Source organism: Phodopus roborovskii, unplaced genomic scaffold, assembly GCF_943737965.1.
Source record: "Phodopus roborovskii unplaced genomic scaffold, PHOROB, whole genome shotgun sequence".
Classification (NCBI taxonomy): Eukaryota; Metazoa; Chordata; class Mammalia; order Rodentia; family Cricetidae; genus Phodopus; species Phodopus roborovskii.
This window is the reverse complement of record NW_026126459.1, coordinates 3950061-4014608: the sequence shown is the minus strand read 5'-3', so window position 1 is coordinate 4014608 and position 64548 is coordinate 3950061. Positions and strand designations below refer to the sequence as shown.

The 64548-nt window shown below is 50.1% G+C and overlaps 2 protein-coding genes across 3 annotated transcripts; one reads left to right on the top strand and one right to left on the bottom strand.

The window, feature by feature from the left end:
* Positions 1 to 10156: 10156 nt before the first annotated feature.
* On the top strand, positions 10157 to 52073 carry Tmem184b (transmembrane protein 184B). Of its 2 annotated transcripts, XM_051189375.1 has the most exons (10): positions 10157 to 10288; positions 32789 to 33034; positions 34265 to 34430; positions 42780 to 42870; positions 43275 to 43350; positions 45992 to 46083; positions 46842 to 47011; positions 47386 to 47580; positions 49061 to 49081; positions 49892 to 52073. In XM_051189375.1, exons 1-10 carry the CDS (start codon positions 10172 to 10174, stop codon positions 50131 to 50133), a joined length of 1416 nt encoding a protein of 471 aa, XP_051045332.1. In that variant the 5' UTR covers positions 10157 to 10171; the 3' UTR covers positions 50134 to 52073. The 2 variants fall into 2 exon arrangements, with proteins under 2 accessions (XP_051045332.1, XP_051045333.1); XM_051189376.1 differs by lacking the exon at positions 49061 to 49081.
* Positions 52074 to 53302: 1229 nt separating this feature from the next.
* Positions 53303 to 63993, bottom strand: Maff (MAF bZIP transcription factor F). Its single transcript, XM_051189367.1, has 3 exons — positions 63602 to 63993; positions 55368 to 55431; positions 53303 to 55023 (listed from the first exon to the last, which is right to left on the bottom strand). The coding sequence occupies exons 2-3, from the start codon at positions 55401 to 55403 to the stop codon at positions 54589 to 54591; spliced, it is 471 nt and encodes a 156-aa protein (XP_051045324.1). The 5' UTR covers positions 55404 to 55431; positions 63602 to 63993; the 3' UTR covers positions 53303 to 54588.
* Positions 63994 to 64548: the final 555 nt, after the last annotated feature.

Below are 64548 nucleotides of genomic sequence, written 5' to 3'. Positions count from 1 at the left end.
AGATCTCTGGGTCCGAGGCCAGCTTGGTCTACAGAGTAAGTTCCAGGACATCCAGGACTGTTATACAGAGAAAGCCTGTGTTGAGAAAAAAAAATATATATGTATATATTTATATTTATACATAAGTATATACATATACACATGCATATATATATATTTGAGTAAATGTGTTTGTGTAAGTGTATTCCACATATGTGTGCAGGCGCCCTCAGAGGCCAAAGAGAAGGTGTCAGATCCCCTGAAGCTGGAGAGGACACTGAGAAACAAGTTCAGGTCCTCTGGAAGAGCAGAATACACTCTTAACCACTAAGCTATGTGTCCAGCCTCACAACTCCTTTATTCTCATGAGAGGGTCTCACACAGCTGTGTGCCCATACACCACAGACTGGTGGGATGGAATGCCATCCCAGTTTTGTACATTGCCTTCCACACAGGCTGGTCACGCTCAGCAAACAGCAGTTGTGATGTTACAGATTCGTCCCTAGGGCTGCAGGAAGGAACGCTGTTCCTTTAAGGAGGCCTCAGTGGAATCCCCTTCCTGGGTGCCAGTAGGTAGCCTGACTCTTCCCTGCCCTTTGCAGAAAGCTCTTAGGTAATTATACCTCAGCTTCTCATCAAAGCACCCATGATTGTGTTGAGCCCCACCCTTGCCTTTGAAGTCTAATCATTCAGGTTTACCCTGGGCAGGCAGAAGGCCTCACAAATTGAGGCAACTCTAGAACACTGAGGCCTCCAGGATTAGTCCCTCAGCTTCTTACATGGCCCTGGCCTACAGGGGGACTTCTCCTTTGTTAGTTGGTTTTTATCCTGTGTGACAAAATACCACACACAGAAGGGAAAGGTTGGTCACACGGCTGCCACAGTCAGGAAGCCAGGAGAGGTGAATGCTGGCGCTCAGCTTGCTGGCTCCTCTGTCAGCTGTAGGACAGAACTGTCCCCTTCAGTTAAAGCTTTCTAGAGACACACCCTAGGTTCTGAGTTCCTCTCTGCTGATGAGCTATCAGCTTCCTTTCCTAAGGGCTGTCTGTGTTTCTCAATCTCAGCGGCTGCAGCCTGAGGTTGTCTGAAAGATCAGACCCTGGACCTCCTTCCATTAGCATGTCTGTAGGTGCTGACTGCTTTTGCAGAGGGCTTCACCTCTCTCTCCAACATTATAGGGGCAGGTATGTGTGCAGATGGGAGAGAGAAAGCAGAGTTCTCTGTGTCTCCAACATAGGCTCGCATCCCTGATTCACTCACACATTCCTAGATATTCCCCAGAAGCAGCTTTGTTCTCCTTAATAACCACCTGTCCTAAGTGTCCCCACAGACGTCACCCCTTCCACAAGAAGGGTAGTCTGGGTTTCTTCTTATTCATTGGCCACCGTCTCAGGTGGTGGTCCCTTAGGCTCCGAGTGCAGGGCCACTCAGGGTGACTTTTGCCTTGTCTCATTTGCTAAATGGCAAACACTGCTGCTTTCTAAGCTAGCAAAGCTCAGTGAATCTGTAACTCCAGCTCCAGAGGATGTGACGTCCTCTTCTGAGATCAGGTCCTACCACTCACAAAAGGCAGCTGGCAGCTGTGTATAACTATACAGTTCCAGAGGATCAGAGCCCTGTGGCCTCTACAGGCAACTGCACATACCCACAGAGACAACATGCACATAATTCAAAAAAACTTTTTTTCAGCTGGGTGGTTGTAGCTGGAAGCTTTTCTCTGTCTCACTGGACAGGTTTCTCTCCTGTCCCACAGTACCCCGCAGCCACTTATTTTTGTTTGTTTGTTTCCCGACAGGGTTTCTCCATGTAATACCCTAGCTGTCCTGGAACTCACTCTGTAGACCAGGCTGGCCTCAAATTCACAGAGATCTGCCTGCCTCTGCCTCCAGAGTGCTGGGATTAAAGGCATGCACCACCACATCCTGGCCCACCGCCATTTATTAAATCATCATTCTAAGGCTTAATATGAATTATAATTGGTCAATGGGTTAGGCTTATTACTGGCTAGCTCTACATATATATGAACCCATTTCTTTTTTTTTTTTTTAACTTGTTCTTATTGAGCTATATGTTTTTCCCCACTCCCCTCCCCTCCCTCTCTGCTTCCACCCTCCCCCCATGCTCTCCATTTACTCAGGATAGCTTGTCTTTTTCCCCATTCCCAAATGGATCCATGCATCTCTCTCTTGGGGTCCTCTTTGAAATTAACACAGTTCTAATCTATATTTTACCATGAGGCCAGTTACCTTGCTTCCCTGATGGCTACATGCTGTCTCCCTGACTTTGACTTCTTTTTCTCAGTAACTCTGTTTGAATTTCCTGCCTAGCTATATTCTGCCTGGCTGCTGGCCAAAACAGCCTCATTCATCAATCAATAAAAGCAACACATATGCACAGCATTTAGGAGGACATCCCACATCGGATGGTGGTGCACACCTTTAGTCACAGAGCTCCAGAGGCAGAGGCAGAGGCAGGTGGAGCTCTGTGAGTTTGAGTCCAGCCTGATCTATAGATGGAGTTTCAGGACAGCCAGAGGTGTTATACAAAGAAACCCTGTCTCAAAACTGAACCCTAAATATTTTTTCTCTTTGTTTTAGATAGTGTCTCACTATGTAGCCCTGGCTGGCCTAGAACTCACTGTGCAAACCAGACTAACTTTGAATTCACACAGATCTACCTGTCTCTGCCTCTGGAGCTCTGGGATTAAAGGTGTGCCCATAAAGTATCTTAAAGAAAAAAACTGCCTACACATTTTAAATCATGCAAGAGTTCACACAGATTAGATAACCAGTATGTGTTTTATAAATAACATTTTTCCTTTTGTTAAAAAGGATTTATTTAGGGGCTGGAGAGATGGCTCAGTGGTTAAGAACACTGGCTGCTTTTCCAGAGGTCCTGAGTTTGATTCCTAGCAACCACATAGTGGTTCACAACCATCTGTAATGAGATCTGGGGCCCTCTTCTGGACTACAGGCATACATTCAGGCAGAACACTGTATATATAAAATAATGAATAAATCTTTTTTAAAAAGGATTTATTTAGCCAGGTGTTGGTGGTTGGTGCCCACCTTTAATCCCAGCACTCAGGAGGCAGAGGCAGGCGGATCTCTGTAAGTTCAAGGCCAGCCTGGTCTAGGAGCTAGAGCGAGTTCCAGGTCAGTTTTCAAAAAAAAGAAAAAAAAGGATTTATATTTATGTGTATGTGTGTCTATATATGTCTCATATACACAGGTGTGTGTGTAGGCTAGAAAAGGATGTCACAGTTTCTGAAACTAGAGTTATAGGTGGTCATGATTTGCCTGACATGGATGCTGGAAACTGAATTGTGGTCCGTTGTGAGAGCAACAAGTGTTCTTAACCACTGAGCTGCCTCTCCAGCCTTTATCTTTTCTTTCTGTACTGGGGATTGAACCCAAGACCCTATGTATGCTAAGCAAGTGAAAACCCCACCATTGAGTTCTACCCCCACCCTTTCTTTCACTTTTTGTTGTAGATAGAATCCCATGTTGCCCAGGTTAACCTTAAACTCACTCTGTAGCCCAGGCTCGCCTTGAGCTCTCAGCTTCTTGCTAAGACCGCTTTATTCTTTCCTTCTCCCATCTTCTTTAGTCATCTCTCTTCCTCTCCTCCTGTTTCTTTCCCTGCCTTTTATTACATTTATTTATCTTGTGTGTGTACATGTGTCTGAGGACAACCTGCAGGAGTCTATTCTCTCCTTTTCCCTGTGGTTTCTCAGGACTGAACTCAGGGCCCCAGGCTTGGGCAGCAAGCACCTTTCCGTTCTAAGCCATCTTGCCAGCCCTTCTCTTTTGAGACAGGGTCTCACTCTGCAGCCCAGGGTGCATGTGCACTCACCATGAAGACCAGGCTGACTTCAAACTTGTGACAGTCCTCCTGTTTCAATCTGTAAGTGTTTAATACATCTGTGAGCTGCTGCACATAGTTTTTTCTCATTTTGTTTTTCAGTTTTTTGAGACAGGGTCTCATGTACCTGAGGCTAGCCTTGAACTTGTTAGGTGTCCAAAGCTGGATTTGAATTCCTGATCCTTCTGCCTCTACTTCTCAAATGCTGGTGTCATAGGCATGCTTTCATTTAACCAGACTGTGGCCCTGACCCTGAAAGAGGGCTTTGGGGACAGTTGAGGAAACAGAGGTTTCATGGAGCTTAAGGGCTTGTCTAAGGTTGTCCCACCTGTCAGCAGCAGAGCTGGAGTTCAAGCCAGGTGGTTTGGCCACTGTATAGGCTACCAGCCTCCAAAGAACTACTCCCTCCTGGTGGCTTTGCCTTACTTCTTGTTTCTCTGTGCTGGGGGAGGTTGCATTTCAGTCCCACCAGGCTGCTCTTTTCTGGGTGACCCTAGGAGAGTGATCTCAACTTTCTTATCTGCTCTTGGGCCCTAAGGCAGTTTCTTCCCAGGTGCTCCTTCTCCCTGTAATACTGGCATTCTTCAGATACTCACTAACCCTCCTAAGTACCCTGGGTTCAGAACACACTCTACCTACTGTCTCTCAGGGCAGGACCTTCATCCAGGCCTGGCTCATCACCCATGCCATTTCTTCTCTTCAATGACTGGCTCAGAAATGGTGCCCTTTATCACAAGATGGACCAATCATGCAACCGTGGGTTAGACTGGAATTCTTGGGAAAGAGGTGTACTCTCAGTCAGTGGGGCAAAAGGCCAACTGGGAATGCAGCCAACCAACACACACACACACACACACACACACACACACACACACACACACACACACACCACCACCACCACCACCACCACATCACACCACGCACACACACCACCTGTAGCTTCTGTGTTTAGCTTAATTTGTATTAGATGCTAGTCTACTGCAATTAGAAGGTCTGATTCTGACAGGGCTTGAATTGGGGGTTTCAGGAGTCACTGCTCTGGACACAGTAGCAAAATATTGGCAGGTGGGGAAACTGAGGCTCAGAGGACAAAGCTCTATGCCTAAGGTCACTCTGCTGGGAAGCACTTCTGCCTGCTACTTATACTGACTCTCTGGGCACCTGACTGGGTCTCCTACAGTGTATTTGGACATAGCAGAATAACACAGAGGCTGGGGGGAGCTGGGCCCTTCATCAGCATGCATGCTAGAGGCTCCTGCTCTCCCACACTTCCCTACCAGAAGTGAGGAGGGGACTGGAAGGAGGGGTAACTTTACATTGGGCTTCAGTCTCCTTCCCAGTATTGGGGTAGACTGGTTTTTGTTTGTTTGTTTTCTCAAGACAGTGCTTCCTGCCTGGCTGTCCTGGAACTCACTATGTAGACCAGGCTGGCCTCAAACTCACAGAGATAGATCCACATACCTCTGCATCCTGAGTGCCGTGATTAAAGGCGTGCACCACCATGGACTGGCTGGATAGACATTTTGTCTGTGGATATTTACTGAGCTGGGCATGACAGGGTACAGAGAAAAACTGACCCTGCATCCTCCCCACTCTGCAAAGGCCTCCATCTCCCTAGCAGACAGATGAATTATGAAGCAAAATGAGAAGAAACACAGATGGGGACAACACATCACTTCTTGAAATAACGCTTTGCTAAGTTTGAAGATATTACATGCTTTGGAAAACAAATTTTGGAAAAATAAAAAAAAATCAAACACTACTCATAACTCTGCTACTTAGGAGGCTCCTTTGATAGCCCATCTGCTAAAACTTCTGTGAACCTTTTCCTTTCAACACTTTTTAAAAATAGAGTTCAAGCTGAGTGTTGGTGGCACACACCTTTAATCCCAGCACTTGGCAGGCAGTGGCAGGCAGATCTCTGTGAGTTCAAGCTAGTTCCAGGACAGGTTTCAAAGCAATACAGAGAAACCCTGTCTTGAAAACAGAAAAAAACAAAAAACGAAACAAACAAACAAAAAGATTTCAAGCCAAGTTGCCATACAAATTTCTTCCAGGCTTTATCATATAATATTATTTGTATTAATTTCCTCCATGGCCAGACTAATCATGTTGAAAGACTATGTAATTACTTTTAATTTTGTTGTGTGTGTGTGTGTGTGTGTGTGTGCGCCGATGCTATGCAGGCCATAGCAGCGGTACTGGGAACTGAATTCCTGTTCTCTACAAGAGCAGAACATGTTCTTAACAATTGAGCCTTTCTCCAGCTGCAGAGATCATTTTAAGGGGGTTGGAGAGATGGCTCTGTGGTTAAGAGCACTGGCTGCTATTTTTAGAGGATCTGGATTCAATTCCCAGCACCTACATTGCAGTTCATAATCATCTATGACTCCAGTTCCAGGTGACCTGAGTGAGGGCACTGGCATGTACACACAGGCAAGACACCCATACACATAATAATAATAAAGAGGCTGTTATTTCAGCAGTTTGTGGTGGTGCATGGCTTTAATCCCAGCACTCAGGAGGCAGAAGCAGGCAGAACTCTGTGAGTTCAAAGTCAGCTTAGTCTACAAGTTCCTGAACAGCCAGAGATTACACAGAGAAACCCTGTCTCAAAAAACAAACAACGCTGGATGTTGGTGGTGCAATCCTTTAATCCCAGCACTCGGGAGACAGAGGCAGGTGAGTCTGGTCTACTGAACGAGTTACAGGACAGCTTCCAAAGCTACAGAGAAACCCGGTCTTGAAAAACCAATCAACTAAACAACCAACCAAACCAAACCAAACCAAACCAAACAAGAGAGAGAGAGAAGGAGAGAGAGGGGCTGTTTTATACCTACATTCAATGTTATTGTGTGGATCACTCAATTTCTTTAACCTTTCTTCAGTGCTAAGGTTTCCTTAGGGAAAATGTCTGTAACTTCACAGTCTGGGAGGCTCAGGAAAGAGCATCATCATAAATTAGTGGACAGTGTGGGCTATATAGAAAGTCCAGGCTGAACTGAGTAACAGAATGAGGCCCTGTCTCAAAACAGAACCAAACACAAGACAGCTGTGGCATGGCTCAGTGTATAGCAGCATGTCTTGCCTACAGAGACCCTGGGTTCGAGTCTCTGCCACAGAATAAGTGAGCAAACAAGGACAAAAAGGAACAAAAAGCTGGTGCCTGCTGTGGTCCCCGAAGGAAGTGGTGGTTCCAGAATAGAAAGGGGGCAGAGCTGTGGGTGGGGAAAGATGTTCCTTGTCCTTGATGAGCAGGTGTAGAGGAGAATGGCCTAGAAGCTGATGCAGGCAGAAGCAGGATGGTGGCTGGCTACAGACTTGGAGAGAAGTCTAGCCCTCAGTTTCTTGTTAGACAGCCTAAGTGGTGAGTGGAGATTTTCTTCCTAGGAGGAGCAACTGGGCCTGCATCCCCCCCCCCCATCCCCACCACCTGCCTATGCTCCTGTCAACAAGGCTTCTGTAAGTTGAGAGCCATGAGTACCCCTGGTGTGCAGGGACTAAAATTCTGGAAGGGGTCAGGTGCTATCAAAGTAAATCTGTTTTGTGAGTGGTGTAGAAGTGGGGACAGTTGGGGACAAGGATTTTGTCTTAGAGGGGGTAGCAAGTCTGGAGGGGAACCCTGAAGTTTCGAACAAACAGGTATTTCAAACCTGGGTTGGGAAGGTGTCTCCTTCCTTCCTTCCTTCCTTCCTTCCTTCCTTCCTTCCTTCCTTCCTTCCTTCCTTTCTCTTTTGGATTTTTTAGACAGGATTTCCCTGTGTAGTCCTGGCGGTCCTGGAACTCATTCTGTAGACCAGGCTGGCTTCAAACTCACCTCCTCTGCCTCCTGAGTGCTAGCATTAAAGATGTGGTGCCACCACCACCCAGCTTATTTATTTATATTTTGAGTTACTGTCTCATTATGTATCCATAGCTGGTCTAGAACTTGCTACAACCAGGCTGGTCTTGAACTCACAGAGATGCACCTGCCTCTGCCTCCCTAGTGCTGGGATTAAAGGCGTGCACCACACTGCCCAGCGTTGTTTCTTTTTTGCTTCCTAATTGATATAATTAAAGACATGTGGCTTTTTATTTTCTTTGGAAATTTTATTTATTTAGTTTTGTGTGTGTTTACATCACTGTGTGTGCATATATGTCAGAAGACAACTTATAGGAGCTTGTTTTCTCCTTCAATCACGTGGGCCCTAGGGGCCACACTCAGGTTGTCAAATATAGTTTGTTACTCCCTGAGCTGCTTTTTATCCTGTACAGAGTTCTCCCCTTCAGATCTAGCTATTATATTTGTTCATGTTACAGATACTTTCTTCACATTTGCCACACTAATCCCAGTGCTGGGTACTGTTTTATGTCAGGAAACAAAAGGTCAGACATCTTTGTCCTTGCTGCATTCACTTTTCCTGGGGAGATGTGATCTTCCTGTCCCAGGTAAGATACCAACTGCAGAACAAAGGAATGAGTCTGCCCAGTCTGGGTTGGTGAACCTATTTTATCACATCTGCTTTTAGGAGGCAGAGTGAAGGGTTGCTTATAGACAGATGGGTGGGTGATGAAGAAAAAAGAAAAACTCACATCACCTAAATGTCTCAGTTATAGCTTCATAGGAGTGTCCCTCTCTTCCATTAATTTTCTACCTCCTAAATAACTCCAACGCTCCCAGAGGCCACATGAAGCAGAGGGAGAGTTACACATTACAGCTGTCAGTAGCCCCTCACGCATGTTGCCACAGTAAGTCTAATAAACTTACTGGTTCATCGAGGGAGATGTGTGGAATTGTTGGTCTGTTGTGGGTGGGCACCTTCCTACTTGGAGCATGTGGATGTCTGTCCACATCTCCCAAGAAAATATCTTTGTGGAACTTATCTTCAACTGGAAGAAGATGAAGGATAAAATATAAAAATGAGTTCTTAGGAGAAGAGGGCACAGTGTAGTGTTGAATGTGCATGTCAGGGCTCAGTAATCTTATTCTGATAGAAATTTGCTAGATTGTTCTGGTAGAACAATTCTGCCTCCCTGGCTTTCCTAGTGCAGCCAGCAGAGCAAGCCACTGAAGGTGTGTCTGGGACCTGCAATGTCAGCAGGTGCAAAGGCCTGGAAGCTGAGTGCCTTCACCTGACACAAGAGGGACAGCAAGAGGCCTGTGTCCAGATACAGGAGGGAGCAAGGTCAGGCATGCCTGGAGAAGGAGTATGCCAGATCAAGGCCTGTGCAGGCATCTGAAGATCTCAGCTTCTGTTTGTAATTTAACGAGGAACTAGTGAGGGTTTTGAGCAAAGTGCTATAGTTCAACTTGGGATTTATTTATTTGTTTATCTTTTTATGGTGCAATGAATCAAACTCAGGGTCTAATGAATGCTAAGCAAGTGTTCCTCAGACAGGATTAAAGGAATGCACCACCATTGTCCCGCTTAGACCTAGGTTTAAAGGAATCCCTCTGATTCCCACATTACACTGACACAGACTGGCAGAGGATGAGGTTGGAAAATCCAAGCTATCTTAATTCATAAAACCTGGGCAGAGCCTGGGTCACATGACAGTAGTGGGGTGGAGTGGAGGGGGTCAGAGTCTAGGGAGGCAGGATGTCCTGCCTAAGTGGATAGAGTGGGAGACTCGAGGATGATTCCAGACTTTCTGACCAGGAGATTGGAAGCAGAGATGAGGGAATGTTGTTAGGAAACGGGTGTGGAAGAGGAGGCGGTTGAACCCCCTAAGTCAGAAGCATGGGAGCTGGAGATAAAAATAAACTTGGTTGCTTATTACGCATTTCAGTTAACTGGGTAAGACGTGGGAACCTCGCAAATCAAAATGAGGTAGGGGTCTGGAATGACATTTGCAGAATTGGGTTACTTAGGCGGCCTGGATGAGGTGGGGCAGGACCCAGGGTAGCTGGGTGGAGTGGAAAGAAAAGGAAGGCCTCTTTCGGTGCTCTGCAGTTTCATTTTGCATAACTGCACAAAACGCTCCATAGCCCCACACCCACCCTACACGTCGCAAACGGCCACTAGATTTCCTTTCACCTTCAGCGTAGGCGCAGAAAAAGCTTGAGAGAATTGAAGCGCTGGCTAGCCTGCGGGTGTCCAGGGCAGAATCTGTGCATCCGAGGACTGTGTCAGAGCGGGTCAGTCTGTGCATCTCAGGACTGTGGTGGGTGACACTCTGCAATCTGGGACTTAGGTCTCTTGTAGTGCGTTTGCGAGTTGTGAGAGGCCAGAGCAGTCCTCCTGACCCGAGATGCGCTCGTGGGGCTTCGTAGCACGCGATCCCTTTAAGACTGGATGAGTGACCTCAGCCGCGCGCTCCGGCCCCGCCCCCGCCAGCGGCGCTCCGAATGCGCAGGCGCGTCGCGGCGGTACTCGGCGGGGCTCGGGACGCGCCAGGCGGCGAAGGTACCGGGCTGCGGCGCCTTCTGCTCCACTCGCAGTCGCCAGCGCTATGGGCTCCTGAGGTACCCGGGCGGCGGGATGCTCGGGATGAGCTGGGACCCGGAGGGCTGCGCCTCGGGGAGAGCCCCACGCTGAGGGCTCCTCGCAGGAGGAAGGGACGTACAGGCCCCCGCGCGGCCCGTGGGTGTGCCCGCTCTGCCAGCGTGGCGGGGCCCTGAGAGTAACCGGACCTGCCCGTGGGGGAGCAGGGGTGGGCGGCGCGGGGCCCGGCCTCTTACTGGTGGGACTGTGAGCACCGCGGTGGGTGTGCTGCATCCAGCCTGGCACTACTGAACAGGATGGGGAAGCGTCCATCCGTCCCTGATGCGGTGGCCTTGACCTGGCCGGGTGGTCGACCCTCGAGGCGGTACAACTTACATGGGGACGTGTGTGTGTGTGTGTGTGTGTGTGTGTGTGTGTGTGTGTGTGTGTATGCATGCGTGTGTGTGTGTGTGCATGCGTATGTGTGTGTACGCGCCTTGCACACAGGTCAGTAGATTTGGAGGGGGACAAATAGGAATCCGGGGCCCCCAGGATGTTGGTGTTCAAAGGAACCCTAGAGATTGGTTTGAATTTGTGCGTCCGACCTGTGTGTTATGCATGTTTTCCTGGGCACGCCCTTGGACACCTTGCTTGGATAGGACTCCAGTGCTAAGGGTCTGCAAGGCATGGGAGTCTGGGGGATGGGCCTGGATTTCTGGGAGACTGTATGAGGCCGGACACCTCATCCCTTGCAGGCCTCTGTGGGGCAAAGCAGGTGTCTGCCTGCCTGATACCTGTGTGTGAGGTGAAGGACCATATATTATTCATCTGATTGCCAGGTGCTGTATGTTAGGAGAGAAGTAGCAATCTGTGCCCTGGAGGCTAATGCTGCAGACTCAGCCAGCACACATACACAGTCAGACATACAGACACACATAACAGCAGCCCCAGCGGAGGTGCAGGTCTTAGAAGTTTGGCTTTCTTTCCTTTTTTCTTTTGTTTGTTTTGTTTTTCAAGGCAGGATTTCTCTGTGTAACCTTGGCTGTCCTGGAACTTGCTCTGTAAACCTGGCTGGTCTCAAACTCAAGAGATCCACCTGCTTCTTCCTCCTGAGACCTGGAATTAAAGGTGCTGCCACCACCTCCCAGCTGAGGTTTGGCTTTCTTGATAGGCTGTTTGCACCATCCCTTCCTGTGTCAACAAGTTTGGTGGGCCCTTGGGCTCTGCACATTCTGTGTTGTGCCAGAGTTGGAAGGGTGGGGGAACCCCAGAAGCCAGGCTGGTGTTCACCAGGACACAGATTCCATGATCCAGGCATCTAGGAACTCTCTCTCAGGTAGTTGGACAGAACTAGACTTGGAAATAAATAACCACAGGGATTCCAGAAACACAAGACAAAGGCAGAGTTGTGCAGAGGTGGGTTTAGTGCTAGGTGTGGGGAGGGGGAACAGGCCAGCAAAAAAGACTTCAGCACAAAGGGACTGTTGAGCTCAAGCTGGGTGACTGACATTCCTCAGGGGCTTTTTGCTTTTCATGTATGTTTTCCCAGTTCATTCTCACAGTAGCTGTGTGAGTAAAGTATTGTTCATAGTTGTGGACGAGGAAACTGAGGCAGCGGGTGTTGGGAGGAATTAGTGACTCACTTGTCAGTGTGATACTAGTAAGCTCTGGTGGAATCCATCATCCTTGAGTCAGGAACTGTGTCTTGCCAAGTTGTCTTGTAACTTACTGAGCATCTACTGTATACCAGGCTCAGGGCTATCTCCATTCCCTGCTGTGCTCATTCTCTCCTTGAGGTCCCTGGAGTAGAACATGGAGGAGGGACAGGACCTGCTACCTGCCTCCAGAGGCTCCCAGTCTGCTGAAGAGGTGGACCTAGATGGTGACCCCATTGTCTAGTTGTGAGTGGAAAGGCTCTAAATATTCCCCAGGGGCTGCCCTTGTGCAGTCCTGGGGAATGGGTTGTAAATTGCTCCCAGGGTGGTGGGGTTGTACTAGGAAAGAGTAGAAGAACTTCTAGAGCAGAAGGATGTGGCCAGCTTGTCCTCGTTCAGGGCACTAACTGAGTTCTATGGACCTGGACTCTTGTCTAGGGGGCTGCTTTCTCCCACACACTCTCTCTCTCTGTCGTGTGTACTAAGTCGGGGCTCAGGCACTCTAGGCAGGCAGTGTGCCGCTGAGGCATGTCTTCAACTCCCTCCCATTCTCTGTCCATGAGGTTTTGCTCCTATTTGCTGGCTGGCCTGCCCGCCCAGTCCTCTCCCCAAGAGGGGCTCAGTGCTATTTCTAGTCCCTGCTGTGCTCATTTCTCTTTGTATGATCCCTGGAGTAGAAACTGCTAGGCAAGGCAGGGTACAGCCCTTTATTGTTTTGAAAGTGAGTAGTAGCAAATGAGACTGGGGATTTGGTGTGGGTGCTGGGAGACCTGGAGCTGGGCTCCCAGAGTTCTACATGGGGTCTGCCCCAGGACCTTGGCCGAGGCTTTTGGGGCAGCAAATACTTACTGTCTCCTGTGTGCCCTGGATTTGCTGGCTATTGGCCACCAGGGCAGTAAGGTCAGAGTCCTGGGTTGTACCCCTGTCAAAGGCTGTGGTTGGCTGAGGTAGCCCAGCTTGTAAATAATACATTTGAGACAGTGCCCTACCTGTGGTAGCAAGAGGGCTCTAAAGGGGCCCAGAGGACAGTAGGAACAACAGCCTGTTTCTTGAGCACAGACTGTGTGTCTGGCACAGTTCAAAGTGTTTCTGAGAATGATCTTTCATCATCCACTATTGGCTGAGGTGGGGCTCACCTTTCAGAGCACAGGTCAGTTGATCCATCTCAGATTCTTATTCTTCCCCTCTAACAGGGGGTATGCTGAAGGACTAGGGGTTCTAGTAGTTTGGTACTGAGGAAGAAGGGGAGGGCTCTAGGTAATAGAAACCCCAAGCAAACTGATGTGCCTCCCCTCTCGGAGAGTTTTGATTTGGTCCTGGTGTGGTCAACAAAGAGCCTTTGAAAGTTTGAGAGGAAGTGACACGCAGAGCCCTGTGTTATGAGGCCATATCATCACCCTGCATCTTGCTTCCTTCATTCTGGCAAATACTCCACGATGACCTGCCTCCTTCCTGTTTGCTACCCCTTTGGTCCCTGGCTTTATTTTAGTCTTTGCTTCTGTTTTTCTTTTGCATCTTCTGGGCTGGAGGTTACTGGGTCCAGGCCAGGCCTCTGAACCTTCCCTTGAAACATTGCCTGCTCTGCTCTCTGTCATTTGGCAACACTGAACAACTTATGTGTTTGTTTTGTGTTTGAGACATGTATTCCAGGCAGAACTTGAATTGACTGTATGACTGATGACTTGAATTCTGATCCCTCTTTACCTCCAATGCCTAGGATTACAGGCATGTGCCATCTGCCCAGTGTATGCAGTACTTTACCTGCTGAGCCAGCCCTGGACTTGTTTTCCTAAGTATTGGGCTACTGACTGACCCTGGTCTCCTGGGGTCATAGCTTCTCGTGTCACAGATCTCAAATGCCCCTGGGAGGTATGGCCTGTCACTCACTGTCCATGCTTGGATCACTCAGCTCTATGACCATAGGCAGAAAGGAGCAGTAGGGAGAGCCAATATTGGGGTCAGGCAAGTGGGGTGAAGCTGTGGGTCTTTGAGCTCTGAGAAGACTTGCCTGCTCTATTTTGCTAGGGGCCAGACTGGCTGGCATTTGATGCAGTGACTTGCCAGTCCTCCCAGAGTCTGAGGAATTAAACCTCATCCCTTCCCTGGGCAAAGGCTGTGAGATTGTACATGCCCTACCTCTGAAGCACAGCTGTGTGAGGAGATGGGGCTGACGAGCTGTGAGCATGAAAGTTCAGGGAGGATGCCAAGCTGAGTGCCCTAGGATAGGCAGTTGAGAGTTCAGGAATCTGGGCCAACAAGATGGCTCAGTGGGTAAAAGTGCTTGCTGTGCAAGGCTGATGACCCAACTTTGATCCCTAGAGGCTATGGTGGAAGGAAAGCACCAACTCCTAAAAATTGTTCACTGACAATCACATGTGCACTGTGGCACTCCTGTGTCCATATTCACACACACACACACACACACACACACCATAAACCATACAGACACACACCACACACACACCATACACACACACATCATACACACACACTACACACAGACACCATACACACACATGCCACACATACACATACCCCATACACACACTATACACACATACACTACACACACCATACACACATGCCACACATACACAGATACCATATACACACACACTACACACACACACCCCATATACACACACATACCATACACACACACTATATACACACCACACACACCATACACACACGTACATTGTACACATACACCACACATACATATACACACTACATACTACACACACACACACTCTAATAGTAATAATAAAACTAAAGTTTAAAATTAGAGACTTCATAGATGCATTGAAAATGGTCAGTGAGAGCAGGAAAGAGGGAGCTAATGAGCTGAGCAGTTCTGGTGACCTGAAAAAAGAATTAGGAATTGCAGGTTAAATTCTTGCTTTAATTAGCACTGTGCCCTTGGGCAGGTTGCTTACCAGGTATAATTCATATTTTTAAAAATTAAGGGAGCTGGGCATGGTGGCACATGGGTTTAATCCCACACTCTGGAGGAAGGAAAGGATAAAGCAGATGGATAGCTCTGTGAGTTCTAGGCCAGCCTGGTCTATATAGCAAGTTCCAGGACAGCCAGTGCTGCATAATGAGACTTTGTTTTATTGAGATAATTATTTGTCTCAGACTATAAAGCAATAAATAGATAAGATTAAGATGGTGGTATTGTTGTACCTTATGTAATCCTACTACTTGGAAGGTTGAGGCAGGAAGAGGAGGTCAAGGGCAGCCCGGGGAAGGACAGCTGCAGTTTGCCTCATCTGTAGACTACAAGTACTGATAGCATAGGCATTATAGGGCTGTTGTGACCCAGGGTTTGTATTAGTGCAGGGCATGCATGTGATAGCTGGAGGGCAGCCTTGGGTGTTCCTCATTCACTTTGTTTTTACCACAAGGTTTCTCACTTGGGCCTGGGGCTCTCTAATCAGGCTAGGTAGGTTGGCAGGGAGCCCCAGGGACTTGCCTGTCCCTGCCCCTCCAGTCTAGAATAACAAGTGTTTTACATAGGTGCTGGGGATCAAACTCAGGTCCTCAGGTTTGTGTGGCTAGTATTTTACCAACTTTGCTATCTTTTCTGTTCTTACCAGATTTTGCTGTTTCCTTGCAAGCCATTTAATTTCTTGAGGCATCCTGTGTGTCAGGAAGTATGTGGGGAGCTGCATCCAGCTAGGGAGAGAGACATCAGCTACAGGGCTTGGACAGATGCTTTTCTGATGAGGTGACAGTTATGATGTCAACATTTGGAAAAGTGGAGAAAGTAAGCTTCAGGCAGAGTGGCAGCTTATACAATGATCTGAATTGATATCACAAAGCCAACCCTACGGCCCTGCAAACTGGCATAGCCTTACAAATCAGTACCTAGTAGGACTGTCATGCTGGTTCACTGTAGGTGGCCTCTCAGAGGCCAGAAAGGGAAGAAATAGAGTTGGGAGCACCATGGAGGAATCTGGGTGAACCCCTGCTTTTAGGTTTTCTCCTGATTCCTCTTGGGCTGTTACCACTCTGTGGAGTGTGGGGTAGATGTCTTGCCCAGCACACACCGAGAAGTCATTGGCAGCATTTGTTTTTAAGAGCTATTAATTTTTATTTTGTGTGTATGTGTGTATGCCTGAATATGTGCATGTGTACCACATACCCAGGGAGGTCAAAAACTGGTATTGGATCCTCAGGAACTGGCGTTACAGATCATTGTGGGCTGCCATGAGGGTGCTGGGAATTGAGCCTGGGTCCTCTGCAAGAGCAGCCAGTGCTCTTAACCACTGAGCCATCTCTTCAGCCTCTAACCAGATGTATTCTCATCAGCCACTACTGGAACTCAGGTTTTCAGAGCCACATGCAGAGGGTGTGGAGGAGCAGGACTTAGCCCAAGCACTCAGGCAGCATTTGCTCATATCCCTAGCTGCTGCTGGGATAATGTGGTCCCATCTGTAGCTGGAGAGCAACATAGCCAGCTGGCATGCAGCTTCCAGAAGGCATCTTCCTGCCTTCGGTGTCTCACTATCTGACATGAAGCCTGCACTGAGTAGGTGCTGAGATAGTTTTGAGTGAGTGAATGGAACAGTGTATGGTTAATGGTGCTGCCATTCAAGATTATCCTTGAAGTATTGTGGCTTCTCTATGGTGATCAGGATAGGTTGTCTTGTTAGTTTCCTTGACTTAACTTACGGTTTTTTTTTTTTTTTTTTTTTTTTTTTTTTTTGGAGATGGGTCTTGCTACATGGCCCTGGCTGTCCTGGAACTCATTATATAGACCAGGCTGGCCTTATACTCACAGAGATTCATCTGCCTCTGCTTCCAGAGTGCTGGATTAAAGGCATGCACTACCATGCCCTATGATTTATTTCATTTACTCAACAATTTTATTTGTTTATTTATTTTAGACCTGGAACTCTCTACATTGACTAAGCTGGCCTTGGATTCACAGAGATCTACCTGTCTCTGCCTCCCAAGGGCTGGCATTAAAAGTGTATATCACAATGCCTGGTTTATTTCTTTGTTTGAGGCAAGATGCCATGTAGCCCAGGCTGGCTCAGAGCTCCTGATCTTCTTGCCTTCACCCGTGAGTGCTGGTCTGCACCACCATGCTCTGCTCAGTACAGGACTGTCTGTTAGCACTGAGGTTGCATCACTGAGCCCAGCAGTGCCAAGTATCCGCCTACAGGGGTGAGGGAGATCTCAGGCTTGTAAGAAGGCAGGAAACATAGCAGACACCCCTTTTTCCTTGTCTGGGGTGGGAACTGGAGGGGGAAGATCCCACCCAGACAGCCTTTGTGCCAGACCCTGCATCATTTCTAGCTCTCTCTCCTGTGTGTTAGTCACACACAGAGGTGAGCGCTGACTTAGCTGGAAGGTCTACAGTGTGGATCTGCAGTGTGCTGTAGCCCGTGCCCTGCTGGTGCTAGTGGAGTAGCTCCTGCTGATTAAAGCCACTCTGGGCCACACCTCCCTATAAAAGAAGGAATTGCTGTTGAGTTTGATGTTCATTCTAGGTAGGAGCTTACACTGCCTCACTGTTTACCGAGCGTGGGGTCATAGCATTTGCCTAGGGTGTTACGAAGTTGGCCACAGGTAGAGAAGAGTGATGATGGTCCTGGTGCTTAGCTTGAAGTTCTGTGGGGATGATGAGGTCTTCTCCAGCCTTGGCATGAATGGTGGACAGGGCATTGGCAGAGCTAGAAACTGGAGTGACCTTAGGCAGGCCACTTACTATTTCTAAGCTTTACTTCACAGTGGCTTCTTAACCCTCTGCCCACCTCCCTGTGCCAGGTGGGTTCCCAGGTCAGAAAGCCTGGTCACCAGGATGAGGGTTATGAAGAAGGATGTATGTACACCTGTTGTTACTGTCACAACCTGAAGTATGAAGAGTGATCTTGGGAAGACTGTTTCTCTTGCTGAGACTAGCGAGTTCTTTACCTGGGTGTCATGGCCTATCCCAAGATGGCTAGTGTCCCCCCACTCCCAGGTAATTGCATCTGTCACTATGAAAGGGATTTTCATATCAAATGGCTTCCCTACCCTGAGTGACATATAGTACCTGTATTTTTCTCCTGGTGAACCACTATGGGCAAGCTGCACCAGGAGAGGCCATGTCCTGTGGCAAATGGCTGAGGACTGCAAGGTACAACTGTTCTCCAAGGCCCATGGGTCACGTGTAGAAAAGTTCTGAAGGTGCTGCTATAGCCTTTGGTTTGCATCTCTGTTTATCTCCTGTGAGCAGAAGTGGGGGATACCTGCAACACCTATGCGGTTGTCTGCATAGCACGGTGATGGGTGTTGTCAGAGGTATGGTGTTAATCGTTAATATTGGCATATAATTTCCCTGAATCCATCCTCAATATGATTTGTGTAGGGCTTCACAAATTGCACTGCCCAGTGGCCTTGGCCCTGGGAATCATATTCTTACTCTGTGGATGGAGAGGCTGACACTGAGGGCGAATTGTGGTCCTAGAAATTCTGGCTCTTCCTGGCCTGACCTGAGTGTCCACCAGTGTTGCTCTCCCCAGATAGCTCGTAGCCTCCTGGGAAAACCTGGCATACCTAATTGCCAGAGATAGGAAATGTATAATGAGGGCCTTGGTTGATCTGGGGGCAGGGAACCCAGGAGGCAGCAGCAGTCTGCTCTGCCTGGGTGGGCTGATAGGCAATGAAGCCAAAACTGTGTTGAGAGTAGATCATGGCATTTGGAGAAGGGAGGACCTTCAGACAGTGGGGCCACATGGAGCATACACAGAGGCCTGGAGCACAAGCAGGTGACATAGCAGTGAGGTAGAATGAGCCTTCCTGGATGGTTTGGGTTCTGCCTCACCGCCAGGAAGGCGTTGTGTGATTCGTTTGAGTATCACAATGTGGTTTAAGGTAGCAGGAATGTGACAATCGGGATTTGTCTCTGCTGAATCTTTGCTGTGTGAAGCAGCCACCTTAGTGCAGTTAGGGAGCCTTGATGTCTCTGTGGGATTAGGGCCTGTGTGTGCAGAAAGCTGGGCTCTCTGGCCCTCTCTGGCAGAGGTTTCTCCCACCTAGCTGGGGGCAGGGAGCTGGGCCTGATTTGGGGATGAGGAGGAAGCCCTGTTCTGCTGGTTACATGTCCTCATTCTCAGGGAGGACACTTGGATTCCAGCCTGAGACTGCCTCCATCCTCCATGACTGGCTGGCTAAAGAGTGATGTTTAGGTAGGGTGGCTGTTGGGTATGTGAGTTATGTAACATTAATGGACCAGGAGCAGGCAGGTGAATGTCTTGTAATTTCAATGTTTGCATGACTGTGATGTCCCCACAGATTTGGTAGGAGGTGTGATGAGGGGTGCTTTTCTCTCATTTGGGAACGCTAGACTGGAAGCTAGAGACCCTCAGTTCTCTGTCTCACTCCTCCTTATCAGACATACCTGATACCCTTCATTCAGAGACATCAGTTACAGCTCGGTGTCTTGGTGATCCATATCTGTCCATGAGGACATCAGAGCTGGAGCTGGGAAGGGATGACACTCAAGGTCTAGACTTTCTGTTCTTCCTTTTTAGCAATACTAGGGATAGACCCTGGAGCCTATGCATTGCCAGGCAAGGAAGGGTTCTATCACTGAACTAACTACACCCCCAGTCCTGGGTCTCCCCTTTTATGTGTGAGTTCATGGGCAGACAATTGAGCAAGTTGGGTCTGATCTAGGTCCAGTGTCATCCCCTCACTCAGAGCTCTGTTTGTTGAAAACTGAGCTTTTCGCTGCCATTTCTTTCTCCACCACCTCAAGTGTCGTTCCCAATGCCAAGATTCGTTTCCTAGGCAAACAACTTAAGTGTACTCCACCTCTGTCTCCACTTGCCTAAAAGGTTCATTTCTGAACTGCCAGATGCTGCATGAGGAATTAGCCTACAGAAGTGTTACCATGTGAGAGGAGTGATCAGTTTACATGGTCAGGCATTGCTGTCGCTTTTGAAATAGCTGAAGATCGGACTCAACCTCAGTATTTGTTTACAGGGAGACACACACACAAAAAAACTATAGCCTGTTCTGTGTAGTCACAGCAGAGGTGATAAGGGTGTAGGGACTGTAGCAGATAAACCACCAAATGAAAGCATAGGTGGAGGGCACTGTGTCAGACCCCTTTGTGAAACAAAGGAAGTATCCTGAATGTAGAGGGTCTCTGGGAAGCAATGCCTCTGGGATGGATGTGCTGGCACTGTCATTTCTTGCTGAATATTCTGTGTGCCTTCTTCCACCTTCGAGGAACAGGGGCTGGAGAACCTGCCTAAAGCTGGCTTCAAACTCTTAGCTAGAGCAGCTTTCCCTCCTCAGCTTCCTGAAAGTCACCAAGCCTGGTTCCCTGTGCATTTGGGATGGCTGAAACATGTGAATGGTATATCCTTTGCAGAAAATCAAACAGGTTTAATTGAACTCTCTCTGGCTCAGTGCAGGAGGCCACCCCTTCACAGGCAGCCAGGCTCACTTAGGCCCCGACCTCATCCAATAAAAATACACACCTAGTTTTCACAGAAGGGTCTAAGGAGGAGAGGAGGGTAAATGGAACCTTAGTAAATGGGACCTCTGACTCCCCAACTGCTGTTGGGGGGACGTTGTCACTTTAAACCCCTGCTTTGGTCACTCAGCTCTCTGGGCAGCTAAAGCCCTGGGTGTCCCAGACCCCTCCTTGGGTAGCTCCTCAAGCTGTGCTTGCTTGAGAAGCTTCTTTTTACACTACTGGTGTCACTGGGGCTCAGCCTCCATGCCTGTGCTTATCCAGCTCCTGGGCTACTCTCCTTCCCTCTGCACTGCTCTCTGTCCCTCCTACAGCCTGTTTATCCACCCCCCCCCACTGCTGTCACGTGGTACTTTTTCCATTGAGTCCCAGGTGCTGAGCTCAGTACCTGGGACTCATTCTGCCTGGTTTGAGCGTCTGGTGCTTGGCAGTGCAAGTCTCTAGCCTGACTTTTCCCACCATGTGTCAGTGAGGCCATCCAGCTTTGTAGAACAGTCCTTTGTTCCTTTTCACTGCCCTTAATGTGTCCACCGGCTGCATTTTACACTGTTTGTGTAGCCTTCCCCAGGCTTCTAGGCTGGGGCCTCTTCCGCTCTTGTCTTGAGCCCCATGCACACTCTGTGGTGGTTATGTACCAGGGTGGGCTGCCCTCTCACTACACGTTTGAGAATGGGGTTAATTGGTTGGGGTTTGCCACCTACAGATCCTGGACTAAAGTGAGACTTCTGCTGACAGCATCTTAGGGAACAGGCACCTGCATCCATCTTTGCATAGGCAGCCTGCTCCTACAAGGCCATGGGAATATTGGGGTTCCAGATTCCAAAGCCATGTGCTCAGTGCTAAATGGGATATATGCTAGTTGGCATTTTAGAGAGGCTCCAAAGCTCAGCCTAGAGGCTGCACATTGATCTACTGATGTTCTCAGTGTGGAAGAGAACTGAGTAACCACAGCTCAGCCTGGTACTATTAAAAACAAAAGCACTGAATTTGCTGGGCATGATGGTGCATGCCCTTAATCCCAGCACTCTGGAGGTAGAGGCAGGCAGATCAGAAACAGCCTGCCTTTCGTACATAGACAGTTCTGGGTTAGTCAAGGCTACATAGTGAGACTCTGTCTTAAGGAAACCAACAATAAAACCAAAAGGGCTGGAGAGACGGCTTGGTGGTTTAGAGCACTTACTTGCTGCTCTTGCAGAGGACCAGGGTTCCATTACCAGCACCTAACCTGGAGCTCACAACCATCCTAACTCCAGTTCCAGGGGATCCATTTCCCTCTTGTGATTCCACAGGCACTAGATGTGCATGTGGAACACAGACATAACATGCAGGCAAAACATTCGCAGACATACAATCAAATACACTTTAAAAAGTAAATGAAACAACACACTACTGAGGAAGCCCAAAGCAAAAGGTAATCCCCTGCAGAAGGATGTGGACTCCTCTACTGTTGCCTTTTGCTTCAACATTCCAACCCCCAAGCTGCAGCGGGCCCAGGTTGGGTAAGTTTTTCTTCCCTGCTTCAGACTTTAGTGGGAGTGTGGGCTGGGAGAAGGGGTGGTGTGGAGCCTTCACAGTGGCCTGTCTGGGAATGGCTTGTGGGGAGGTGGACCCCTCTCCTGTTGTGAAGCATGTGACCTTTTTCAGAAGGCTTGACAGGCAAAACTGCCAGCTGCTGGATAGCCAGTCTTTCCTCTAATCCCCTCTGGAGAAGGGCCAGTCTGTGGCTGTTGTCTGGCTCTGGTGTGGGTCCCTTTCACTCCAAAGGCAGCACTGGAGGTGATCAAGTCACCCCCAGAGGCCCAAGGGTTCCACATTCCCAGGCTCTAGGCACAGGAGCAGGGAGCCCCTATGGAGAGGGGAAGAGGCATGTAAAAATGGCTGCTCCTCCAGGGGATATAACAAGCAAGAACAAAACTCTCTGTCAGGGTGTATATATTCACATTCCAGAGACGTGCTGCCCACCTGTTGCCAGTGCAGCCTGGCCTGTGGGAGGCAGCTGCCTGAGCAGCCATTCCATGGCTACATCTTGTAAGGGTTCAGTTCTGAAATGAATGAACAAAATTAAGCATGTTGTGACTCATGCTTGTAAACCCAACACTCAGGCTGAGGCAGGGGGATTGACCTGAGTTCAAGCCAGCTTGGGCTATAGTGAGAGACCTCTTCACAAAAAAGGGGGGAGGTTGGGATGAAATGAGGCTGGAGGGAAGGCTAGGTTAAGAGTGCTTGATGCATGCACACCCTTGACGACCTGAGTTTGGGTCCCAGCACCCATTGAAGCTGGCTGTGGTCTCACATGCAGTTATAATCCTAGTGCTGGGGTGGGGGGGTCTGAGTCAGGAGGATTTCTGGGGTTGCTGACTACCAGCCTAAGCCCAAACACATGAACTCCGGGTGGGGGGGGGGAGGGAGGGAGAGAAGGAAGGGAGGGAGAGAGAGAGAGGGAGAGAGACTTTTCTTCAAAGGAATACCTGACACCCTCCTGGTCTCTGTTTACATTTGTGTAATACAGACACAGACACCACACACACACACACACACCACACATACAACAATTTGAAGAAAACCAGTGACCAGAGGTAGGGCCAATTAGAGCTCAGAGACTGGTAGGAATGTGACACCCTACCCTATACCCTGTGATGGGAGGAGATGGTGGCATTGAGACCAATAATAGTAATGGCAGTGCACACGGGACTTGTATCTTGTTCTTTCCTAGAAGTTCCTCTGATTTGGGTATGACCATGTGCCCTTAGTTCCAAGCAGGGAGTGACACATAGCTGGAGTGGCAGAGCTTGGAGTCAGGTATAGGTGATCTGGTTCCAGGGCTCAAGGATGAAGAAGGGCAATGTGAAGAGGGTGTCCTCAACAGGGACCAGCAGCCATGCCTTTTCCTAGAGTAGGCTGCAGATGTGGGATGTGTTGGGGGGAGGGGAAGTTGACTGTGGATTTTGGGGTATGGCATAGTTCATTGGCAGGGCCTGGTTGAATTTTATTCCAGACCCCCATTTTCCCACTGATTCTGTGCTCTCAAGCCTCTTCTGCTTGGATTCAGCTTCTTTGACTCTCAGGTATATGGTAGAGGACATGTTTGTTGTGTTGGCTACTCCTTGTCTTTTGAGTTGGTTTGCTCAAGTTTGCTTCCTTCTTTCCCATTAGCCACGGGTCCCAGACCCACCATGAGTTCTGCCCCTTTGTGATGGTGGCCCTGTAGGGGCTCTGCCTGGGCACTCAGGTCTGTCTGGGTGCTCTGACCAAATGAGCTCTATTTCACACATGGCCAGAAAGCCATATGTGGTCTTTCACACTGCCTTGCACTGTTCCTGGGTGAGGTCTTCTTGGCGCAAGCCTGCTCAGAAATCAAGAGGACACAGGCTGGTTCGACATCATTGCCATGCCATGTCTCCTGCCCCCAAATCAATGTTTAGCAGTTACATTCTAGCTCCTGCTCCCTTGCTGTCAGCCAGCTCTCAGGGCCATAGACCCTGCTCTCCTGGAGCTCCTCTCACTGGGAAGGCAGGTGCTAAGTGATCAAATAGCATCATAGTTGAAAAAGCTGTGAGAGAAAAGACCTGGTGATAGAGAGTGGCCACACGCAGGCAGTTGGAGACAGACTTCTTCAGTGAAAATGGCAGAACATTCCAGTCCCCAAGGCATGACCTTTGACCTCCTCTAGAAGGCGTCAATGTTGTCCTGGAGAAGGCAGGAGTGAGCCCATCTGTGGTCAGTATCCCTAACTCAGGAAACTTCCTTATTCCAAACTAGCTCTTTGCTTGAGTCCCAGCTGATGAAGGCATCTCTTTAGACTCACCTTCATGTGCCTGCCAGCCTGTGACAGTCCTTTGCTCTCCTTGGTGTGGCCTTTCCAGGCTGGAAGATGGATGTGACTCAGCTTCCATCCTCTGCCCTCTCCATACCCTCCCTCCAGCCAAACTGCAAAGCATCAGCCATGGGGAGGGTCCCAGTGACAGAGCCTGGTGACAGAGCTCACAGAGCAGGCTGGGTGGCTCCAATTCCAGGCTGTCCATTGCTCAGTTGTTCACACAGTTGCCTTTTCCATGTCCCTACTGCGTGCTTAGCATCATGTGGGTCTAGAGAAGTAGTGGATGTAGGAAACAGGAATGCAGGCCTTTGCACTGAGCAAGCCAGGTTCCACTGAAGTAGGCAGGCCTAGGGGTGGTGCTGATGTTTATGGAGAGCTAAGAGTTTGGGGGTCTTGTGACCATGAGAACCAGGGCAAAGGAGAAGCACTTGGACACTCAGACATGTGCTCACACATGTAGGGCGACAGGGTTTCTGCTGCTGATACTTAGGAGTCTGGGAAGGAGGCCAGAGACCTGAGTTGCTGGGGAGTCAAGACTGTAGCATACTCCTGACATTGCTGAGAAGACATAGAAGAGCTCAGGGGCTCCTCAGCCATGTCCCTGCTCCACCATGGTTGACTCTAGATCTTGTAGAAACCGTAGATCCTCCCCCTCAGTCAGCACCAGATTCATTTTCAGAAAAAAAAAAAAAATCAGACATGAATTGATGTGAGGCTAATTATAACTGTTAAAAAGATATTACCTAGGTGGGTGAGCTTTATTTTTGACACAGGAGTGCCATGCATGGGAAGTTTAGGGGGTTGCCTAGACTCCTGTGTGAATGTCAAACCATATGCAAGACTATAACCTATTTATTTATTTACTTATGTATTTAATTTTGTTGAAACATTCTCATATACCCCAGGCTGGCCTCAAACTCACTGTGTAACCAACACTAGTCTTAAACTTCTACCTCTACCTTTGTAGCTCTGGGATTACAGACATGAGCTACTATATCTGGTTTATATACTAGGGATGGAATCCAGGGTGTTGTGCACACTGAGCAACCATTCTACCCACTGAGCTATATCCCCAGCCCTATATCCTTTTGAAAGTGTGGTTGTTTCTAGTTTGCTAAGCTCCTTGGCTCAAAGGCCATGGCAATAGGACAGTCCACACTTTACTCTGTTCCCAAGATAAGAACCTGCTCACTTGTTCAGGTCCCTCAGGTGACAGCACACAGATTCCAGCTCTACTACCTGACTGGATCTGTGACAAAGTACCAGCTGGCCTCATCAGAGTTGCCCGCTGTGGGTGAATCCTGGATGGTGGGGTGACAGTACTCACTGGCAGGTGGGCCACTGGAGGGACCAAACAAGTGCTTGGCTTTACTCTGTATGATCTGTAGCCTGGGCCCAAGGGGTCTAAGGGACTTTTCTAGGAGAAATAAGGACAGGGACCTCTGCAGAAAGATGAACTACATCAGTGACCCTTGTTCGCTGTAACTTGTATACTTTTATCAGCAGTGGAACCCCTAAATTTGCCATGCTTTTGATCCTAGCACTTGGGAGGCAGAAATAGGTAGATCTCTAAGTTGCAGGGTAGCCAAGGCTATATAGTGAGACCCTATCTCAAAACGAAACAAATAAAAACTAAATGTGGGCTGTAAGATGACTCAGTGCGTAGAATTCTTTCTATTTCAACCATGAGGATTTGTGCTTGGTTCCCCATAAAAAAAGCCAGATGTGGCTGTGCATGCCAGTAACCCCAGCATAGGTGGGGCAAGATTGTTGGGCCTTGCTGTCAATCTAGCCAAAAAAGCAGTGAGCTCCCAGGCTCATCGAGGGACCTGTCCCAAGGGAATAAGGCAGAGAGTGATAGAAGATACCTGACACCCTTCTCTGGCCCTCCACATGTACACAAGGGTGTACACGTTAACAGCACATGTGCACAAATAGACAAAGATAAGAATATACAACTTTTCCTTCCCATTACATTATAAGACCCATTTGACGTAGAGGTCAGAAGACAAACTGAAATTGTCATGAGTTTTAAAGTTGGTGTCACTGATGGTCAAGCTTGTGGCTTCTGGGCAGCTGAGCTTTAGTGTGTTGGGGCAAGCCTCTGGAAGGCCTGGCTCTGCCATTCCAGTTCCTATGCCTAGTTGTCATGGCTGCCTTCCCTGACGAAGCTCCCTGCCCTGTACATGCACAGCACTGGGCAGTACTTCTTCCTTGGCTCTTCTCAAATCAGGTTACTCACTGTCCACTCAGACCCTGACTGTGTAAAGGGATCGTCAGGGGGAGCATTCCCATTTCCTCTCCCAGTCAGATGTTTTTTATAAACCAGGCAAGACATTTGCTTCAAAGTCTCTAACACAACTCAGATTTGCTGGGAATTTTTGTAATCAGAACATTCTAGTTCATATGATCTTAGAATTTTAGATTTAAAAACTGTTTTGTTTTTTATTAAAAAAAAAAAGTCAATGCCAGATGCAGCTTTGGTCACAAACCCTACACCAGAAGAGCCTTCCATGCTTGTGGGTTCTGACATGGAGGCTGCTGGCACTGAGTCCAGCCCCAGTTTCCCTATCATTAGGTTTGGCCACTCAGATTGCTTTTCTGCAAGGTAAGGAGACAGTCTCTCCCTTGGGTGTTTCCACGCTCACTCAGTCTCCGCTTTTGTGGAAGTTTTGCGAAGGTTTTCAGGTCTTGTCTAGTGGGTGTTTCATTATGGAAAATTCCTTACATGCTGAAGAGCCTGTCTCTCCTGCCCCACAGGGCCTCAGCAGTCCTCTGAATGATCTTCCTCCATCTTTCTCTCTTCCCTTAACAAATGACCTCAGGATGGATGCTGTGCTCAGGCTCTAGAGGCGGGGGGGGGGGGGCAGCAGGGTTTTTCCCCCTTTTTGAGTCAGTCTCATGTAGCTCAATCTGGCCTTGAACTTGCTAAATAGCAGGGGATGATGTTGAACTCTGCTCCCTTTCCTCTGTCTCCCAAGTGCTGGGATTGCTGTACACTGCCATCTGTTTCTGTGTGGTGCTGGGGGTGGGGGTGGTAAACTCACTACTTCAGGCATGCTAAATAAGCGCTTCAACTAAGCTTACTCCAGTCCAGAGGACAGACCCTTCCAACACAGGACACAGAGTTTAAGGCAGTGGGGATGGGTATGGAATATGGCACCATAATATTTTACCCATATAATATGCCAATATGTATCTCTACATGTTGGAGACTTTAAAAATCTATTTTGGGGCCAAAAAAGTGTCTCAATAGTTAAGAACACTTGTTTCTCCTGAAGAAGACCCAGATTCAGTTCCCAGCACCCTCCCATCTGTAACTTCAGTGTTGTTCCATCTTGTGGCCTCTGAAGGCACCAGATACACATGTGGTGACATTATATATATGCAGACAAAATACTCATATACATGAAATAAAATTTTAAAAATCTAAAAAGCAAATACAAAAACCAATGCTCTACTTGAAACAAATGGAGATCCATAGGAAGTTATAGACCAAGTATAAAAGGTACAGTGTTCCTTCTGTTGGCGATGTCCTTATTGGCTGTAGCATCAAAGCAGTTATAGAAGCAATTCACAGAGGGCAGCGTGATGGGAACCACACTGCAACACATCCTGGGTTCTGTATTGTCACTTGTGAGAGTGTGTGTGTCTGCCTGTAGTGCTGAGTGGTTTATCTCATGGATTTGTGGACCCGTCACTACTGTCAAGACCCCAGTTGTCTCATCACTGGAAGGACCCTGCCTGCACAGCACCCTTCTCGTTTCTGGCCTCTGCTTACTGCTCACCTGAGCTCTCCTTTATAGAGCTCTCTCTATAAATAGACCCAGACAGTTTCTGACTTTTGAAATTGCCTACTTTGATTAAGCATAACGCCCTCCAGGCAACCCCGTGCTGTGTATACTGATACTTTCCCTTTTTAAATTCTTTCCCTTGGCTAGGTTTCCAATACCAGGCACGATTTCTCTGTTTTTCAGCAGGTCGTAAGTTCAGTTAGAAAGCTGTTGGTTACTGCCACAGCATTCGTGCCGCTGCTGCATCCTCAGGGCCATGGTGTCATGCTGGTTGCTGTGGTCGCTCCTGGGTATTCTGTACGCTTGTATAATGACTTCATGTGCCATGAAAGCTAGTCCTTGAGGATGCTCTGGGTCTGTGTCTGAAGTGCATGGTGTCTTCAACAATAGAGGCCTAACTTCCACCTCTGGAGGACACCCACGGGCAGTAGTCACAGGCTGAATGTTTTAGGAGTCTCTGGAATAGCCCTGGCCAACAAACAGAGCTTCCGTGTCTAGTGTTGGGGTTTTATTTCTTTTTTAGACAGGATTTAGCCTTGGCTGTCCTGAAGCTCACTTTGTAGACTAGACTAGCCTTGAACTCAGAGAGCTGGGATTAAAGTGCTGCTACCACCACCACTAAGGCAGACTTTCTCTGCGGTCCAGACATCATGTGTTCCCCCCCCCCCCCAATCTTCACCCATTGACAGACATTTGGGCTATTCCCAGGTTTGTTTTTTTTTTTTTTTTTCTTTTCTTTTCTTTTTCCTTGAGACAGGGTTTCTCTGTGTAACAGCCCTGGCTGTCCCAGAACTCACTCTGTAGACCCAGCTGGCCTCGAACTCACTGAGATCTGCCTGCCTCTGCCTCCCAAGTTCTGGGATTAAAGGCTTGTGTGCCACCACCTGCATTATCTCGGGCTTCTTAAAGGAGAAAGGGTTTATACTGTAGTTCACAGTTCCTGTTCTAGTCCATCGTGGTGAGGAAGTCAGGGCATTAGGAACTTGAAGGTGCCGGTCAACATGACATCTTCAGTCTTGTGTATGCTTGTGCTCAGCTTGCTTTCTCCACTGTTAGGTCAGGATTTCTGCTTAGGGAACCGTGTCACCCACAGAAGACAGGCCTTCCTACCCTGATTAACATAGTCAAGATGATCCCTTACAGTCATGCTTAGATTAACATAGTTAAGATTATTCCCCCCCCCCCCAAGACAGGCTTAGACTTCTACCTTGCAGGTGATTCCAGATTTTGTCAAGTTGACAGTTAGTTCTAACCATCACAATGGTTGTGAACTCCTGAGCTCAAGTGATCTTTCTACCCCAGCTCCTGAGGGCTGGGATTGTGGGGCCAAACCATCTTCTGCTTTATCTTCATACCAGTGTGCCTGTGAGATGCAGTTTCTTTCCCTTCACACCAGCATTTGACATTGGCACTGTCTCATTTTGTAGTTTTGGGGTATCTCACTGTGGTTTTCATTTTTTTCTCTATTGTCTATTGATGTACTCACTGGCTTTGTGTCAATTTAGCCAAGTGCTCTTCATGTCTCTTGTCTCTTTTCAGATTGGGTGCTGTAGTTAAGCTTTTGACTGTTTTCTTCTGCCCAAGATGCTGGCAGTTCCCCAGGTTTGTGCTGCAGACAAACTGCCACTCTGCAGTGTAGCTTTCATAGTGTGAAGCTTTCACTTTTCTTTCTCCCCTTTCTTAATCAGGGAGTTGGAGTTCACTAAGAGAGATATTTTTAGCTGGGTGTGGTGGCACACGCCTTTGATCCGAGCTCTCAGGAGTCAGAGGCAGGTGGATTTTTGAGTTCAAGACCAGCCTGGTCTATAGAGTGAGTTCCAGAACATCCAAGGCTACCCAATCTTGAAAAATACACAGGTGACTCCCTCTCCCCTAAAAAAAAAAAAGAAAGAAAAAAAAAGGAGGAGGAGAAGGAAAGGAAGGGAGGAAGGAAAGAAGAAAGGAAGGAAGGAAGGAGGGAAGGAGGGAAGGAAGGAAGGAAGAAAAAGAAGAAGACAACCTGTTGGAGCAGTTGGAATTTTGAGCCTTGTCTTGTGTGCCCCTCCCACCTGGAAGAGCATGGCCGTATTTAAAGGGGCCAGAGGCCGTGTGAGTTAGAGGGAGCTGTGCCACCTGCAGTTGCCCCAGCCTCTGTCACCTATGTTTCCCCAAGGAGCAAGTGCTCCTTCCCAGGAAGACATCAGTCTGTCCTTGGCATGGAACAGTGGGATCCAGGATCTACTTCATTTTCAACCTCTGCACACACTGGAACAGTTTGTAAGCTTAGTATGTTTGGATTGGACTGCAGATGTTGGCAACTTCCATGTAGGTCTCAGGTCTGGGTGGAGGAGTTGTTACACTCTCCTTTTAAGGGGACTTGGGACTAAATGTTTGAGTGAGGGCATTTCTTTAACTGTTGTCTAAGAGAATGTTCTAGAAACCTTCAAATTGTTTGGTAGAGGCATTCCACATCTTTTTTTCTATTTCCAAGATGTAAATAATGTCACTTTAAAGTTGCCATGAGAGAAGAGAAAACAAACATGAGATACTATTTGGGTAACATGGTGGCAATTTAGGGGTATTTGTTCTTTTTTTACCCATCCCCACCTGTATCCTTTTAATGTGGGGTGACAGGCAGAGATGTTGATTTACAATGCAAACCTTTCTAAAGAAACATCTCAGGCACTAGCTTTCAACTTGGCAGCCGTGCCTACAGCAACTATTATTAGGTTGTCATAGTGTCTTTTTTTTCCAGAACTTGCCACCAGTCTTAAATATAGACACCTTCTTCGTTTTTGAGTTTCCCAATTTAGGTGCCTTCTCCATTTTTGAGTCTGGAATTTGTCTTTTAGTCGGGGGGGGGGGGGGTTTAGAGACTGTTTATGTGAAAGGAAAAGATCAATAGAAAGGGGTCTGCCTGGGCCCCAGTGCTCTGTAGGAGCTGACAGGTACATGTGGTGATGAGGTATCTGAGGGGAGCTGGGCAGGAGATGTAGGTGGACAGCAGGCAAGATGCAGCTAGATCATAGGGCAGGTGTGAGGCTTGGGGGAGTCTCCTGAGGGCATCGCTACAGTTTGGCCTGGATATCTGCTCCTGGACTTGAATGGACTGTGAGGTTTGTCACCTGGGCTGACAAGGAAGCTGGAGGTGCAAGCTTCAGTCTGGCCTCTTTCCCAGTGTCTATGATGTTTACTGTCTCGCCATTTGTCCTTCTCATCTGTGTGAGCACTGGTGCACAGTGAGTCGTGGCCAGAGTCCTTGGTTTGGGCACTTGGCCTTCCAGGTCACCTGATGGTGGATGACATTGACTCTTGTCAGTAGGTGGCAGCACTAAAGAGGCTGAAGTTCATGTGCTGTGAGCCAGTAAAGGGGGCACTTAGCCTCCTCCTCTCCAGCTGCTATAACAGAATACTGGAAACTGGCCTGTCTCTCACAGTTCTAGAGGCTGGGTGGTTGAGATCAGCTACTGACCGCACTGTCCAGTGAGATCCATTTCTAGTTCATAGGCAGTCAACTCTTCGTACTGTCTTCAAGTTGCAGGAAAGGCAAGGGGCATCATATAATGGTACTGGATCCCATTTGTGAGGGTTCCACCCTTCTGACCTAAGCACCCAAACCTCCTGATGCTGTCACTTTGGCAGTAGTCTGAGGCTTCAAACTCCTAAGAGCACATTCTGGATGATCCTGGAAAGCTTGCTCTTTGAAAGTGGCTCTGGTCTCTGGCCCAGCCTTGGCCTCCATTGGTAAACATCTTGGGTACCTAAACCAACTCTTTTCTGGGCCATATGGGGGTTGGGATTCCAGCTCTTTGTCTAGGAAGGCGTTCCTTCCATAGAGCTGCCATCCACCCTCTGGAAATTTCCTTGATGTCCATTTCCTCTGTTCTGCCTTTTCCTTATTTGTGGGGCACCTGACTTACATTCTCTTTGAAATATGGGTTGAAAGCCATTATAAACAGCTGGGTACTGGGCTTGATGCTGGGGGTTCAAAGACAGAAATGGGGTGCTACCTCTGAGCAGGCAGGAAAGATAGACCATGTGTTACTTAGAGAGAACAGTAAGGGCATGTAAAATGGATTGGAGTGTCTGTTGGGAAATGTGTAGGCAGGGAGGGAACTGGTGCGTGGGTCAGAGGTACAGTACTTGCCTCACTTGTGTGAAGTCCTGAGCTCCATAGTTTGAAGTTTGAAGGTGCATAATTGGGAAGAGCCATGAAGTCTTGAGGATAGCACAGCTAGGACCAAGGGATGGATGGTTGTTAGCCATTAGGGAAGTCAGAAAACTCAAATACCAAACCCTCAGGTAGATGCCCATAGTGATAAAATGTTTTTGCCAGATCAGGGTGGTACACATCTGTAATCCCAGTACTCAGGAGCCTGAGGCAGGGGGATTGTGAGCGCAGGGCTTATCTGGGCTATACATAGCAAGACCTTGCCTCTGGAGGGGAGTGACAAGAAGACTGTGAGGCAGTTGTGTGTGCCATGTGAGGGCTGCAGCTTGCAGCAGCAGTGCTTGGGGACTGCAGGGGTAGCAGGCGGGTGAAGCTGTTCTTGAGGGTGTGGGACAGCACTCTTCTGTACCTCTGTACTCCCAGGCATGTTTTGCTCTCCTAACTTCCTAGGGAACTGTTGGGGACCTTTAGCAGACAAAGGTCCTGGTCTGACTGTGATCTCAATGTCACAAGGCCATGGAGTACATTCCTATATTGGTCTAGACATGGCAGGACAAGGACAGAGCGGGGATGTGGCGGGGCCAGAGTGATGTAGACCTCGAAGGGTGTTTCCAACTCATACTCACCCAGATTTTTTCCCTAGGCCAGCCCATCACTCACAGAGATTCTCTCAGGGAGCCTGCTGCTGCTGGCCACCATGACAGTGAGGGGGGCTGCGCTGGCCCCAGACCCAGCATCACCCACAACTGCTGCAGCGTCACCTGGTGTCTCTGCAACCCCCGAGGGCAGTCCCACAGCCATGGAGCAGCCCGTGTTCCTGATGACCACCACTGCCCAGGCCATCTCTGGCTTCTTTGTGTGGACAGCTCTACTCATCACCTGCCACCAGGTACCTGGGTGTGAAGGGGGGAACCTTCATAAGTGTCCAGAGTGGTTTCTAGTCTAATGAAGCATACTTTAAGGAAACCAGGCTGTAGCAGTGGGTGAACTCTGCTTCCTAGGTGATTTCTCCTCCACACCCCAGCTCAGCTAAGGGCAAGTTGTGGCTCTAGAGTCTGTACTCCTCTAACAATCAGAGCATCAGGAATGTGAAGAGACAGATACTTGTTTGCCTTGAACTACAAGTGACAGTTACTTCTGCTTAGTAGCTTTTGGCCATGCCCATATCTAGCTGAAGCCACAGATCTGTACATGTTAGAGATGTCTTTGCAAAGAGACTCGAGAGCCTGAGGGGCCTGGCAGAGGAGCTGGTTGCACATATGTAGGTGGCAGCTCAGGGAGAGAAGTCAATTTCATGTCTCCTGTATTCTGGCCTCAGGGGAGTCTGGGTGCTCGATAAGAGGGCTTGATGAATGCCCCATGCAGGCTGGGTGAGTTTGCTCAGGCCCCTGGCAGCTGCCATGTGCCTCAGTCTCTTTTAGATCTATCAGTGTTCAAGAGACTGGCCTACAGCAGATGGGAATGTTTTGTCCTTTTCCTCAGCCAGGGCTGGGCTGGGCCAAGAGTGATGTCATGAGAGCTGGGACTAGGCACTGGTGCTGGCTTGGCTCTGCTTTCTCAGAGTTGCGCTGCCTTCTTCTGCCTCCCAGGAACATTGCAGTGCTGCCTTGGTTCCGCAGATTGAGGAACAAGGCACAGTGTGAGCACACCACTGTGACCACATGGCCTGAAGTGTATCCATGTCTGCAGAGTGAGGCTCCCATCTGTCCCACCCTTTCTTGCATCTGCTAAGGGACAAGGCAAAGGGGCCACAGCCAGATGGCCTTGAGTCACCCTTGATCAGCTCTTGAGTTAACCCAGTGCTGTTGCTGTGCGACCCTGGGAACTTGGATTTGGCAAGGCAGAATGGACAGTACACACTGAGGACTACAACTTCAACAGCACCATGCCCTACTATCCCATCTAGAAAGGTGGTCTGTAGATGTCGCTCACACCAGCTTTATGTGGTCACTTTGATTTGATTCTCATGATGGAAGTTTTATCAGCTAATTTTACTGAGCAGGACTAAGTCTCAGGGAGCCACCCTCCTCCCTTGGAGCAGGAAGAAGAGGGCAGATAGGTGGGTGGGATGAAGGTGTGGTAATGGTAGGTCTTGACTGACCTGGTGCCCTTCATCCAGATCTACATGCATCTGCGCTGCTACAGCTGCCCCAATGAGCAGCGCCACATCGTGCGCATCCTCTTCATCGTGCCCATCTACTCCTTCGACTCCTGGCTCAGCCTTCTCTTCTTCACCAACGACCAGTACTATGTGTACTTTGGCACCATCCGTGACTGCTATGAGGGTGAGGAGTAGTGTGGAGTGGGTCTGGGGGGAGAGCTGGGGAGCTGGGGCCCATGGGAGAAAGGGGCGTGCGCTCCTCTCATTCAATTCTAGGATCTGGGGACTGGGGCATCGTTTCTCAGTTTTTCCCTGGAGTCTGGACCTCACAAAGATGAATGTAGATGTCCCTTCCCCACCTGGCTCTCCATCTGTCCCTAATGGACGGGTAGCCAACCGTACATTTAAAGCTAAGTCTTTAGACATGCTGTGGTATTGGGGAGGGCGGTTGTCCCAGGACACATTACATTCACAGGAGCTCCACCTCTAGCTCTTTTTCTTTTCTCAGTTCTGGCTGATGGGCAACTTGTAAATGGTCCATCAATGGATAGAAACCCCAGGTGTGTGGGAGGACTTACATGGCTGGGCCTGCAACCCCATGTGTCCCCATGTGGTGCTCTGTTGTGTCTCAGAGGAAAGGGCTACTGTCTTGCGGGCCTTGGTTCCTTGGTTCCTTAGCTCCTCTCACCATGTCCCCCCTCATCTCTCTTGCCTCCTCCACACCCTCTGCAGAAGACACATCAGCTGTAGCAGTAGGTAGATTCCTGGTGTTGGGAACAGGCATTGCCTGATTTTCCAGTCCTGTGTGGGCCTGACCCTCATCCTATCTTTTCCCCAAAGTCACATCTTTCCTGTCCATCCATACATAGTTGCAGGGTGTTGTCTGCCTCTTCAGGGGATGCTGCTCTGAGAGGAGGTTTCACTCAGTGTGAGAACACAGCCAGACACATGACAGGACCTCAAGCAGCTTAGGCTGACCTGAAACTTTTTGGGGTGGTGTCAGGGTCTCATTTTACAGCTCTTGTTGGCCTTGAACTCATAGAGGACTGCCTGTTTCTGCCTCTTGAGTACTGGGATTAAAGGTGTGTACCTTATATACTTTTGTCTTTTATGTATATGTTTGCCTGCATATAGGTCTGTGTACCACGTATGTGCAATGCCTGAGGAGTCCAGGGGGTGTTGGTAATCAAACCAGAATTGATCCTCTGGAAGAGCAACCAGTGCTCTTAACTGCTGAGCCATCTCTCTAGCACCAGCCCCAAACCCTTACCCCCCTCCCAGAGGGTTTCTCAGTGTAGCCTTGATTATCCTGAAACTTGGTCTGTAGACCAGGCTGGCCTTGAACTCAAAGATCCTCCTACCTCTGCCTCCTAAGTGCTGGGGTTTTATGTGGTGCTGGGCATGGAACCCAGGGCCTTCTAGATGCTAGGCAAGCACTCTACCAATTAAAATACATCCCCAGGCCAGTCCATTTTATGTTCATGTTGGAGGAATGGGGAGCTCATACATGCCAGGCATGTCCATTTGTATACTTGTGTTGGAGAAATGAGGGCTTATAAACACCAGGCATGTGCTCTCCCATAAAGCTGTACCCCATAATTTCTGAATAAATGGACTTGAGTATTCATACTGTGAGCTCTGCCCAGCCTCTCTTAGGGCTGCACTGATTCCCAGGCACCTTCCTCCTGGCCAGTGCTCCTATAAATGTAAATTCCTTCCAAGAGAGACTGTAGAGGCACACTCAGTGCTCCACTGTTCTTGCTGTCCCCGAAGGCGGAAGTTCCCCAAGGAAACCTCTGCCTGGGGAAGAGAGGAGCTGAGCATCCTTCTCTGTGCATGTGCCAGCCCCAGGTGGAACAGCTTCTGCTCACCTGGTTCTTTTAGAAGCAAAAGGTTGTTCTTTACTGTGTATGTGTCTTTGTGTGTTTTTGTGTGTGAGTGTCCTGTGCAGTGTGGGAGCAAATGTAGGCTTTCTCCTTGGTTCGGCCCTGAAGATGGGACATTTAGCAAATCGTGGGGACATGGGGGAGCTACCAATCTCTCCTTACTCAACACCCCAGAGTAGCAGCAGATGGTGGGTGGCACTCCCACTTCAGAAGCCTCTTTGTTCCTCCCACCAGCCCCAACCAGCCTCCCTGCCTGTGGAAAGGTCGCCTCGGGAAGTCTGCCACTCTGGAAGCTCATCTCCTAGCAACGCTATTGTCTCTGGCCTCTCATCTCCCTGGGAGTTGACAAACAGCACAGAGCACCTGGAGTTGAGGCTGCTTGAGGTCACTGGCTTGTGCTGTCTTGAGTCAACAGCCTGGCCCTCACTCTTAACAGGCCCTTCTGTACCTATTTTCAGGTCTCTTATTTCTGTGACAAAGCTATAAAAGCACACACACATGCATGCACACACACTCATAAACATTTCTCTTTTCTTCACCTTACTGGGGAGACTGGACTTTATTGTTTACATTTTATATGTTTAAGTATTGTTCACAGCTGGACAGGCAGGCTGGTCCTCCCTGTCCTTTACATGTAGAAGTTTGTGATTTGCATAGGTGCTAACTATTTGTCTTAATTTTGGGGTGCTTCAGTTTTCTGGGCTTATCATTCATTTATCCCTGAATGGTATAATTGGGTTTTTTTAATGAGCAGCCCTACTTTCCTAAGGCGACACCGTGTGACTCTGTCACTGCTGCCTTTTTCTTTGACCACGTTTCTCTGGAGCCAGTGATACTTGCTTCTGAGTGAGCCCTCCTCTGCTCGGCTGTCACCAGACTCTGTCATTCACCATCATTCTTGGATTTGTGTCAGCCTTCTGTGTTGTGTGAGCCACCTGTCCCCATTTCTCCTTTGTTTTGGTTTCTTCTCTCTGTTGGTCGGGGCCTTCCACCGGACCTGAAAAAGCAGGTACATATTGGTGAGGTCTGAGTGTCTGTACTGGACTACTCTGTGATTTACATCCCTGGGAAGGGACCACACATTTCATGGCTTCATCTCCTGCCCCTTTTGGAAGTCTGCTCAGTTCTGAACTGGCCTAGCCATTAGCATATTCTTCCTGGCTTTTTAGATCTTGTTTTCAACCCTCAAGTCTGAAATCTCACAGAAGACAGAGCCATAATCGTCATGCTGGGAGACCTGGCAGACTTGAACTCCCCAACTCAGGCCTGAGACTTTTTCTTGTGTCTTTAATACTTTACTTTTTTTTTTCTTTTTCTTTATGATTTAATTATTTAAACTTTATCATTTTTATTATTTAGTTAGCAACCTGGAAAGAGATATTCACATAAGAGCTTAGCAAGGTTGGGTTACAATAATACCCAGGTTTTTCTTAACTTGTCTGAATATAAAGTACATAACAGAATTAAAGCTAGCCAGAACCACCCCAATACTAGCCACAGCCTACCTAATCTTTGTGTTCAGGTCCCTATTCATCCAGAGGCCTAGTTCTAGGGCCTTCATGGCTTTCTCAAGCATGAACACTCACTCCTCTTAGCTATGGACTAAAGCATCCACTTGGTTGGAAGTGTGCACAAGTAGGAGCTAAAAACCGTGGCCTTGGTGAGGTTAGCAGTCTGGCCTTGCTCACATGCTCAGTGGAAGGGATTCAAGATCCCTGTGGGAAGAACAGGGCTTCCAGCAACCTTACCTGGACTTGCAACACTTTTGGATATTTCAGTTCTTGAGGAATGTTCACCCAGGGAGGGTATCTTTATGGTTCAGAAGCTGTCCTGTCTACTTAATCCCTTGGAAGCATCCTCTTTCCCTTTCTTTTTCTCTAGGATTCCTGCCCTGGGATGTGCTCCTGGAACTTTTCATTTTCTCACTCTTTCTGTTGCTGTCTAGGAGCTGTTTGTTGCTTGTTTTTCACTCCATCATCTGAACTTTTCCTGTTTGACTTAGTTTATCTCACTGTAATGTGTAGGTGGCTCTTCGTTTTTTTTTCCAAGGCCCTTGTTCTTGGTGCTGTAAGGTATTCTTTTCTCTGGGGAGACTAATTATGATTTCCTTCTGCATCAGCTCCACTTCTTGAGTTCTTTGCATCTGTTTGATTTATGCATGTGTGTGTATGTGCACGCGCGCGCTGAGTATGTGTGTACTTGTGTGCTGTATGCATGTGTGTGTGCAGGTGTAGGAGACTGTCTGGTGTCCTATCTATCACTTTCTGCCTTGTGCCTTTAGTCAGGGTGGTTGTCTGAACCTGGAGTAGACTGTTGCCAGAAAACCCAAACAATCTTCAGGCTATGCCCCTGAACATCCCTCAGCCCCTTACCAGCTTTGGAGTTACAGGTGTGCACACATGAGCACGTTTAGCTTTGGTGGGGATCACATGACCATGCTTGGCTTTGGTGGGAATTTGAACTCAGGTCTCTGTGCTTGTACAGCAGTCCTCTCACCCACTAAGCCATCTCTCTGTCCCTGATTTACTTTCTGACCTTTGTATTAGGAGCAAATAAATAACAAATCCTCTAATATCTAATGTCTTCAAATGTTTTTCCTATTTAAGACTGGGCTCCTGATAACTGGGCCTCTCAGTTGAACATAGACTGTCTTTCTTGCCTTGTTTATACAGACACAAGGCAGGTATAATGTGATTCTCTACAAAATACTATTCCTAGCATCTGCTCAAAAGATACAGACAGGTCCAGGGAAGAGGGCTATGGGGATGTTGCATTTTCTGCAGATGTTGTTACTGCCCTCAGCCAGGCCAAGTTCTGACCTTTAGATACTCATAGCCCAAAGTGCACATCCACAGCCTCAGAGTACACAACAGGGCTGGGGGCCTCTGGGCTCTTTTTTTTTTTTTTTTTTTTTTTTTTTCTTTTGAGGTTTTGCCTCATAACCTTGGCTGACCTAGAACTCACTCCTTCTACCTCTGCTACAATTCCAAGTCTGTGTCGCCACAGTTAGCTCTGAAATTCCCTGTGTAGCCTAGGCTAGTTTTGAATTTGCAAAGATTTTCCTGCCTTAGCCTCTGAAGTGTTGGATTATGGGAGCTATCCCCCTGGCTCTTTGGAGTTCTTGTTGGCACCTCCCCTACCCCCTCCCCAGGACAGTTAGCCTGAAGCACCACCCAGAGCTCCTGCTGTTGTCTCCCAACAGTGAACCAGTTGGCATTCTTCCTGCTCTTGATAATTTGCTTCTCATATGAGGTCAGTCCCCATTGTTTGATTGCATTTTAGAGGGGAGAGAGGGGACACCTGTGTGTTACACTCAGGAAGTGTACATCTGTACTCATGTAGTTGGCAGGGTTCCATTCTCTGAGGCAAGGGCCCAGCCTCACAAATGCTGGGTGCCTTTCCCAGGGTGTTCCAGCTCCATACGGCACTCATCTGATGAGGGTTGGAGTGAGAGACAGTTGGTGTCTGATTGGGTTTGGGGTGAGGTCCTGGGAAGCTCCCTGTGGGAAGTGGAGATGCAGCTTCCCCTGGGCTCCCCACAGTATGTTGTGTTACAAATGTTTATGTGGCATTCACCGTTCACTCCAGGTTCTTCATCATTAGCACGCTCTTACCTCCTAGTTACCAGGTGAAGTATGTATCACACACCCATTATACACTGTGAAAACAGAACTGCAGGTAGCTGTAGCACTTGCCCAGAATGACCTGATAGCATGAAATGCCAGATTCCTGCCTGGTTCTTGGAAGCCAGGATTGGTGCTTGGTGAAAGAGAGGAAGAAGACCATTGTTTCCCCCAGACTCTGTTAGAGAGTTTACATGCATAGGAGGAGTGCAGTGTCCTTCACCCCATTCTAGAGTTCAGATTCTTGCTTGAGATATGGTCTAGATGTGTAGCCCAGGCTGGCCTCAAATTCATGATCCTCTTGCCCCAGCCTTCCTTGTGCTGGCATCACAGCTGTGTGACATCACACCTGGCCCCAGAGTTCACAGTTTAGAGCCATCCTTTTGGACAGAGAGGGTACAGTGAATAACAGAGAGCCATAGGCCAGGAGCCAGGGAGGCAGCTCAGCCAGTAAAGATGCTTGCCACCAAGGCTGATGACCTGAGTTCATTCTCCAGGATCCACAGATGAAAAGAGAGACCTGGTTCCTACAGCTTGTCCTCTGATCTCCACCTCCATGCTGTGGCACACGTGTTCACACATACACAAAAATAAATAAGTGAATGGGGTTTTAAGAAAAACAAGGAGCCGTTGGCAAGTTTGCTGTCAATAGGACACCGTGACAGGCAATGGTGCCACTGGCCACAGCTCACCAAGAAGTGTAGGAAGGCATGTAGGCTGCCAGAAGCAGGGACAAGCAGGGTTCACAAAAGCTGAATTCACACAGGAGGAGGACTTTGGAGCATCGTAGAATTGGGGACATTTGTTTAGGAGCAGGCCCCTGTCCACCAGAGTTAGTTCATTGTACTGTGATTGCCTAGGATTTCACAAGCCCCTGAAATGTGGGAAAGAATGTTCTGATTCTCAGTGTACCAAGCAGAAAGGACTCTGTCCAGAGCAGGCAAATTCAGTTTTCTAGACATATCTTCAGTTATCTGGAATGCTCCAGACAACTTGATTTTTCCAATCAACTCAGAGTTTCCATGTTGCAGAGGCAGAGACAGCTGAAGGTGCTCAAGTTTGACAGATGAGAGAGCTCTAAGCAGCCAGATGCACTCAGGACCATCAGTTCTCTACAGCACCTATCATTCAATAGGTGGTAGGCAGGGAATATACACTGAACAGTGTATACTCCTGACCCAGGGCGCAGCTGAAGGGACAGCTGAAGGGTACTTCTGAGCAGGTTCTCACTGACGTCCTGATCTCCCAGGCTGTGTGTTATAGTTGTTTGTTCGTGAGGCTGACAGCTGAGAAGCTGTGTGGGCTGTAATGATTTAGACTGTAACCTCCTGTCCAGTTAGTTACTGGCTAGAGAAATTGCCACTGAGGGTTGAAAGGGACCCAGTCTCTTCTGAGGATGCCTGCCTCTGACGCCTGTATCTAATGGCCAGCCCCAGGCTCACAGCTCCTTCTCTGCTGATGGTGTTATTAGAAGCATTCTTTCTAACAGCGCACTTTTAGTTCCAGCCCTTGGAGGCAGAAGCCAAAGGTTCTCTGCCAGTTTGGGGCCAGTCTCGGCTACATGATGAGCCCCTGTCTTGAAAAACAGGAAGGGAAAAAGGTATGTTCATTCTGTTAAACTGAAGTCCTCCTGGGATCTGCCCTGAGACCGTATGGCTCCTGTCTAGAGTGTGGACAAAAGCTTCCAGTATAGTCCTGTTTGTTCTTGATCCTCAGCCTCCTTTCCTGATGGCATACTCTTGTCTGTAACTTGATATGTTGTATCTAGAATGAAACAAAAAGTTCTGGATAGCCAATAGGCCAGGGCAGGAGTAGGAGAGACCATCAATTCCCTCTAGACTGTGGGTCTCATGGTCACTGATTTGTCGTTCTGTGGTAGGTATTCAGGATGCACAGGGGCCTTCCTAGAGACCAATTCTGGACCATATTTAGAGTGTGACAGGGTGATAGCCTGCTGCCTGAGTTATTCCCTCCTCCTGGTCACGTGTCATCCTCTCTCTGTTGTGTTTCTGGCCTGTGTAGAGGACTCTGGTGTAATGCTATCGCTGGGTGTTTGGATCTGTTCCATGTGAGCCTGTATTTTCCTAGGAAGGGGATGGATTTTTCCATATGGTCAGGGGCCCTGATTTGACCAATCAAGTCGTGTCTCCTTTCTCTGAGGACTGAGGTTCTTTGGAGTGAAGCGGCACACTGACCACTGGCCTGTGTACCTCTAGGCAGTCCTGAGCTGACAGCTGAATGCGGTCTGTGCAGCTTAGTCAGCTGGTGGTGGCCAGGGCTTGCCTAGCTCCTAGTGTTAACTCACATAGCCTACAACACAGAAAGGGAAGGAAGGATGTGAGCTCGGTGGCAGGTCCTCTTCAGGAGAGCATTACAGGGACTGCCTGGCAAGAAGAAACGATGATGTTGGGCCCTGTGGCCTCTCTGGAGGATCTACCTCAAGGAAGGTTTCCTTTCTGGCCTGCCAGAGGGAGTCCTGTACGAGCTAGTCTGGGAGTAGGCCTGTGGCCTGCCCTGGGCCTTGGCTGTAGACACGTTAGGGTAGGCGCCACATCTGTCCCCTTCACTTTCATTCCTTCAGTGTTGGCTGTGGGTACAGATCCCAGGGCTTTGGTGGTGCTGGAGGTCAGACTCAGTTCCTACCTGTGTCATGTTAACAGTCTGGAAAACGCATCATGCCCTTAGCAAGCATTGTCGAGGCCTTCGGTAGGGCCTTGTATGGTCATTGCTGTTCTCCCCACGGCAGGCCCTCAGGAAGCACTTTTCCTAATTCACAGATGAGGAAACAGCTACAGAAAGCTTGAGAAACCTGCCTAAAGCCACACAGCACAGCTCCTAAGTAATAGAAGCATCGCCTGCTGCTGACCCTTTGGGCTCAGGGGTCCATGGCTCTCTGCCCCAACTCCATGCTGTCCTATATCATCAGGAGACTGCAGGGGCGAAGTGGCCCAGCCCCTTCCCTTGCTGGTTTACTCTGAGCGGCCAATCTGCTGACCTGGATGCTTTGCTCTGGACTCTTCACAGCCTTTGTCATCTATAACTTCCTGAGCCTGTGCTATGAGTACCTTGGAGGCGAGAGTGCCATCATGTCTGAGATCAGAGGGAAGGCCATCCAGTGAGTATGACAGCTTTGTAAACCCACCCCTCGTTGTCTGAGATCAGAGGGAAGGCCATCCAGTGAGTATGACAGCTTTGTAAACCCACCCCTCGTTGTCTGAGATCAGAGGGAAGGCCATCCAGTGAGTATGACAGCTTTGTAAACCCACCCCTCGTTGACACCTCACAGCTTGGCAGATGGACATAGAAACCACATCTGTCCCCCGTGCCCTTTCTCCAGTTCTCTCTTGTCCTTCCCTATTTGCGTTTCTCCCTCCTGTGGTTTTTCTCTTCATTCAGTGCTTTCGGGCTGTTTTGTGTGCATTCCCCTTCCACTCCATGCCCTGGCTTGTTTGATGTGGAGGGCAGCCTTTCCCACCCCACCCTTCCCATCTCCCAGCCCTCTCTACTTGCCTCTCCTAGGTCAAGCTGTATGTATGGTACATGCTGCCTCTGGGGAAAGACCTACTCCATAGGATTCCTGCGGTTCTGTAAACAGGTACGTGCCCAGGGGCAGCCCCAGGTCAGGAGGACCGGGCTAGGGACCTGGGTTCAGACCTGTGTCTCTGAGGGCAGTTCCTGTTGCATACTGACCTTGCCTTACCTGTTGGAGGTCCCCTCGCCTCCAGCTGTCCCCAAGCTGATCTGGAGGCACCCAACAGCCTTGGGCCAGAGAAGCTGTCTGGAGTCCGGCTCATTTGGACTGAATCTTGCTGACCAGGAAGCACACAGGAGTTCTAGTCTGTCAGTTTGAAAACTCATGCCTGTGTCTGGGCAAGAGGGTTTGGCATTAAAGATACATAGCAGACAGGACTGTGTGGTCCCTGCCCTCTCTCACATGCCAGTTGGCAGTGCTGCAGCTTCTGGTTTCCTTGGCCTCCGCTGCCTGTCTGGAGTTGAACTTGTAGCTTCTTTGACTATATGACCTCAGATCATTTGCTTAACCTTTGTGAGTTTGTTTGTCCTTTTATAAAATGGGGGTGGCAATACTTATATCAAGGGGTTGGTTACTAAAAGGAACAGATGAGATGTGGGTGTGAGCCTTTAGTACAGCTCTGGCACATTCAGGGAGATGGACTCTGAGGGTGACACACCCAGTCTTCATGACTGTCCTTGGCCTCTGCAGGCCCTTTGTCAGTCGCTCAGGCTCGACCGAATAATGAAGAGAGACATGCTTCCTCCTGCTCCCCCCGCCCTCCCCAGCCTATCCTAGTGTTTCCCAGCCTCTGTGAACTCAGCTACTAGCTCTGCTTCCTGAAGGAGGCTCAGGTCTCTCTCATAGAGTGTCCTAGAAGTGGTTAAAACTGTCCTAGTCCAGGGTGGGGCTTGCAAAGCCTTTGTTTACATGGTTCAGCCACCCAGTCCAGACCTAGCTATGACTCATAGCTGCTTTTGATCATTACATTGTCCTTAAAGTTTGGCTCTTAAGAGCAGAGCAGAGGCCTCACCTTCGCTATCACCGGGTGCAGATCATTCCCTAGCCTACGGGCTCTGAGGCTTGCTGTTGAACTTTGACATGGCAGACTCACAGTGAGAGGAAAGTATGCTCCCAGCAGGCACCCCCAGTGTTGATAGTGTCTTTGTTCTAGAGCCGTGGGTGGACCAGGATGTCCGTGGGCCCAGAGCCCAGTGTCTGAGTCTTTCTTTCGGAACACTTGTTAAAAGTGGAAATTCCTGGGCTTGGGCTGCAAAGTGGTGGAAAAGCACTTGCCTCACACGTGTGAGGTCCTGGGTTTTGTCCCTGGTACTGCTAATGATGGGGGAGGGGGCAGGACAGGGAAAGGAGAGAGGAAGGGAGGGAAGTAGAACTTTTTGGATCAGTGACCCCTAGGCCAGCCCAACGAGGTCTAGGAAGGACTGCCCACTCCTGGAACTGACATGTGACTTTGACATCTAACCTGGTCTGTGGCTCTCAGACTGACCCATGGTGTGAGCTGACAAAGGCTCTGGGGCCTGCTGGCTTGGACTCCAGTCCAAGTGCAGCTCTCTGCCTCAGTTTTCTTGTCTGTGACTGGGGTGTGAACCCCTGCTCTCCCCTCCCTGAACTCCCTCTGGGTGGAAATTTGCAGCTCAGGGATTCTGTGAGGGTTTCTGGTAGCAGCACACAGCTCTTCTGGCACACACTCCTCTGCCAGGGCTCTGCCATGGCACAGGCCAGGTCCTCAGTGGGGCAAAGGTGGGTTCCCAGGCCGCCCTTCTTCTCCAGGCACTGGCCCTATCCAGAGCCACACTGGCCAAGCCACATGGCTAGAGTTTGACATGCCCACTCCTTTACTCGGGGCTTCTGGGTGAGGTAGAACACTTTGAGGTCAGTGGGATCCTGTGGGTGGTATGGACACCCCACCAGATTGTGGGAACTGTAGAGCCTGGCTTAGCACATTCTCCCAGGTCTAAGAAAGTTTGGAAAAGCCTGATTGTACATAGAATAGACAGCCTCAAGAAGACACTGCTATCTGGCCCTTCCATCCCCATATTTGCAACCGTGTGCTATGGGTATGGGTTATGTTAATATTTACCCAGATGGCTGCCACTGGAGACCAGGTGATTGCCTGAGAGACTACAGTGAATAGCTGACTAGGCCTGAATCCCCACATGCCTTTCAGGGCTCCCACGCATTAGAGGGATGTCCTCTCCCCATTTACTGCTCTTGAAAGCTATCTCCAATGTACTCAGACCCCGGCTCCATAGAAACCCTGACCCAGGCCAGAACATGGGTTGAGGAAGCAGAGGCCATTGTCCTCACCCACTCCCTGTGTGGCCAACTCTTCATTAGAGCTCATTTGCTCAGGGCATGAGGTCTAGCACCTGTTACTCTTCCCAGCCACCTCCTAGCTGTAATCTCTAGAGCCCACTCCCTGTACTTGTCCACACACTGCCCTGTGTGAGCCTCTGCCTGGATCCTGCCTCTGTATTGTCCTGAGGGCCCCTTACCGTCTTAGCTGTTTCTGAGGTGTCTTCTACTCCTGGTCCACTGGGCCTTATATTGAGTCCCCAGCATCATCATGTCTCCTTACACATCCTGCCTCCCCCTGTGCACAGTTCCCTTTTTCTCCTTCCTAGCAACCAGCATAGTCCCAGCTGCCAGAACCGGTGCTTTCCCACATAACTACTTTATCCTGTCTTGTTTGTTTCCCAAACAGGCCACCCTACAGTTCTGTGTGGTGAAGCCACTCATGGCTGTCAGCACCGTTATTCTCCAGGCCTTCGGCAAGTACCGGGACGGGGACTTTGAGTAAGCAGGCTTTCTCCCCTGGGACTTATGGGTATATTGGCACGAGGTTGGGTACCCTACCTGGACAGAGGACATACCTGTGCTGTGATTTTCCAAATTACATGGGGCTCAGACCTCTGAGCTGGAGCCTGGCAATAGCCATCTTGCACTTGGTCCTGATGCCAGCTTTTAGCCAGTCATGTCCATGTTCATACTTGAGATGTATGGTAATAACCATGGCTAAGTCTCAGAAAGTAGTGGTTACTCTAAGACAGGTTTTGAAAGTGAAGGAGCCCTGGGAAGCAGTCTTCAGCCCCGGATGTGAAGACCCCGCTGTGTCAGCCGGCCACCCCTTTTCCCTTGTGGGTTAGTCAAAGTGTCCTTACACCTGGCCCTGTGTTGTGAGTTCTTACTGCCTGTAACATGTACCATAGCCCACCTAGGCAGATGAGCATACTGAGGTCAGGAGGAGAGAGCAAAGCAAGCTTAAGGGTACCCACTGTGACCTTTGGCCTCCAGCATAGCCCTGGCTTCCCTCTAGTGTCCTCCATTAAGAATGGGTTTTGAGCAGGCCCACCGTGTGAATGAATGAAGTGGTAGAAGACTGGCCTGCCCACAGGCACACCCTTGTAGCACATTCCCAGACCTCTCCCTCCAGTGGTTCATTGTGCCTTGTTGCACAGCATAGCTGTGACCCATGGGAACAGGTGGGCAGGGCAGAGGAGGGAGCAGTCTGCCCTGGCAGGGTCTGTCCCAGCCACAGCATGCCTGTTCCACAGTGTCACCAGTGGGTACCTCTATGTGACTATCATCTACAACATCTCAGTCAGCCTGGCCCTTTACGCCCTCTTCCTCTTCTACTTCGCCACACGGGAGCTACTCAGTCCCTACAGCCCTGTCCTCAAGTTCTTCATGGTCAAGTCCGTCATCTTTCTCTCCTTCTGGCAAGGTGAGCCTCCTCTCAGCCTGGCACTCAGCCCCTGTTCCCACTTCCATTTGAGTCAGTTTCCCACACCTGTTTAATGTTCCCAGAACTGTGGGTCCCATGCCAGACTCCTTTATCTCTTGCCCTGGAAATCAGAGATACTTTGGCCATTGGGCATTTAGGAGGGGTGAGGCTTGCAGGAAACTCCAGCGCAGCCTTGTATAGTTAGTAATGTCCCAGTTTTCTGACTGACAGGTAACTGAGAGAATTGGGTTTGTCATCATCCTTGCCTACAGGAGCAAATGAGCCTTACTGTAGCCTGTAGTGTTTGGTGCTGCATGAGTGAAGGGCATGGGAAGGGTCCAGTGTGTGACCAGGCAGTGCTTCTCCCTGAGCAGGTATGCTGCTGGCCATCTTAGAGAAGTGTGGGGCCATCCCCAAGATCAACTCAGCCCGTGTGTCAGTGGGCGAGGGCACTGTGGCTGCTGGCTACCAGGACTTCATCATTTGTGTCGAGATGTTCTTCGCAGCCTTGGCCCTTCGGCATGCCTTCACCTACAAGGTCTATGCTGACAAGAGACTGGATGCTCAAGGTATGAGCCAGGTTCCTGGGGCAGGACTCCAGCCTCATGAGGTCAGTTCCAGGCCCTCCTACCACCCACCATCTTGTCTTCTGAAAAGGGACTAAAGAGGTCAGAGCATAAGGGCTGTCAGAGCCCAGAGGGACCCCCTTTAGGTTCCTAGTGTGGAGACCCACAGATGGTATGGAAGGGCGTATACCTATAATCCCAGCATTCAGGAGCCTGAGGCAGGAGGGTACCATGAGTTCGAGAAAAGGAAGTTGGGACAGAGACTAGTGAACAGACATCACTGTGTGGAGTCTGCTCTGTCCTGTTGTCTGCTGAGAGTCTCCAAGGAAGCTGCTTCCCTGTGAGAAGCAAAGTCAGGGTACATAGCCTTGAGAAGCCTTCTGGTGCAGCTGTCTGAGAAAGTATCGGCCAGAGGGGCAGAAGGCCTGTTCTGAGGGCAATGCCCAAGGCTGGCATCCACAGTGAGGAACTGTAGGGGCTAAAGAGGAGGCCTTCTGTCCAAGGCATCTGTTATCTAGTCGCTGTCAGCTTTCTCCATGGCTGGAGACCAGACAGCCTCCTTCCGCAGGCTTCAGTGTCCACCACAGGTCCCTGTGCTCAGCATGGAGAGTCTTAGGGATCCACAGGCACAGGACTCCATGCCCAGGTCCTCTATTGCCTCTGTCCTGGTTGGGAAGAAACTTTGAAATGCTGCTGCTGGACTATGCTTTCTGCCACACTGTGGTGCTCCAGTTGCCACGATGGTCCTTGATGGCATCCATACTCTGTGCTGAGCCACTTGCTGGCTGGTACCTATTGCTTCCTGGTGGGAAAGGTCTGGTAACACTCGTCTATGTCTCTTAACCCTGGTTTAACAGGCCCAGGGCAGGAGCCAGGCCACTTACAGGGCAAACTGGCTTATCTATAGCTGATGCTTGCTGTTTGTGGAGGCTCTCCAGGACCTGGTAACCTAGCTATCTTTCCATATACTACCCTCAGACAGCACCCTCCATTAGATGCACCCCCCAGAAGAAACAGCCCACCCAGGACAAGCTGCTGTTGGTGTGGGCAGTAGTCCATCCTCTTAACCATAACCATGGCACCCAGTTCCTCCCAGCTTCACATTAGGCTGGGGTAAAAAACCAGTTCTGCTCTGTGATCATCCTCTGAGCCTCGATTTCTAGATCTGTGCAGAGGAGTGAGCTTTTTGAGGCACAGTGCTCCATCCAGTTGTAGCTCTAGCAAACCCTGGGAGAAGTGGGGAAGAGGCCCTGCCTCATGTGGGATGGGACGTCACTGCCATTGAGATGATCCCTTAGCATGAGCACTGTCCTTCAGGTGCAGCCAGAGCAGCCTGGCTGTCTGGGGATACTGGTGGGGGGGTTGTCACTGAGCCTGGGGTGGGCAGGCAATTTACACTCAGCTGTCTCTTGTCTTCTCTATCCCTCTGGCTTCTTTCCTTGCCCCTTTACCCCGCATTTGCCCTGGGTTTGGTCTCGGGCAGTGCTGACATACGGCCCATACGGTAGGTCTGCTGTCTGCTCTGTCTGCACGTCTGTCCTGCACGTCTGTTTGGTCCTGTCATTGGCATGCCTTTCTGTGTGGCTCCTCTGTGTACCAATCTCCTCCCAGCTCGCACTGCTGCCTAAGAGGGCTGCCCTTTGTAGAGCTTGGCTGCCTTCATTCCATTCTTTAATTTTGAAATACACCGTGCTAGGTTCTGGGGCACAGTGCCCACCAAAGGGATGGCAGGGGCATTTGTCAGTGTTTTGGAGACAGGGCCCCCAGAGGGTGGAGAGACTGAGTTCCAAGTCGTGGGGTTGAGTTCATCCCTCCAGCTTGGCTTGGTGACCTGTACTGTGCTCCCCCCCACCCCTATCCTGTAGGGCACATCTTCAAATGGGTGAGTTGGAAACATACCAAGGCAGCGAGTTCCAGCCCTCTTAGAGGGAAAGCCAGCAGGGCAGCCTGCTCCTGGGAGCCTCTGGTCCCTGGTCCAGCATCCCTCACAGGGGGAGGCCATAAGCCTGGCACTGAAGCTTAGGGTGTTCCAGGTGACTGCCTGCGGCTTTCCCAGTTCTGCCCCTTCTACCTGTGAGCATCTTTCCCAGGGGTGGCTTTCCTCTGCCCTTCATCTTCACTTCCTTCACAGCTCTCCCTGTTCACTCCCAGTCAGCAGCAGCTCTGTTGTCCTGTCCCCTTTCATGTCTCAGAAAGAGGCAAATGAACAGGAGCATTGGGGGGGGGGGTCAACTCAGGAGTAGGGGCAGAGACTGATCAAGCTTCTCTCTTCCTGCTCTGGCCTTTGCCCCCCATTCCTGACTCCTCCCTGCAGGCCGCTGTGCCCCCATGAAGAGCATCTCCAGCAGCCTCAAGGAAACCATGAACCCACACGACATTGTGCAGGATGCCATCCACAACTTCTCACCTGCCTACCAGCAGTACACGCAGCAGTCTACTCTGGAGCCTGGGCCCACCTGGCGAGGTGGCACCCATAGCCTTTCCCGGTCCCATAGCCTTAGTGGTGCCCGTGACAATGAGAAGACTCTGTTGCTCAGCTCTGATGATGAGTTCTGAGAGTGGACACTGTTGGGGAAGGACAGGTGCCTCCTCTAGCCTCCAGCCAGGCTGGGGAGCAGCTAGCACAGTGTTGCTGTTGCCCTTTTATTTATTGGACCAGAAACACTTGCATATCACTTCCAGAGGAACAAGCCTCAGGAATGTGTCTACATGGCCAACCCTTCACTACCCAGGGCAAGAGCAGAGAACACTGGCTGGAGCTGCCACACCTCTGCTGCCCATCCTGTACTGGGGACACATCTGGAACCAGCCATGCCTGGGCCCAAATGCTTGTGTGTTGGCCAGAAGCTGCATCCTGAGCCCCCTCCCCAACAAGACATCTGCCAAGGCTGTCAGGCTCAGCCCACCCCACATCGTGCAATACTCAGACCTGATCTGATCTTCCCACCTGCCTGCCCTTCCCTGTTCATTTTTGCCCAGTGTGAGGTTTGTCTCATTCTGGGCAAGGGATGACATGAATGTTCTGCGGACCCTCCCCTTTTCCCAGCCTAGGCCTGCCTAGCATGCTGCAAGGATCGGAGCCAGACCCCAGGAGCCTCAGGGCCCATCTAGGAAGGATACCTCCGTGCCTGTGTGCCCTTGGGTGTTCTCATCATGACCACTTCTTCTGCCTCTTGGCTCTTCTGGTCTGCTGAGGACAGCCAGCAGCCTACAGTGCTCTCTCATTTGGGTCCAGTTCTTGATAGTTTGGGGCAGAGTCCCCCTATCCTTTCTGACTGTGCCAGGGCTTGGGTTCCTCAATGGAGCAGTTAGACTCCTGCTGGGTCCTGGGAAGTCTGAGTGTCTATATCTCCCACTTCCAGCCCACTTCCAGAGGAGGCTGGGGGATGGTTACGCAGTGCGGGGTAAGGCAGGGGTGGTCTTAGACCCTCCTGGGTCCCCTGGCCATCCATGTAGGACCTGGTGTTCCACTTCCTCTGGCCCCCGGCCCATCTCTTCTGTGCCTTAGTCACATATGAAAGCCCTCCCCAGTCCCCAGTCTGTCCCAGGCACTTCCTTGTTGAGCTGCAAGCACTCAGGACTCTGCGGGGCGGGCAGGCACTGGGTCAGGTGCCCTTGTCTAGGACCACCTGTTCTCCTGACTCCCTCTGCTCTCACATCTAGAGCTGTCCGAAGGGCTGGAGCCTCCAAGGTAGGGTGGCAGAAGACCTGGCAAGTGGAATCCATGTAGCACTTAGGTGTGGCTTCAGCAGCCTCTTGAGGTAGAAGAGCCCTGCCTTGTGGCCTTCACTGGAAGCTCTCCCTCTGGTCATTTCTGGAACAAACAGGTTCCTTTCTTAGGGTCCATGGGAAGGGCCCTGATGGGGCTGTTGCATCCTAGCAACCTTCATAGCTTCCTTCCTGTGCATGTGGGATGCCAGAGGGCAGCTCTCAGCTCCACCCAGTAGGCCTGGCCAGCTGGTTCCCAGCTTGCCCAGGAAGGCAACTGACAGGTGGGAGCTCCTTGAGGTGTGGCCATGGCGTTCCTCCCTCCCCCCAACCGGGGATTGCTCCCACCAGACTATTTCTCAGACTGCCCTTCTTTCCAGGCCAAAGTATGTTGCTGGTTCCTGTCCCCACTGTTCCCTGCCCACCCTGGCACTTGCCTGCTGTTTTGAGGGTAAAGCTGGGGGTGGGTGGGCTCAGTGGCAGGAAGCTGGTGGTCCTTGGGAACATAGAACAGGAACCTGCACCCAACTCCCCATTCTTTCTTTCTAGGATGCATAACCTATCTTGTCTCATTTCTTTTTTATTTTTTTTCCAGATAGAGTAGCTCTTTGTACATAAAAGAAAATACTTGAAAATTAATTGTATGATGTATGAGAAGACAGAGCCCCCTAGTTTTGTATCTCGTCGTGTGACTGCCGTGCGTTCCATCAGAAAGCCGCTCTATTTTGGTCTCTCTGATATTTTAAATGCGTGAGAGAAGCAAGCAAATAAAGTCAGGAAGAAATATATGTATACATATATATATATAAATATGAGATAATATAGATTGTATCAAAATCTCTTCTGCCTGCCAGTGAGGTTTTTTTCCTGCCCCCTTTTTGTCTGGAAAAAGTGTAGTGGCCCTGGGCAGGGCATTCACCCTCCTCTTCCTGTGTTCACTGTGTATGTAAGTTATGGGGGGGTGTTTACATTTTCTGGGACTGAAATCAGATTCCACATCCCTAGTGGACGTTTCTTCTTTCTTCACAGACAACTGACAAGAAAGTGTTCACCCTTTCCCCCATCCCCATATGAGCTAGGCCTCATTCCCTGTTTTATTAGATATCTCCCAGAAGATCAGGGACCCGTGTTGGCTCCTCTGAGCCCTTTCTCTGTCCTTAAGAACCAGGAGGCCTAGGGCAAGAGTACCAGGCCATGGGTACCTTCCCTAAAGGCACCATGCCTTTCTTAGGTCTGGCCCATGGATGACAGGCATGGCTGGAATGAGTGTAGGCGGAGGAACGTCCCAGGCAGCATATAACCCAAAGGTAAACAGTCTGTATAATCTGTGCACCCCCACATCCACTCACCATGCCTTCCTGCTGCCAGGCCTGATGAAGTCTTGGCACAGCCCCAGTTTGAGGGGAGACAGTTCTGTTGGTCCAGCCACATGGTCTGTCCTTTCCCTACACTCCAACTTTGTCCCTTTCCTTGGTCCCTCTCCCTCCCTGACCAGCCACATACAAGGTCCTGGCCATAGTCCTATGGACTATCATTTGTGCAAGCCCTTCTGCCGTCCTTAGACCATACCTCTATAGCACCTTCATTTCAAAGGAAACTGGAGTAGTAAGAAACTAGTTAGTACCAGCCAGAAAAGACCCCAGTTCCCCTGGCTGAAGACCAAAGTATTCCACTCCTTACCGCTCAGGGCAGTTAATTCTCCCTTCTAAGACCTAAGATTAAGGTTGAGGCCTGCTGGCTAGAACTCGGCAGTCCACTTCCCTGGGCCTTCAAATACACTGGGAACTAGGTCCCACTGGGCTGTAGAAAATCAGACCTGTGTGTGAAGTAGTAGACAGTTTGAAAACCCAGGACTTCTCTCTCTCCCTGGGACTGTACAGACTATGAGCACAGCTTTTCCTCGCCCAGTCTCCACCCACACCAGCTTGCAAAAGCCAGCCATGGGATTTAGCCTCCCATGACCCAAAAGTGGTCTCAGGCCACTCAATCAGAGCACACACAGAACACTTCAGGACACTTCTCTGTGGAAAAGAACTTGACTTTATTCAGAAAGTCTGCAAAATACTCAAGGCAGATAACTGGCTCACTTTTAAGTCAGAAAATAAATAACTCTGGGAGCTGGGCATTCTTTTTTTTTTTTTTTTTTTCTTAAAAAAAAAAAAAACCAAAAAAAAAAAAAAAAAAAACCTTACTGTTGTTGCCACCCACCCAGCTCTCCCTAAATATAAGATTAAATGTGATTTACTTGTAGATATAAAATATAAAGTCCAGCTCAGCACCCACATATTTCCCAGGGAAGAGAAGCTGGGCTCTGGCTGGTTAGAATAACTTAGATCTGTGCAATAAATAAGAGTGTGAGAGTTCAGCTGTATACAGTAGTGGGGAGGTGCTAGGGCCAGACTTCCCAGGGAACCAATGGTCAGCCCCCATACTACCACAGATACTCAGGACCAAAGTAGAAGACTTAATTCCAAGGGACCCCTTTTCTCCATTTCCTGCATCAGGACCATAGTGTCTCTCTCCACTTACCACAGAGGTCATCTCCATTGCCCCTTCTCTGGCTGGCCAGCTCCTCAACCTCATCCCATGTGTCACCTTCTCTTTCCTTTAGCTTCTTCCCCCACCACACAGACAAAGGTGTCCCAGGCCAGAGCGGCCCTCCTACGACTTTGTTCCCCTTGTGAAGTCAGTTCATGGTTGGAATGTTAGAGCAGCAGTGAGAAGGCCTCATTTTGGGCAGCAGCTCAATCACTCAGTGCTGTGTGGCCTTGGGTCGTTTCTCTTTGACAGCTTCCCCATCTGTCAACTGAGCTTCACTGGTCATTCCAAAGACTTTCAGCTTGGGAAAGCCTGACATTCCTAGGTCTCAAGCAGACTTGGGCAGTCTCTTGAATTCTGCTTCCCAGCAGGGCAGCCCCCACGAGATCACACCTAGTCCTAAATCCTGGGAGGGTTGGAAGGACACACTGGTACAATCCAAAGCCTCTCCTGCTAGCTCTTTTCTGGGCCATCTCTACATAGACCACCTCCTTCCAATCTGAGATGGATTTTCAGCCCAAGGAAACCCAGAACCGCAACACCCTCCCCACAACTTAGCACAGTCCCTCCCCAGGGCCATCGGGTCCCAGTCTGGGGCCTGTAAGAGTTAAAGAGTCCAGGAAAGGAATGTGAAGTCACCAGGCTGGGTAGCAGCCGCAGAGAAATGGGACGGGAACAGGAACGCTCAGGCACTTTGGGAAGGGAGTTGGGTCGGAGGGGCGTTGCGCAGGGCGGGGGGGGGGGGTGTGACGACCGACACGGGTACTAAGTGCAGGGGGCGGGATCTGGAGTGGGGGAGGGACCTGGCGCCGACTTGACGATGGTAATGACGCTGGCAGGAGCCACCAGTGCGGTGGGTCCGCGGGCTGCGGCCACCGAGCGTGCGAAGCCCTGCAGTGCCTCACATTTGCCGCGCAGCGCATCGAGCTCCAGGCGCATGGCGGCGTTCTCGCGCGCCAGCTTGTCCACCTCACGCTCCAGCTCCGACTTCTGCTTCTGCAGCTCCTCCTTCTGGCACACGCGCTTCACACGGCAGCTGGCCGCATAGCCGCGGTTCTTGAGTGTGCGACGCCGCTGCTTCAGTCGTGTCACCTCCTCCGCTGACAGACCTCGAAGGTTCCGGTTCAGCTCGCGCACCGACAACCCCATCAGCGCCTCATCCGACAGGTGCGGGGTGTTCTCGCTCAGCTCGCGCTTAACCTGTAGGAAAACAGACATGTTACCGCTGGTACTGAGGATGCAGTCCCACTTCCAGTAAGCCCTCCCTGCCCGTTTTGGCGGTTACTGGACTTGAGCCAAGACCTTGAAGGTGACAGGGACCAGCATCAGCACATAGGAGGCTACCCAGGGCTCAAACTAACCAAGCATCAAGTCCTGGACCCAGCTGAGAAACCCAGCCTGGAAAGCCCCTTTCAATGGGGAAAGCAGAGTTAGGGGGAAGTGAGCTGCTCCTGTAGCCCCTTGATGCTTGGCTCTCTTCGGGGCTTCCAGGAAGGAAAGGGGAATTGGGAGCAGTGGAGAGATAGCAGGAGCTAGTGCCTCACCTTCAGGGCTTTGCTGGATAAGGGATCTACAGACATTTTTGCAGAAGGTCTCTGGGTTGGAGACCTAGGAGAAAAAGAAGCTGACAGTCATCTTAGTTGTTTTGTGTATGTCTTAACATCCAATCTCCATACCCTGGCATTGAAGGCTCCTATCTCAGAATTCAGACCCTACCTCCTCTGACCCCATCCAGCTCCCCATAGTGACTCATTATCTAGCTCTTTGCCCAATGCCACCTCTTCAGAGAGGTCCTCTCTGACCACCAACCATCCCAGCTGATGGTTTGACCCTCCCTCCCTGTTCTCCAACAAAGTGCCTGCCTCACCACACCAAGGTGGGTGCCTGCACATGCCAAGTCCTCAACAACCGGTTGAACCAAGGGTGTGGGCGCTCCTCCTTTTGACAGTTCTCCCGCATGGGGCCAGGGCATGCATGTTTTGGTTAGTTTCAATTGTATGTAGTAGTTCAGTGCGCCAGAGCCATGACAATTGTGTGGAGGTCAGAGGATAAATTGCAGGAGTCTGTTTTTTCCTTCCACCTGTGGGTTCTAGGGCATCCATCTAAGATCCTTAGGCTTGGTAGCAAGCTTCTTTAACCACAGCGCAATCTCACCATGTAACCCAGGCTGGCCTCAAACTCCCTATCCTCTTGCCTCTGCCTCTGAAGTGTCTGAAGTCCATCCCCCCTCAAGATACAGCACTCAAGTGTCCACCCCAGCAGCATTTGTCCAGGGAAGGTCATGTTTTGGGAAGATTTCCCAATCTGCCTGGAGTCTGCCCACCAGTAACTAACTCTCCATGGCCCTGGAGGGAATAGCAGCTATCTCTAGCATAATGTCTACCCATTGCCCTGGAAGCCTCACATTCCTTCAATGACCAGTTCCTGATTAGCTAGTTTGCCACGTACCTACTAGCACTGGGGAGACAGGTGAACTTTTAAAAACTGGTGGAGGGAGGCGGATATGGTAGTGCACACCTGTATCCAGCAGTTGAGAGGTAGCAGATCAAGAAAGACTTAATGCCACTGATGGCCACATAGCAAGTTTGAGGCCAGCCAGGGTTACATGAGACCCTGTTAAACAAGTGCTCTCAACCACAGAGCCTTCTCTCCAACCCCTTTCCTTTCTTTTTGAACTGGGGATTGAACACATGGTACACAAACATGCATGCAAGACAAAATATTCATGCACAGGAAATATGTTAAAAATTTAAAAGGGCACCAGGCCGTGGTGGAGCACGCCTTTAATCCCAGCATTGGGGAGGCAGAAGCAGGTGGATCTTTGTGAGTTTGGGGCAAGTGAGAGGCTACGGGTTTGGATTCCCCAAACCCATGTAAATACAGAATACCTGTAATCCTAGAATGGGAAGGGGTGACGATGGGATCCCCAGGGCAAGCTGGCTAGCTAGGCAAACTGAACCAGGAACTCTGAGTTCACACATAGCCACAAGTAATCAACCAGGAACTCTGAGTTCACACATAGCCACAAGTAATCAAAGAGGACACTCAGTGCCAACCTCTGGCCTCCACACACACACACACACACACACACACACACACACACACACACACACACTTGTACCCTGCCTGCATGCTAGCACCCACAGGCACACACATCTGGCCCTGAGTCTTCAGACTCACATACATGTACATCTTGCTCAGTGTCTGCCCTGTGAGGAGGTCCCCTCTCCAACAGCAGGACCCTTGTTAAGTCCTCTGTGGTTCACCCCAGGGCTTAGAACTGTCTGGCCAGAGAAGGTGCTTGTGTGGCAACTGTGGAATTCTTAGTTGTGACTCAGGCCAAGGTGGGGACAGTCTGGGGCCTCTGAGGAACTCCCACTGGCTGGTGGAGCAGCTCAGACAGCAGGAAGGAGTGGGGAAAAGGGAAGTTGGCCATTCAAGACTGTGTTGACTGACACAGCTACTGTGGCCCCAAGGCTAGGAGGGTCCTATGGGGCCTGCAGGGGAGTAGCTGCATAGGGCACAGATCCCAGCATCAGGGATCAGACAGGAGGGTCAGGAGCCCAAGTCATCCTGTTAGATTATGAATTCAAAGCCAGCCTAGGCTATATGAGACCCTGCCTCAAACAAAACAAAACTAAAACTAATAAAGAACCACTAGGTCAAGCATGAACACACACCCTTTAATCCCAAGATTGGGGAGGCTGAAGCGGGAAGATCACAATTTTTAGTCCATCCTTGGATAAGCACCAAGTTCAAGCAAAATCCTATCCCTATAAAACAAAAAGCCACCATGCTCTCCTACCATGTGGCTGGAAACTGTACCTGGGGCACAGACCAGGACTTGGGCAGTTCTAGACTTCCTGTGCTGACTCCACAGGAGAGCCTAGAAATTTTTTTTGATCCTCCTGCCTCAGTTACTGAGTACTGGGATTACAGGTGTGGGCCACTATATCTGGTTGCAGTATCATTTCTTAAAAAGTACCCTGCCTGAGCCACATACTATGGTGGGGGTGGTATTTGTCCATCAAGAAGAATCTGACATGCCATGACCCACATGTCACCTCCCGTGGGTCCCATTGGTCCCCACTAGCCCTAAGCCAAGGCTCCAGGCACCATGCAGTGCTTTGGGCAGGCCTTGTGCCCAGTCACTAGCCTGCTTCTATTCTGCCTCTAGCCTGGAGGAATCTTTCACTTCCTTTCCACTCCTGCCCTCTAACCCCGAGTCCCCCCCCCCCACCTCTCCAGTTTCCCCTCAGCTTGTGTGCTAGGTCCCTGTTCACTCTCTGTCCCTACGGTAGGAAGCCTCCCTGACCCATAGGTCTTGCCAGGTCCCTCTGTCCCCCAGCCCTTCTTAACTTAGCCTTTCTCTCCCTTGGTGGTATAACCATCCATTTCCTTGTTGTCCCTATATCAGACAGCTGAGTCAGCCCTGGGTGTTTGAAGCTGCCCAGCCAGGGCCCAACATGGGCAGGGAACAGGCAATGGGCGTGTGGGTGGGTGGAGTCTCTGTCATGGTCACCCAGCTGATCATTGTCCCTGCCAAGTTCCAAGACCAGCTTAGGGGAACATGGTGTGAGTGAAACCTATTAGCCTCCACATCCTTCTCCTTGCCATCTGCCAAGCAGATGTCACAGGTGCCAGGAGAATTGAAGCAAACACAGGGACCCCACCCATGTGACCTTTGGTCCAGATCAGGGCTTGGGAAGCAAGGAAAGGGGCTCTGGCTGAGAAACAAGCCCAGAGTTTAAGTCCTGTCCATGTTTTCTCCAGGCTGTGCAACCTGGGGAGAACTACTTCACATCTCTGGTCTCTACTATCCCATCTGTAGAATGGGACAGTTTCTTCCACAGTTTTAGCAGAAGCTTGTCATATAAACATAAGGGCAGAGGTGGTCTGGCATCTTAGTAAAACTGCTGAGCCTGACCAGGTGTCTGGGCTACAATCAGCTTTGGGAGCTTGCTCTGAATCAGCATAGCCAGCCAGGTTCACTACAGAGCAGCACATAGGAAGGGCCCTAGAGACCAGTCCAAGAGGAAGTAGTGATCCAGAGAGGAACATCACTTGCTAGAAGGCACACAGCAGCCTGTCTGCAATCCAGGCAGAATTCTCAAGAGGTTTTTTGTTTTTTGTTTTTACCCTTCATTTTTTGAGACAGGGTTTCTCTGTGTAGCGCTGGCTGTCCTGAACTCACTTTGTAGACCAGGCTGTCCTGGAACTCACAGAGATCCATCCCCCTGCCTCTGCCTCCCCAGTGCTGGGATTAAAGGTGTACAACATCACTGCCAGGGTCAGGACTGACTCTTGATCCCTTCTTTCCATCATCTTCATAGTCTTCTTGATAACAATATCAGATAATGCCCAAAGAAGGTGACGGAGGGGACACAGCCACACAGGGCAGAGCCTAGGACTGAAGCCACACTGAGCCAGACACTTCCTCACAGTATGTCCTTGGAACAGCTTCTTCTATAAGCCGTTTCCTCACCTGGGTAGAGGAAGCCACTTCACCTGTGGTGTGTGCCTGGACCTTGTTTAGGTCAGCTAGGGATGGGATATGCAAATGACACCAAACAGCCAGGCCTTCTTGCCAGTTGTGTGGAGCCAGACTGGTTGGGGTACTTGCTTGGTCAAGGGACCTGGTGGAAGAAGGGGGCCTCTCCCTGCATACGTTAACTAAGGACCTGCTAGGTGCCCGGCGCTGTGCCTGGTCCAGAACTCAGTTTGAGGCCAGCCCGGTCTACAGAGTGAGTTTCAGGACAGGCATGGCTACATAGAGAAACCCCGTCTCAGAGAACAAAACCAAGCAAAATTTCCAAAGCCTTAGTTTTCCACTGAACCTTCACATGGCCTCAGAATCCTCCATATAGTCAGTCCCCCAAGAGGTGGGACTGCAGCCATGCTCTACCCAGGGGAGGAGGCTGGGGCCTGCCCATCTTCCTCTCTCCCACCAACCCCCATTCTAGCCTCAGGCCCCTCAGTGGCATCCTCAAACTCCATGGAGGCCCACATTTGCCCAGGAATGTCCTAGCTCAGCAGTCAGAGTCACAGAGGGAATGTCCCAACACGAGAAGGGGGAATTTTTCCCATCACCTTTGGCTGTCAGCTTCTAGCAGCAGGCCCCAGTTTGTAGGACACAAAGCAAGGAGACTCCATTGCCACCAATCTGCCTGATCCAGGGACCCCACCCTCAAGCCTTTTCTTCTTCCTGGGGAAGCCAGCAGGGCCAACTCCAGGTCTGAGGTTCCTAGTATTCTTTGGAGACTCAGGAGTGAGCTCATTCTTGGGGACATGATGGCTGACCAGCCAGAGGCCATGGCCTTCCTGTCCCTGTCTCTGGCCCCTCAGCTGTACCCCCGAGACATCCTGCAGATGGCCCACCCACTGGCATGGGCTCCTCTCTGGCTGCTGAGCCATACTGCTTACTTGGTGAGGACAGAGGGAAAAAATGTGTTTGCTTGGGTCTTGGCAGTAAGCACAGGGCGCCTCCTCCCTGCTGGAAGGGCGCAAGACTGGGAGAACTAGCAGTGGGGGGGGGCAGCCTGGGGTTCCAGCCCCATTCTGCTACCCACACTCTCACTGCATTTGTCACTCCCTTTCTCTAGGCCTGGATTTCCCAACATGCTCAACCTCCCCTGACTCTAAGGTACCAACCACCCAGTCAGTAAAGGCAATGTCTGAGTTTATACTGTCAGATTCTGGCCCACTGGAAATCTCCAAAGCCTTCAAAGATGGAGGAAAGGGAAAGAAACCAGGGAAGGCTTCCTGGAGGCAGAAGCATTAGAGTACAAGCAGTCAGGCTATGAGCTCTGACCTCCTTTCTCCTCCACCTGCACAGCTAGGGTTCCCTTCCTCTTCCAGCCAGACCCAGACCACAGTGGCTTTACCACTGCCTTACCCCTCCTCTGCTTCTACCTCCACCTCCAGTAGCATCAGAGGGGTCACTAGAGGCACAAACCTACAAACTTGACCATGTTTGGCAGGTTTTGAGACCTTGTGCTAGTCGGATGTGGTCACACACACCATGATGGCAGCCCTCAAGAGGCAGAAATAGGAAGACCAGAAGTTCAAAAACCAGCTCAGGCTACATAAGACCCTGTATCACAAAACAAAAACAAAAATAGGGCTGGAGAGATGGCTCTGTGGTTAAGAGTACCTACTGCTCTTGCAGAGGACCTGGGTTCTGGCCTCAGTATCAAGTCAAGTGGATCATATCCACCTGTAACTACAGTTCCAGGGATCTGACATCCTCTGGCCTCCACAGCCATCTGCACACATGTGGTACACATAAATTCACTAAGGCACAAACACCTATGTAAATAAAAGTAAACTTTAAAAAAATCTTTGGGAAAAAAAAATCTCAAAACCACAGAGCCCATGCTATCAGCTGTCCCAGGCCACAGAGAAGCCTCCAACTGATAACATGTTCCCTTCACTCACCCAGCATTCTTTTTGCTAATAAGAAACAAATGAGCAGATTGGTTTCCTAATGACTATTGGCCGAAAGGAACACAGGCTCTGTGTGTGAAGGAGGAAGCTACCTGCACCCTGAAGGACCTGCTACAAGACTCCTATAGCCTACAGTCGTGCTTTCTGCTTCCCCGGATCCATAACCCACTACCCACATATCCAAGAAGCACCTATTGTGTGCCAGGCCCTGTGTTGAGTCCTGAATGGCAAAAAAGAATCACAGCCCTGGCTAAGTAGGAGCCCTATTACTACTGAGGCCACAGTAACTTCCCCTTCATGGCCCCATCTCAGCTGCCGCTTTGTATTTAGCTCTTTAGCTCTTTTACTCTGTTTCCCAGAATGTAGTCCCCGGATCTGTCTGTTCACTGCATCCTTAAGCATCTAGCCCAGCTGTTGTGCAAGGCTAAGTGTCAGCAAAGCTGCCCAGTGAGCGACACAGGAGCCAGCAGCCCCACACTACTACAGCCATGGGTGAACTGCTCTCACCAAGCCTTCCTGTTGCAGGGAGTGTATACCCATCCTTTCACACTGGGAGCCAAAATACATCCTACCTTCAAAACAGGTAAGGTGGACAGATGACTCAGGGGTTAAAAGCACTTGTCCCTCCTGCTGAGGGAGATTTAGTTTTTGGCACCCACATGATGCTCACAACCTCTATAACTATAATTCCGAGGGACTCAAGACTGTCTTTTGACCTCTGCTGGCACCATACTCTCATTTAAAAAAAATGTGCATTATCTAGGGGTTCTGGGCTCTAGTGGACCCCTGGGGATCAGGGAGAAACAGAATCTTTCAATGCTGTTTCCATCTGTCAGTGAGCCAGCTAGCCCCGTCCCTTCACCAGTGATCCCCAGTCACACTGGGGAGTGTTTCTTGATCAGTTTTGAGGATGGACCCACCTAATTCTTGGGGTCCTGGATGAGGCCCCCCCAACCAACAACTCTACACACACCTCCATGTGCAGGCCTTAGGGTTTGCTCTGCCTTCCCAGTCTCCCCTGGTAAACAGGTTATGCACTGTAGCTGCCAGACACTAGGCTCTCCTGCCACCCTGCTGCAAATGTGGGTGGGACACTGCAGTTCTCACAGTGGTAGCAAAACTCACTGGGCTCAAAGTTAAAGTTCATTCCACCCCCCTAACAAGCTCAATTGCCACCTCCTTGGATTCCAGTAGGCTCAAGTAGCAGGGCAAGAGGGGAAGTTTTGAGTATGACCATGATTCCCGGAACCAGCAGTCCTTCAGGTTGTTGGCATAAGCTGGTGTTTTCTTGCTGTGCTCCCCTCCCACATTAACCCTTCCCGAAGGAGGACCAGGGATTATATTGCCCGCTGATCTTGCTGGTTCAGGGTGGACTCCAGGTGTGACAGGCTTTAATTAGCCCTGGGGTCCAATCTAACGAGTCCCATGTGAGAATTGAAACTACCAGAAGCGTGGCTATCAACTTCTCTCCACCCTTCAGGACCCAGCAGGTGCAGCCTCAGACATCCAGACTAGCCATTGTAGCCACCAGAGTAGCCTGGGAACCTTGCCTTCCCCAATCTCTGCCAAAGCCTTTCTGGCTTTCTCTATTTCTCCTAAGACTGGAGGAATGGGACAGCCCAGAGATGAACAGTCCATACCGAGCCAGAAAACCTGGGGCTAAGGAAGGACTTCCACGCACTTCGTTACCAGGTCCACCAGGTGGCCAGGAGAAGGCTGGCTCACTCACCTCTGCTCTACCTAAGGCTTCGGGCACCCGCGCTGGGTAAGGAACAAACACTAATGTCACATGGCTCCAGCCAGGGGAAACTCCGGAGACAACTGGGGCTGGGCAGTACCGGCTGGTGGGAAGGGGAAGGATAGCGGAGGGTGGAAAGGAGGGAGAAAAAAAAATTCCAGACCTAGTGTAACCATCGACTGTACCACTTCCTTCACTTGGGTCCTTATTCCGCATTTGCTCCACTGGGCACCGGTGCGCACTCACTTCAGTCTCCAGAGAGTGCGTGCGGTCAAAGACAAACACACACACTCCGAGGTACACCGTGCGCACTCAGCGCGTAGGACTCAGGACGCACCCCAGAGAACACACACGCCCGCCCGCTGCCGGGGGACGTAAACAAACCGCGCACACACGGTGCTGGGCGCGGCTCCAGGGACTGTTCTCTCCGAGTCACGTACGTGCACGCCCCGCCCCGCCCCGCCCCCGCTTCCTCCGGGCCCGCGTACCGCCAGCCCCTCTGAGGCCCCTCGGTGGGCAGATGTACCGGGCCGCCGACAGCGCGGCCCAGGCAGGACTCGGAGCACTCAGCCCTCGCGCGGTCCGGGTCCTTACCGCTCTCCGCCAAGCCCGGCTGTCCGTGAGCGCTTGTCGCAGCTGTCCCCGCAGCTGTCGCGGTGGCGGTCCCAGAGCGCTCTCAAACCCCACTCCTCTCCGATTGGGACCGCAGTTCACTGGGAACCCGGCTCCGCGCAGCGCCGCTCGGAGTTTTGTTGTGGGGCGGGCGGCGCAGGGGGCCGGAGCCGCGCGCAGTTGTAAGGCGAGCTTCCCGGAATTACTCACGCACAGGATTCCTTTCATTCATAAAAACCCAGTCATGCACTGACGTCATCGCCTCCGCCGCCTGCCGGTCCCAGAGCTGCGGCCGAGAGCCAAGGCCACGCCCCCAGTCAAAGTGAGGTCCCGCCCCCAGAAGGCCCCGCTCTAGGGGCCCACAGCCCGAGTTTCCTGGGTTCTCAGCCGCCTTCCCTCCCGCTTTCCCTCCCTCCAGACGTCGTCCACTGGATGCATTCACGTGACACCTCTCGAGAATGGCAGTGGAGATGTCGCTTCACTGTCTGAATTCTTCCCTCTTCGATCTACACCCTTTGCCCAGATGATCTCATCCAGTCTTGTGGTTTTAAATCTCTGTACCTGTAGGCCCTAGGTTTGTATTCCCAGAGCCACAGCAACTGCCTACTACCGATCTTCAACTGTGTCTCCACTCGCCCAGGTAATTCCTGCCTCCACCATGTGGGTAAAACTGTTTCTCACTAACTCTGACAACTGGAGTTTGGTCCCCACAATTTACTCATGGAAGGAAACAACGAATTTAAGGTATATATAAAAGTTAGAAATAAGAATTTTTAAAAATTTGAGCTCTGAAGAATTATTCTCAAATTCTAGAAAATACACAATCATGAGCAGTCTCTCCTGTGTACCCCCACTTTCATACCTTTTAGAAAGCTGAGGCCATGCCTGTCAAATAGTAGACACTCAATTAGTGAAGGAATCCGGTAGAC

What these genes read in the sequence shown, in the direction of transcription:
- Maff (XM_051189367.1), bottom strand. Translation starts at nt 55,403, where the DNA reads ATGTCTGTAGATCCCTTATCCAGCAAAGCCCTGAAG. An exon ending in TATCCAGCAAAGCCCTGAAG is followed by an intron (nt 55,024 to 55,367) that starts GTGAGGCACTAG and finishes GTTTTCCTACAG; the next exon opens with GTTAAGCGCGAGCTGAGCGA.
- Tmem184b (XM_051189375.1), top strand. Translation starts at nt 10,172, where the DNA reads ATGCGCAGGCGCGTCGCGGCGGTACTCGGCGGGGCTCGGGACGCGCCA. An exon ending in TACTCATCACCTGCCACCAG is followed by an intron (nt 33,035 to 34,264) that starts GTACCTGGGTGT and finishes CCCTTCATCCAG; the next exon opens with ATCTACATGCATCTGCGCTG. An exon ending in TACCGGGACGGGGACTTTGA is followed by an intron (nt 46,084 to 46,841) that starts GTAAGCAGGCTT and finishes CCTGTTCCACAG; the next exon opens with TGTCACCAGTGGGTACCTCT.